Raw genomic sequence first — 56,537 nt, 5'->3', positions numbered from 1 at the left:
TTGTTCTGCTAGACATATCTCACTTTATGATTGCCAACTTATCTGCTGCTGACATTGTAGACAGATATACAAATAATGGTTACTTGCAACTTGTGCAGGGTTCTGTTCTAAGGATTGCGTGTAAAGCCATCATTGTGTATAGTCCGAACAACCTCTTGAACTGCCCCCACGTGAGCATCCCTACCCCTCCAAAGCCAGTGCAGCAAATGGACTTTGCCTCCAACACAAGGTAGAGAGCTTTTAAGCTCTCTGCTTTCCTTACTGGGCTGTGTTCCTTAAATGGACATCCTCGTCATAAACATTGTTACAGGTAACTTAAGCGATTTCAACTTTGCAGCCAGTCAGTTGAAGTTACACAGATGAAATGCACTGAAGGTGGACAGCTAAATTCATTCTCATTTGTGACTTGACCTATCATTGTTGGAAGGAAGATTGCTAAATGGCCTGTGTTTCTGATCTTTTCCGAAGGCTGCAAACAGGTTTTAAAACTGAGCTAATCCTTGTGTGTGTGTTATGAGTGTAGAGATGTAATAGCACTTTCTTCCATGGACAAAGTTTTTCTTGAAGATCTTTTGGCTGTGCATGGGCTTACAGCGGAGCTTTCCATTTTTCAGTAATAAATGGTAAGCTTGACTTAACAGAGTAGCAGCAGCAGCTAAATATGAGCTGTTAATATAAATGAAAAACTTGTGTCAATCCAGGAGTCTTGCTTCCCATTTAGTTCACATATGTTATATAGAATAGCTTAGTATCCATGTTGGGCTGACTTCAGTGCACACCATGTTATTAAGCAAAAGGCAGCAATGTCCAATGTAAGCATATATGTTAAATCTACATCCTGCTTTGTGTCCAAAAATGATTTCTCAAATAGTTAGTTAAAACACACAATAAAAGCACTACGCACAATAACATAAATAAACAGAGCCATATGAAACAAATTAAGATCAATAAATACCATTATATAATTCCATAAAGTAGCAACAAATAACTTCTACAATGTGGCTCTTTTTAAAAATGAAAGGAATGTTATCTGCTAATTTTAGAGGCTTTATAATGTTGGTTTTTTTTTAAGTAATGAAGAACATATGTCGTCAATAGGAATTATAGCGAAGCTTCTAGTTGTTGTTGAGGATCCACCAGGAAGCTGAAAAGGAAGTATTCATGCTGATTAGACAATTCTAGTATTTCAGCAAATTCTTAAATTGTACTAGCTATTTTGGTTTTTAATGAATGAGTTTATTCTAGCCATTTAACAGTTTGCACAAATGAAAGCACAGCAATAATCAGAGCTTTTCATATGGAATAAGAAGCTGTAACTAAAGTTACTACCAAAATGAAAATAAACCTGGACTGTCACTAAATCAGGTACATGTTAACTAAGCTCTGATTGGCGAAAGGAAAAAAGAACAGGGCAACCTTTCTGTAGTAGTAGAAATTTTATCAGCTAACCAGTGAAACACAGTGATATCTCTACCATAGAACCCGGAGAGAACAGGTGAAATTTTATTATCTCCTCATATGATCACATAGACGTACTGTTAAATTGAAACCCAATTTCCAGGTCCCCAGAGCCCTAAGACCAGGAGAGTTCTAATATTGCTTTTTATATCACAAAAGGGAACACATGAGGCAGTGTAAAGGGGAATCCAATACATATTGTTATTTAGAGCACTTAAATAATTACCACCTTTGGTCCCAGTTGGATACCGAATGCCAAAGATGGAATGAGAATAGTGCTGTCACATTTTGACTGACATATAATCTTTGGAGTATTAATGCTTTTGCATTCGTTTCACTTAAAGATAAAAATGCCAACAGTGAACAGCCATTGGCAACTCTCTATCTTCAAAGGGTCTACTCTGATTAGGACTAACATTGGATACAACCCACTATCATTGTTGTTCCCCCTCGTAACATCCCATAACTACTAATGTATGCTATTCTCGGTAACCCAAATAAATGCATATAAGAAAAGCAGTATTCCAGCTACCGCAATGTGTATGTAATGTTAGACTTGATCCTGCTCAACATAGCTAATACTTTACATTTAATTTTTTTTTGGGTTAATCTTTTAAGATTGGAAGAGCAGGAAAAATGGCCTATCATTTAAACAGATTTTACTTCAACCAAAATTCCTGGTGGTACTAATTTCAGAGCTATATCTGGTAGTCTATATATGTTTTCCCATACATATTTCCTCCTGTAGGACTAATACCAGTTTTTAGGGGAGATTTAAACCAGTTGTTCTTAAACTCCTCACTCAGTGCCATACTCTGAATCGGTTTCAACTGCACCCAATGGCTCCTGGTAAGGTTTTCTGTGGATTTATTAAAAATGGGAAACCCTGATCACAGGTCTCCCACATTATACGTAGGTCTTGAATAGACGGCATAATTCTACCTTTTATTCAAGTGACAATTTGAATTGTCATCTTTCAATATATTATATTATGCCATCAAGCCATTTATGAAGATAAAATATTGCTTATCAAGTTTGGTCTATGTTTTAATTTGTTGGAAGCTTCCTTGAGCGACTGAGGCAACCCAGTCAGATGGGTAGCATATAAATAATAAATTATTATTATTATAACAGTCATACATATGACTTCACTGATTAAAAAGGTAACCTGTTACTCAGAAGCATGTTCCACTCTGATCAGTGGTACTTACAGCTAGGAAATTATGCAACCCTATGTACACTTACATGGGAGAAAGTTCCATTGAATATAGTGAGTCCTACTTCTGAGTAAACATGCATAGGATGTCATTAGTGGGAAATCCCTAAATAGATGCTTCTCTGCTTCTGGAATGGAAAATAGGTGTTGAGGGAAGGCACAGAATGAGGGGGAGAGAACTTTTTCACACAGATAACTATTAACAGGATGATTACCAGGCACTAGCATAGTTGTAATATGTTCTGGAGTTTCCAGGCAATCCACATTACTTCTTTGAAATGTCTTGCTGTAGTTCATCTGCAGGTGGCTATAGAAATAAGAGTGATAACTTCATTTACTCTTTCTCCTTCCTATATCAAATCACAATTTAAAATAAAATTGGATAGGAAGCCCTCTTGGTTTACAAATCTGCAAAGCCTTTATTATATAGTATGAGATTGTTAGATAAAAATGTACTACTGAGTTAACCATAAATAATAGTCCAGTTTACAGCCTACACAATCAAAAACCCTACACTGATCCATGTGTTCCTGAGATGTATGTTTGGTGGCCGCTAGAAAGTGTGAATTGTTTTTTTTATGGAACATTTCTATGTTTTGTTAGAAAATCTCTTCAGCGCTTTAATACATCAGTACATTTATCTTTTTAAAATCTATTTCATGTCATCCTAATGTGCTTTTGCTTATTTTATGAATATTTCCATCCAAGTGTTCTGAAGGATTAATGCGTTTGGAATGGAAACCTGGTATGCTGCAGAAAATATGCTACTTGTCCCCCCCCCCTTCCCCACCCCCAACTAGGTGGTGCTAATAAATATTTGTTCTGGAAAATTAGGTTTTGTTTCTAGTAACAGTAGTTGTAGATAGCTGATATTTTGAACTATTTATTTATAATTTTGTCCATAATAAGATATACACATGGCATTTTGTGTACCTGTTCCAGGCATTGTTCTCCCAGAATTCATAAACGATGAAGCGAGATTCACCAGAAAACCTCTGAATAGAAACACTAATAAAACAACAGAATTAATTTGATAAGTAGATAGCAAAGCCAGTATGAAGAAGTAATAAGTTTGGTTAAGAAGTAATGAGAACCCTGGCTTCTCACTTTGAGAAGTAGCTGCCGCATGCCTTGGACTTACAAACTCCCAACCTCTTCGGTGGCCACAAGGAGATCGAAAATTGTTTCCTATCTTAAACTGAACCAGAGTTCCCTGTATTGCCCAAACTTGCGAACCTGTGGTTTGTTTTAATTAAAAAAAACCCTTATTTTCAGATCATTTTATTCACCTTCAACTGAAATTCTGTTAGGTTTTTTTTGAAAGAAAATAGGAGTGGGACACTAAATCCAAACTCTCCCCCCCCCCATTCCAAAAAACAAACAAATCCTGATTGGTAGGATTTCAACTTTATAAATAAGTGATTACAGTTCGGGCACCTAGATCTTGGAGGGGAACCCCACAAGCAGCAGCTGTTTGTACTTGGTGTTTGTTATCCATCTAGAAATATGTACAGGAAAGCCTCCTGTCTTGCAGTTTGTCCCACAGCTAGAATGATATGCAGATCTTCAGTACTGGAATGATTCATATTCCTACAACTACACTTGTATATAAGCTTCCATCCAAGTTCTCTGCAAGGTTTACATAAATGGTAAAATACAATTTGAAATAAAAACACTAAATCTAAAATAAGTCACACAACCAGCTAAAGTCTTTAGGCTTGTTTTCAGCTGTACAACTTAAGACACAAATTGTGTCAAATCAGAAAGAGACCAGCAGGTGTCACTATGTACATATGGAATACAGTGTGCCAGGAAAAAGGCAACTATCTCTCTGCTATATTCAACAGGTGACTTTGCAAGTACTGTATGTTAACCTTTTTTCTTTAATGGGTAATTCATTGTTGCTCATAAAACTATTTGGTTTGTTGTAAACATTAGTTTTGCGGTCCATTTTGAGAACCCTGTTACGTATGGCTTCTTTTTTGGAGCAGATATTTCAGTCCCATTGCAATTAATGGGAGTTTTGAGCTACTAACTTTGGCTGGGGCCAAGTCATAATGTGAGGGGTGCTTATAGAACCCCTTCGCTAGTTGTCATCCTGATGACTTCTGATGGAATTCTAAGCGGAAACTTACAGCCATCTAAATTTTCTCATCCTCTGGGGGCAGCAAATGTACTCACTGCAGGCATCCGTCCTGAGAAGAGGCCGTGTCCACATACTGCTTCAGAGCAAACCGAAATTGCTCCAGTTCTTCTTCTATTACTGACATCTGACGCTGAACTATCATTATGTGCTGACAAAAATATTAAGACAATATTATTGGTGAATGCATTGCATTCCTGATATCAGAGCATTTTTATCTTGCCATCTGGGTTGATTGCATACAATAAAATACGGTATGTAAAAATATTTTTATATGTAAAAATAAGAGCAATATAATGCAAAGGTTGTTTTTTTTTAAAGAAGGCTGAATAAAGCAATGATGTAACTGGATCTTCCCTCTAAATGTAATATAAATTGTGTTACTTATGAGGGTCTTATTGGAATGCTCAGTAAGACAATTTTGCATCCTTACTCATAAGTAAGCCTTACTAAGGCCAGTGGGACTTATTTCCAAATTAGTATGCATAGGATTGCAAATCCTTGTTAATTAAACCAGAATAGAATATCCAAAACTTTCTTTATGCCTCCATGCAGAGATAACTATTATCCTCATCAATTCATAATCTGGGGGGGGGGGTGTGATACTTACAGATTTAGTGTTTTCTTCAGATACCTCTTCTTCCAGTGGCTCAAGCTTTAGATCCTTGCCAACAGGATGGAGGAGAAATGCAAACAGAAGTACCAGATATTAACTATCCACACAGTCATCCTCTAAATTTGGCTTACAAGCAGCAGAACCATGGCAATTGGCCAATTTTGTCTAACATACCTAAGCTGTTGTTGGAATGTAAGAACAACAGAAAAGTAACCGTGTGCCTTGGGAGATAGATCTGAGAAACAACTTTTATTTTGTAACCGCCTGCCTATTGTGATTGGGATGTGCCACTGCTTTTATATACTCCACATGGATTCAAACTGACCTTCATATACGTAACAAGTAACACATTTCAGCAACGAGAAAAGAAAATTTTTGGAAGTAGATAGGGCAACTAGTTATGGATACTGCCACTGCTGCACCGTGCTGGCTGGGATAGGGAAAGATGCGGTACAAACTGACCAGACATGATTGAGAGCTCCCAACTGTGTCTGCTGCGTGGTGGTGAGAGTAGGGAAGAAGGCCCACTTAGAATCATAGAATCATAGAGTTGGAAGAGACCACAAGGGCCATCGAGTCCAACCCCCTGCCAAGCAGGAAACACCATCAGAGCACTCCTGACATATGGTTGTCAAGCCTCTGCCACTTCTCTGCCTCCATCCCATCATCAAGCACCCACCAGCTGAGGGTTTTTTTTTGTGATATGCCCTACAACATGCTACTTCATCCCTTGCCCTTCAGTGGCAAAGAGGGCTACCCAGGTAGGTTATTTAGCTCATTTAGTGGATGTTGTACCTACTCTGCTACTGTCAGTCAGGGATGGAAGGAGAGTGCAATGCAGTAAGGATATAGATTAATGAAGGACCTTGTGCTCACCTTCTGCTCTAGCCTGTCAATCAGTTTCTGGAGTCTGTTTATTTGGGTCATCCACTGGTTGTCTTCCTCCAGCCAGCCTTTAGGAGACGTAAATAATGGAGTTTTAAAACACTGTTGAAAACTATGGCTTTCTTTATTCACCTCTTTGTTTTGATATGCATGTTTTCATCCATGTTAGACTATTCAAAGTACTGTTAATGTTCAACCTGGATGGTGCTCTTCTAAACATCGATAACAGATAGCATTTTCCTAAAAATAAGTATTCCACATGACTCAACATTTCTTACTAAATGCAGCTAAGAAATTCTTAAGCCTTTCTTGTACTGCAGTTTACGGTTACTCCAGTTTATAATTAATTCTGAGGACAGAATCTACGAGGTCAGAGAAGTGACATCCTTCAGGAGTTATTCCAGACCACATAGTTCCTTTTTCTTCCTGGACACTGTGTGGAGAATCAAAGCTTCAGAAGGTGCTAAATATTCAAAATCTCATGCAAAAATGTTCTGCTTAAAAATGGCTGCCCGAGCTTCTTACAGTACCAATACTTTGGTTTACACAAAATGCCTTTGCTGTCTTTATGTTTAAAGTACAGTAAGATTCACACAGCAGATGCAGTATTGTCAGATAAGCACGTAGCCAGAAGGGTGGGAAGAGTTCTTAGAAAACGTGGAGGACTGTGATTCATCTTCAAAATGAATGCTCTGCAAATAACTCCAAACTTAGAGCAGCTTTTTCCAGTGGCTTTTTCAACATGCAAAAATGGCCCCCATCCTGATCCTTCTTATGCACACAAGTCTGACTGAAATTAGCAGTGTCACCTGTGGCAGCTCCTGGTGAGAAAATGTTGCTGGCACTGTGATGTGTAAAATCTCTTTTCCCTTTGTAAGATTGTTGGCTGGTAGATAGAGACCTTAGATTGCTCGTGGTAGATAAAACCTGGCACAAGGAAATACCTGTCTGGTTTATGAGGTTTATTGGCATTTTGTTTGTTTTTAAATGGCAACTACAGGAGAATCCAGTCAAAATTGGGACTGTGTTATGTGGGAATGGCTTTAACCCTTTATGCCACAGTCCTAATTAACACCCCCTCCCCTGGTAGCTGCTATTGGCTCTGGAAGGGGAAGCTTTCACACTACAGCAGACTTTTTTTGATTCATGATAAAAACAGTTGCACTAGATGAGTGCAAAGGACAGCTACAAAAATTGCTCTATGTCATGACTGAGCATATATAGGAAGGAACACAGCTTGTTCTATAAACAAAAAAGGGGGTAAATCAGTGTCCAAAGGCAGCCTTTTGTCAAGCAGCAACAGGGACCCTTGATCTTGCACACCTGTTTTTGAAATGCCTCAATACCCTACCTTGAGCTAAGAGGTGTTCCCCTTGTATCCCAGAGCAGTTTTCTCAAATCCTAGATGTGCCAGGGCAAGACTGAAGTTGGTCATAAAGGAAGGCACTCTGCATGTGTTCAAATATGTTTGCATTTCAAAAGATGCATTGAAAACCAGTTTGGGAGCGCTTACTTTTATCATCTGCATGATTTCTACAGCCCTTTTAAAACACGGAAGTTTTTCAAGCCCTTTGTCCCTTGCAACAACCCTGTGAGATTAGTTGGTAACACCTCCACTACAGAAATAGGGAACTGCAGGTAAAGACAGAGATCTAAGTGAGGTGGACAGACTGTTCAATTATGACTACAAGTTGCTTGATTTTCTCCACTTGCTTAATTGTATATGCAAAAAGAAGGGCCTGTTTTTGATACTGCTTTGATTTTACCTCTTCCCCATATTCCAATTTAATATTTTATCTGATGTTGGATAGCTTCTGGCTTTTCTGTTTTCACTGTATTTTTACAGACAGTTTTTCCAACTGGCAAATAAATGTTTAGGGTGATATATGCAAACTACTGCACATTTCCACTATATGACAGGAGTTCACACCCAACTTGTCAGGGCCAATTGAAGTGACAACTTAGGGCCATTTTGTAAATGTATCCCTTAAAGCACCCAAATCACTCATACATGCATCATCCAAATGTCTTGTATCAGCACTTGGACTTGGCAGGGCGCCTTCTTTTTTGCATTATCCCTCCCAACTGTACACTTGGTAGAATATAAGAATTAGCAGAATTACCTTTAAATTTTCATATTAATTTAAATGAAACTTGCTATTTTACTTTACATGACTTGTTCTTGGTGGTTACAACTTGTAAAGCACAGAAAAGCAAAAATGCGATACTTCTCTTAAATAACGTTACCTTGGTTAAAAAGAGGGCTGACTGGAGAAAAACTGCTGTTCCTTTGGAGTCTTCGACTTGAACGTCTTCCCAGCTGCTTAACTGCAAGCACCTCTGGCTTTGCTGGCCTTTGTCTTACAAATAAATATATTTATATATGCATAAATCAATTGGATCAATGAAACTGTCTCTTTATTCTGAGCATGTTTCCAGTCCTCTCCACACATACAAACACCGCATACTAGGAGCTGCTGAGTCACAGAATGTAAACATTCTGACTGCAGAGGGTCTCACAAATTTGGCATTCACCACAGAGCCTAGAACATAACCTTGAGCGAAATCTAGGGAAAGGAAGATTTGGGGTGGCTGCCGATCCAGGAAAGCAGCACGGCTTTGGGGAGAAAGGGAGAGTCATTCACCTATCAGAATGAAATAAACATCCCTACAGTAAAGGTGTGCATCTGGTTCATACCAAAGCTCAAATTCTGAACTGATGCAAGCTGCTTTTTTCTGAGGTGACATATGGCTTCAGTGACTGAGGGGCAATACGATTCCATGGAGCTTCCTCTGCCATCAGAAAAGAAGATCCAACTCTAGAGGGCTTGCCACTGTGGCCCTGGAAAACTCTCCCACCATTGCTATTCCAACAGAAGTGAAGCCAGGAATGGGGTGTTGCCCCATGGGGCATGTCCTTCACTGTTCAGAGGAGTGGCTGCAGGGAGCTTGCTACCTCCCTGCCAGAAAGTATAGTCTGCTTTTGCTGTCATTTGCCCCAGGACTGCAGAAACCACAAGGGAATTGGCTCCATCCACTGGCCAAAGGAACAAGAGCCACCAACGCCTCTTCAAGCAAGAACAGCAGTGAGGGAAGCTCAGCCTAACTATCCATAACTGTTTAGCACTTTGTTCAGGCCCTGGAGGACTCAGTTTTCCCACCCAACTCCCTTTATGTGTTCTGTCTGACAGCAGGGCCTGTTTTTCTCTCTCTTACTGATGTGAGCTGCTTGGGGAGGCAACAGTTATCTGAAAAGCAGGCTAAAAGTATGGCAAACAGCTAAGGAAATGTCCAGGGAAACCATGCTCCCCCACCCCCAAGATGCTAAAGCAACTCCATCTCCAGAGTTGGGGTAGGTAGTTCTCACCCATTGGCTGCAATGGGAGGAAAAATCATAGAATAATGTGGCTACCTTCCTTCCCTGGCTGCTGTGAGCTTGCAAGGCTCTGGATGTGGCAGTTGACCCACTGGAATTGCAAACACATACCTTCCCCAGTAGGTAAGATTGCTCTTGAAAAAACATTGCTTGGGTGGAATTCAACTCAGTTTTACTGAGAGTCGACCCAGTGAAATGAAGAAACATGATAAGGTTAGGTCCGTCAATGTCAACTGAGTCTACTCTTGAGTAAAACCTAGTTGAATACCACCCCATGGGATCACCATTCACTGGAAGGAAATGTATTGAGACTGACAGGGCTGTGGGAAACCCGTAAGCAAGATTAGAGTGCAAGGGCACTCTCCCCTCCTGTGGTTTCCAGCAACTGGTATTCAGAAACATTACTGTGTCTGACTGTGGAGACAGAGCCATAGCCATCATGGCTTACTAACATTTGATAGTCCTCTCCTCCATGAATTTGTCTAAATTTGCCTATTATGTTTTTCCATCCACAAAACATTTCTCTAGTGCTTTGCAGCCTCCCTGGCTGCCTGTACTTCCTGATCTGAAAAAGCCTCATGGAAGAAATTACCTCATGACATCTTCCCCAGGGTTATGAATGATGTAAGGCAGGCTTCCTCAACCTCGGCCCTCCAGATGTTTTGAGGCTACAATTCCCATCATCCCTGACCACTGGTCCTGCTAGCTAGGGATCATGGGAGTTGTAGGCCAAAAACATCTGGGGGCCGAGGTTGAGGAAGCCTGATGTAAGGGCACCCAGGAAGGCTGCCGAGTGCTGACTGCTACTGAGATGATTTATAGAATAAGGGAGGGGAGGGAAATGTTCATTCACAAACACGCCTTGACCACTTGAAAAGTAAGTTAAGCACAGCTTTGGTAATTTTTCAACAAAAATTGTTTTCTCATTCCTAGATGGAAACTAGCTGGGGGGGAAACAGGGGATATATTTTCAGCACAGGACTTGTTTCTACAATCGCAAGGTAATAGGAGCACATAGCATTACTCAGTTGCAACCTCCCCCTGGAACAATTCCTGATGCATTTCCACAGAGGTGGGGGAGCGGTTGAAATCTTACTTATCTTGACGGGTTTGTTCCTCTGTGGTTTCCATGGCGCACTCCAGGGAATTGTGGAGCGACTGTAGCTGATTCACAGTTTCTTTCAGCAAAAAGCGAGTCACAAACTGTTCCAACTTGGAAGCCTCCTGATAATTCTACAGAAGGGAAATAGACACTAGCAGAAAGGGAAAGTGTAATATTTCCCACTTTTGCAGCTTTCCTCCTAAACATCAGCTGCACACAGTCTGTATTCCGTGGTCTCATAAGAAGACAGCATGTGCTCATAATGTGATTCTAAAGCAATTTCTATAGTATTTTTTTCCCAAAAAGGGGGGGGGGAGCACAGGGCAGTAATTCCTACACTGCTGAGACAGAAGTTCTATTGCGGATCAAGGAATACCTGAGTTAAATTGTTAGCAGGTCCTGTGAGCCCAAACTATCCCCACCTACACAGGAGGCTTCCTTCTGCATCTCTACGGTTCCCTACTCAATCTCTTTCCGGTTGAGCTGGATTATTCTGCCCTGTCTATGCTAGGAGTATTTGGAGCAAAAACGATGCCAACATGCAGGAGAAAGGTCTGCTGTCATAGGAGGCTGCCTGTTGCCTCTCTGCATGATTCATCATGAGAGGTGGTAACTCTAATTACAGATAACTTTTAATCTATGGGCAAAACTAGGTGATGCATTAAATGTGTGATAACATCTAAGCTGTCCAGTTTCCTTTTCTTTCTGGCAACCAGGGAGTTGGCCTTCCAGCCTGCAATATACAGCGAGAGAAGGTTAACCCTCCTCTCCCCAAGTAATCCTGACCAAAATTAGCCCCCCAAAATTATTATTTGCCCTTGGATGGAAACTGCTATTTCTGCCAACTGCTTGGCAGGATTTCCTTCTGGGATGAATAGCCATTTTACAATGTGTGTGATTTTCTCAGGACCAAGCATGGTTAAGTCTCACATGATTCTCACTCTCCCCCTTCTCCATCATTTCCCCCTGTTATTTTGGAGGAAATGCTTGAGACATTAAATACACTTCTAACATAATGCATAGTTTGGCACTCAAACGCACTCCAGCAATTAACCTACAGGCGTCAGAAATCATAGCTGGGAGTGGTGAGGGAGGCAATATTGTTTACTATAATTATTTTTATAGCAAGAGTAACAAACAAACAAAAAAGGAAAGGAAAACAAAAAAGAGAAAAGGAAACAAACTCACATTAATAATACAATGATCGTCAGTGCACCCATTTCATTTTAAACATAAAAGTTGATACATGCCATCCAAATGTCCTGATAATCAAATGAAATTGGTGTTTATGAGAAATATGTTCAAAGTGTAGCAATGCCAGAAGGGGCCTTGGACCATTGCATAATAGACGTTTATATCCTCCCAGGCTTGAAGTATAAGCCTCCTGGGCATGCAAAAATATGAAAGCATAAGCCTCAGGGCATGCAAAATCCACTTTTGTCCTGCCATTAATTCACATACCACAGGTATGAGATAATTTAGAAGTACATGGACAACTGTAAATGCCAAGGATTTCACTAAAGGAAATAGAGTCCCAAGGCATGGTCTGAAGGAACAAGATGCAGCAGCACAGCTGTAGTTGTGGGTTAAAGATTTAAACACAAAGGGAAGCATTTAAACTATAGAATACACTGCCATTAGAATACAGAATTCATCTGTTGTGCAGGAGCTCCCAATGAACTCTAATTGTGCAACCTGAATTGCCCTACATGTGACTGAATCCTACCTGAAAATAGCAACCGTCTGGAAGCATCCTAAGACAGAAACACATGCTGTTCCCGCTAGGACATCAAATAGTTATTGAAAGCCCAGCTGTGAAGCCGTCCCATGTACCACCCATGCTAATTATGCACCTGAAGACATTAAAGTTGCCAGCGACATTAATCAAGCCTGCAATATCACAATTCATAATAGCTGCTACTTCTAAAGCTAAAGGGTGTGGGGAAGCCTGGCAGGACAGATTGTCTGGGACTCCCTTTGGCGCCGCTCTGAAGCTGGCACCAGCTCCGCGTGAAAAACATTTGCGGTGGCCTCTCAAAAGTGACAGAACGCGTTTGTACCAGCAAGGCAAATTTCCGCCTCCCCCTAAATCGTTCGACATGGCTCCTCTAATTGGATTAAAGCTGCCATAGTATCCAGCAGAGCTAATTCCATCGCTGGAAGCTTTGATTCTTTGTGACACCACGCCAGGGCCATCCACAGTAATGTTGCCGTAATGGGAATTGAAATTCATATTCTCTGGCAGATACTCAAAATGGCTGCCTTTGAAGAGCAGTATCCTTTGTTGACAAATGGACGAAATATTGGCAAAGGGGTTCTCGAAAGATCTGCCTCGCCTGCGAGCGGTTTGGTGACATAAAAGAGGCTTCAGTGACGCATGATCAAAGGATGTTCAAATCTATAAAACATTACAGGTGTCTAACCTGCAACAAGAATTCTGATGAGTAGTTTGGGGATATGCTAGGTTAGCTTTCACTAGCTTGGGATACCCTCCCGATGTATTACAATAATAATAATAATAATAATAATAATAATAATAATAATAATACCTTTATTGTCAATGTACAACCTGTGTACAATGAAATGTATTTCCCCACTACTGCTTGGGAATGATGCGAGTTGTAACCCAAAATATTTGAAGGGCACCAGTTTGGCAAAGGCTGTGCTAACTAACTGCAGGGGGGTGCATTATTTAGGTCTCGGTGCCACCATACCCCTCGAAGGGCAGGTAAAGAGGCAAAAAGGGTTTGCAGGCACCCCCAACCAGGTGATTGGCAGCACCTGCAAATCTATGGATACAGCACTTCGCAAAAACCGTCAATCAGTTGATGGTTGGAGTTCTCATAGTGGCACACAAGGAATGCTGAGGCTTCCACTATACTCTGCGTGTATATTTGTAAATAAAGGAAATATTATGAAATCAGCAGAGGGATTGAGAACCGAGGAGCAAATGATTACAGGACTTCTTTTTTCTACGACTGTCTAGTAAAGATGCATATAATTGCATTATTCCTTCAGAGAGGCTCGTTTACCTACTCATAAGCACAAGAGGTGGTAGAAGACATGATTTGATTTTTATTGATGGGGTGCGTAAGAATAATTCTTATATTGAAAGAAAGCCTGTGCAATTGCCTATATCGATTCATGTGGGTGAGATCATCATTCTGAGAGTTCTGACTATTCACACAAGCTTTCCTCTTGCTATGTTTTGCGTTGATGGATATTTGTTTTTTCTTTTTGGTGTGTTAAAGTAAACAACAATAATAAAAAAGCTTTCCTCTTGCTAGTTTCAAGATTAAAGCACCAACTTCTCTTGGCTTCTCTTATGTCTAGTGTCATAAAATGCAGGCAAGAAATGAAAGCGAACCCCAGGAGTTCTTGTCTCTTGTGTGGGGGGAAATAACATCGCAAGAAGAAATGTTCACAGCTCTAGATTGCATTCCTGACAGCTCCAGTCCTTTGCTCCTGCTGCTCCACTTAGTCTTGTTCCTCTGACCTTAAGGGTCCATCGTGCTTTTAATTAAATAGAAGCACAGTGCAACTCTATAGCCTGCACAGTTTCAAACTGCTGCAATAAAATTACTATATTTTAATTTTCTAAATGTTTTTTGGGAAAGCATACATAATATTCTTCCCTGTCTGTGTGTGCAGCGGGTGGATTCTAATGGGAAACTACCTAATTTGCACATCTCAAACCAATACAGGAACGGAAACAGCTATCATTTGAAATTCACAGTTTTCCAAATTTTGTGATGCAGTTGCCCAGCCAATGTGACAAAAACACATATATTAGGGGAATGGTGTACACAAAAATGAAGATATGCATGAAAATGACATACAGAAAAGCATTGAATTAGGAGAGATTGCTTGCAAAAATGTGTATTTTTTTTTCAAAACTACATATAAAAGTGTGCTTATTAGGGAAAAAATGCACTAAATTGCTGGCAGATTTTAATGTGGATTTAAAAAGGGGGGGTTCACAAATTGCCATGGAGAAGCAGAGAAATGAATTTTAACACTAGGGGGAAATGACAAAACAAAAAATGTAACAGATTTGTCTGTCCCCAGTCGTTCTTGGCATACAGATGCCCAGTGGTTCAACCCTGGCTTCTCCATTTTGTTTTCTTTAAAAATGAATCTCAATGTTTCGAGAGACTTTCATCCGAGGAGCCAGCGGCAGTATCAGGTGCAGTAGGCAGTATGGAGACATATAGCCAATGGTCTCATTCAGTTTCCTTTTTGCCACAACAAACAAACAAATTACATTATTCCATTTTTCAGGTAAGCCACACAAAATAGTTTACAAGAAAACCATTACATCACCAGTAAATAATGATGTTTTCCCTACTCACTAAAGCCTCCTCCAAACAGGCCTACCGGTTCCCATCTGATTTCCTTAGTTTACAACCAAATACTGAAAATGGCTGCCAAGAAAAACTTGCTCCCAATTATAGTTATGGGAAAGTGTGTGTGTGGGGGGGGTCCTTTTCCACTAAGTCACAGGTGTCAGGTGTGATTCCTGGCTGCTGCCTGCTCTTTCCAAACTGCAAAAGGGGCTGGAGTGGTGACGAGAGGATGGAAACAGTTCTCAGCCTACCTCAGCTGTTCTGATGCTGTTGCTGGTTCTCAAAACAGTAAAATGTTTGATGTGAATAGCTGCCCGCAAAACAAGGAACAGCACCACATTCCAATAATAGCAAAAGGTTAAGAAATAGGAGTAGCTTCCTTCATTCTGCTTGCTCAGCATTCTGGCATCTCTTTATTTATTTTTTAGGGCTGCTGTATTTCAAAAAGTAAAAACCAAATTGTTGAGCTTTAATGTAGTTAAATGGTGAATTTTGGACATAATGGAGATGTAAAAGATTTGGATTATCATAAAAGATGCAGGAGGAAATGATTAACAACAGGAGCCACCAAAGGGAGGAGGGAAGTCCAGGGGATTCTTTGTTTGTTTGTTTTAAAAAAATACACACACAAAAAAAGACAACATCACAAAAAAGAAAAAAAAAGAAAAATACAAGAAAAAAGTCCAGGAGATTCTTTGGAATCTTGTTTTTATGTTGTATGTTGGATATGTAATTGTGAAACTTTAATCTGAAAACCAAATAAATAAAATAAATAAAACAATAAATAATGAAATAATGAAATTGTTAAGCTTGTTTTTCAAACTTTAACTTGCCTAAGACAAAGCGCCACATTTCGGAAATTCTCCCCGCACATCAATTCTGCCTTTGAAATCCCAGGAGAATCTGGACATAGGGCAGCCCTATATTTTTAGGACCCACCTAATTTCTGTGTTTGTGTTTTTAACAGTGTTGAGCATTGTGTTTTAATTGTTGGCACCTGCCCTGGGATCTTACAGCAAAGGAAGGGTAAATAATAATAATAATGATGATAATGATGATAAATATAAATACTTTCAGTTTTGGTAAGTTAGACAGAAAGATAGCTAAAAACAGTTCTTCCAATTCCCACTTTGATCAGGCAAATTGTAAGCTGACAGATGCAAGGAAAACCTTCCCCAAACCAATTGTTAATCTGGTCACAGTCCTATTTTGCAGCAGAAGTGACTCATAGCAGCTCATCTCCAGGAGCGAAGTAATGGGATTTATATGCCACATTTCTTCCCATTTCTTCCTCTCCCCAGACACTCCACTATAAATACACAGGGCTTTCACTCCCTGCCTTTTGCCTGTTCTGCCTCAGTGACACAACAACAAGGCATCAGCCAAACATGTTTTTGTAAGGGTATCTTTTGTATTCAAGTCCCATCCTTCAAAAATAAAAGGGGGGTGAGGTGGGACAAAGTAGACTTAAAGGCATTTACTTACTTACTTATCAAACCTTTATTAGGCATTGTGCAAATAAAACCATAAAAGAGGAAATAACATATAAAAGCTTTGAAATATATATAAAAGGCAGCAGTTGGCTACATACATATATATATATATATACATATAAAATCAGTGGTTTTCGTTGTTAACCTGCTCCTTGGAGGACTGCTGCCAAAAACTCGGCTACCCCCGCCGTTACCCTTTGGTCGACGTCGGATAGGCAGAATCCCACACATTCACCTTGCTGGGGTTCCAGACCACCCAAAAGAGGGGACAGCACGCGTTGACGTGGGATACTGTACAATGGGCAATGAAAGAGAATATGCTCTACAGTGTCCGGGACATTCATAGAACATCTGCAGAATCTCTTGTTTCTAGGAATGTTTTGATATCTTCCCCTGACAAATGCTGAGGGAAAAACATTCAAACGGGCCAGCATAAAAGCCCTACGTTGGGCTGGGATTATTAATTTAGTGACGTAATTGGCTCTGCTGTCTAGGATATTTAAATCATAGAATATGGGGGAGCAAATTTTGTTTACAGCTGCCATAATATTTTGTCTCTCGACATCCTTTAGTCTAGTTAGGATGTTATGGAAAATGTATTGCTCATTAGAATTGTACAGGGGCTCCAGCTCGATGCCTAGAGATTCAATCTTTTTTTCGAGGTACTGATACCATCTTGATTTATAGGAGTCTTTGAGCAAATCAGCGAGCAGACTTGATGGAGGGCAGCGAAAATGGCAGCGTAACCAGTACTTTATTGAGGTGGACCAGGCCCAATATTCCATTGTGTGTATGCCTATTTCTGCACACATTGTTTCATATTTGATCACAGCTGGGAGTCCAAGAATACGTCTCAGAAAGCTGGAGTGAATCTTTTTTAAATCACTGTTATATGCTTGGACCCATAGCGGGATTCCATAGAATATCTGGGATTGCACTTTTGTTTGAAATATCTGATTGGCCGCAGGAATAAATTGATTACCTTTCTGATAATAAAAACGGGCAACTGCTGATGAGGTACACTTTGCCTGTTTTATGGCATTTGTGCGATGATTTGCCCACCCTAAGTTGCTCTGGAATAAGATTCCCAGATACCTATAGATTTTCACTTGTTGGATTTCTTGCCCTCTTATTTTCCATTTCTCTAATTTCCAACCATTCGAGAAGACCAAAATTTTTGTCTTCTCATAATTTATAGAGAGTTTGTTACATTCGCAGTAAAGGATCAGAGAAGATATAAGACGTTTCAGACCCAAGCTCGTTAATGATAGTAGGACAGCATCGTCTGCGTATAATAAGAGAGGAACTGGTTTCTGATTAAGTTTAGGGGCATGTGATTCTATTTTTTGGAGGTGATCTGGCAAGTCTGATAAAAATAAATTAAATAGAAAGGGAGCGAGAATACACCCTTGTTTTACCCCTTTCGAGTTTGGGATGTCTGATGAAAGGTGACCTTTGGTGTTAAGTTTGACTTGACAGGTATTGGAAGAGTATAGATTTTGTATTAGAATCAATAAGCGTTGATCAATTTTTAATTCTGCGAGTTTCCTCCACAGCTTTGGGCGGTCAATTGAGTCGAATGCACCACGAAAGTCTACAAAAGCAGCATATATCTTAGATTGCCTTTGGGATCTATATTTTTCAACCAAATGCATAAGTATAAGGCAGTGGTCTAATGTAGAGCAACCTTTGGAGAAACCTATTTGTTCTTTCCCTGGTAAATTTAGATTTTTCATCCAGGTAAGAAGTTTAGATAAAAGGTGCTTGGCGTAGATTTTCCCTATCACTGATAATAGGCTTATCGGTCTGTAATTCCTTGGTTCTTTTGGGTCACCATTTTTAAAGATTGGGATAATTATTGATCTTAACCATATCTCAGGTATGATCCCATATTTATCTATGAGAGTAAACAATTGAGCTAAGGGTTCTGCCCACCAATCTATATAGGTCTTGAATAATTCTATTGGTAGACCATCTGGCCCAGGAGATTTCCCCGATTTGAAATTTTTAACTATCTCTCTAATTTCCTCTTCTTCTACCCTTGGCCACTCCTGGAGTTTATTGATTTTATTTTTAGTGGTCTCATTTCCTTTGAGTTCACTGTGTAGATTGTTAAATACAGATGTGAAGTATTGGGACCATTTGGATTCTGCAATTGGTGGCAAAGTTAGTTGGTTTTCGGCTTTCAATCCTCCGTACACCAGGTTCCAGAACGCTTTGTTGTTTTTACTCTGAATTGAGTCGAGTAATTGTAGCCATTTTTGGGTTGCATATTTCTGTTTCTTTTCGGCCAGAATGTAATGGTATTGTCTTTTTTCATCAAGATAAGAGGGCTCTAGTTTAGCGCGATTATTTTTAAATGTTTGGCGCAGCTTTCTTTTTAGCTGGAGACATTCATCATCAAACCAAGGGCTAGCGCTATGTTTAAGTACCCAAACTTTAGGTGGAGTATTAAGCTCTACAAACATTTGGAAGATTTCATTATAAATTTTCGGAATATCACTGTAGGGATTAGTGGTCTTTAAGTTGGATAATACTTGTTTTCTCAGGTTGGCTGTAAGTTTTTGCCCCACTGCTGCACTCATTTCCTGGGACCATTTTAATTGGGTCATTTGTTTGTATTGAGAAGGTTCTATGATATTGTACTTGGTTATTTTGGTTTCGTCCTTTAAGTTAATAGACAGCAATAATGGCTGATGGTCGCTTTCAGTACGCGTTCCAATTTTGAGGTCCATGATTGAATTTATAATATTATAAGGGACAAGAATATAGTCGATGACACTGCATCCTCGGGGGGAGAAGTATGTAAACTCCCCGCTTCTATCGCCTTTTGTTGAACCGTTCACAATCTGCAAATTAAAGTTGTTACATAATTCAAGTAGGCGTAAGCCTTCGTTGTTTACAACCCTATCTCTGGAGAATCGTCCTATTTTCAGGGCATGTGCGATATCATTATCAGTATTCCAATTTAGTTTGCTACATAGTTGTTCATTGTTGGTTCCCACTCTGGCATTAAAATCACCTGCTATTATCAGTGAGGCATTTGGGTATTTATCGATCAAATTTTCTATATAAAAGGTTAGTTGTGACCAATTTTCACTGCTGCTGTTGTTTTTGGTTGGGGGGATATAGACATTTACAAGTAGCAAAGTATCGTCTTTTTGTGTTAAAAGTAGAGCTTGTGCAAGTGGTAAGCATTTTTCTAGCTGCTTGATTTCAAACCCTAAGTTGTCTTTGATCATGCAACAGAACCCTGCTTTCGGCCGGCCCTTCGTGTTTGTTTTCACTGCGGGTTTCGTATAGGAGGTGAATCCATTGATTTTAATATCTCTAGTTGACCATGTTTCTTGTAGAAGTATTAATTCAAAATCTTTAAGGAAGTTCATTAGGTCTGGGTCTCCGTCTTTGTTTCCCCACCCTGCAATATTCCAGGACAGCAAGCGTAGGATCCGTTTTTGAGTTGATGGCTGGTTGACAGTATTTAGTCATTCTAGTTCTGTTATTGAGTCCAGCGAGGGATTTTGTCTTGTGCAGATACAGCCATTTGTCGCTGCTTTCGGCGGGGAACATAATGGTGGGTCTTTTAGATTCTTTTTTAAAGTGCGGGAAATTAAGATTTCCTCCCTTTCTTGGTTTTCTTCCTTAACTATTCCTTGTTCCTGAGAAATTTCTGTGGTTGGTAGACTGTTGTGGACAGTAGGACTGTTTTCAGTCTCTAGTTCCATTTCTTTGGCCTCATTTGATGTTGGGCTCAGTGAATCAGGTCTGTTGGAGGTCATCTTTTGTTCGGCAATGTTAGAGTCCTTTGTAGTACTTAAATAAGGGGTACCTATTTCGTTTAGAGCTAGTATTTGATATCTCAGCCAGGAATTTGTGGTCTCATTGCTGGAGTTTTTCCTTGCCATTTCATATTCTAAAGGAGGCTGGATTTGAAGGTCTGCATCTATACATTTGAAAGTTCCATTGGTGGCTTTCTTTTTGACTATGCATTTAGGGGAGAGGGCTGGTAAGTGTAAAGTTTGATTGTGTATTGTTTCTACTGCATTTTGTTGCCCTTGTTGGTGAATTTCGGTCAATCTGGCCTGTAGTTTCGTCAATTTACTGAGTATGTTTATTTGTTCTTTGTCTGGTAGCTTGGTAAAGTTACTCAGCAGATCTACTTCTTCTGGGACTGTCCAGTCTATTGTATCAAGGGCGAGGCTGTTATTTGATGCTACAGTCGCTTGGTTTGAGAGCTTGGATTTTTCTTGTGTGATTTCCCGGGTAGCTGGCTGCGGTTTCTCCCATCTACTGGGTTCTTCCACGGGAGTAGGGCAGATGTCGGCTTCTGGTAGAATGGCCTTATTCATCTTGTTCTGTCTTTTAGATGCAATCAATGGTCTGAGTGATATATCTTCAAAGTGTCGACGCGGAATAATTCCTTTCTGGGCTAAATAAGCCTTTACCCTTAGGATTTTGGTTGGAATTCTATGACTACCAAATTTTAGTAGTACTTTTTTGGAATGTCCATCGTTAGTGAGCCTCTTGACTGCTTTTAGGTCGATGCTTCCACCCTCAAGGCCTAGGAGCAGATTTAGATGGTGTCTGGCCCAGAAGGATGACTCCCAGTAAGGTAGGGGCCCTCTATATGGAAAAATGTGGAGAACAATCTCGCATGGCCTCAGTATCAGGTTGACTGAATGAGGGGGGCTTCCTCTGGTTTTTGGTTGGTTTAGAGGTATAAATTTGTATTTGTTCTGTTTGTCTCCAGGGCTTATTAAGGATGGCAAAAAGGGAGTAAGTTGCCTCCTTTCATCTGGGTTATCCAGCTTCTTGGAGATGTTTTGTAATTGTTCAAAGATTTTTTGAACTGTTTGAGCAGTCATTAGGCAGCATTCCTCCAGCAGCTCCACCTTTCTATCAATTAGCACTTGTGCCTCGATTATGGGAGTAGTAGCCTTGTCCTCATTTATTCCTAGGGATATCTCTTCAACTGTCTTTCCATGTAAAGAGTTGAGGAAGGTTTTGGGAGGAGATATGTGCTGTTTTTGAGGTAGCAGGTAATTATCTAGATTACTCTGTTTAAAACCGGAGGGCTCTGCGTCAGTTTCTGTATCAGAACATCTGAGTCTTTTGGCTCTTCTCATTGCTAGATTCTTCTTAAATCAATGAGATCAGACTTCTAAACGGAGTGATAGAGTGTTAAAGTTCTCAGGTCGCAATCTCATTCAGTTCTCATTCAGTCCTGGCTGGGCTGCTGCGAGGAGTTTAAAACTGGGTCCAATTAGAGCACTCCTTTGAAGTATCCCCCCCCTTCTTCTCAGTTTGTTAAAACAGCTGAGATGTTTGGGGGTCCACGAAATTAGAGGTGGTGGGAGAAATTTGTGGTTTTATAAATTTATAGTTTTTAGGGTTAAAAGCCCATTAGAGGTCCTTAAAGATCCTTGGGATAAGTTTGTCACGAGGAGTCAACGAGAAACTGGGAGGGAGTGCCTTAATGCCCGGGAGGGAATGTCTGAGAGCCTTCGTTAAAACTTCATTAACTTCACTAAGTCCCGGCACCGAGGAGGATAAGATAAGATGTTCAAAAGCCCAGCGAAGTAGCAAAAGGAAATAAAATCCAAAAGAAGGAGGAGAGCCGGCAACAAAGGCATTTAGTTAAGAAATTCTTTGAGCTCCGATAAGAGCGTCTTACCTCGGCGCCATCTTGGGGAAGTCCAAGTCATTTTAAAGGCATTTTTAATCCACGCTGTCAGGGGTTTAGGAGCAGAGGCACGGGCAAGGGAGGAAACAGAGAGCGAAGGGGAGGAGGCAGAAGAAAAGATGAGTGATGACGACGACCCGAGATCTCCTAGTCTTTCCAGTGAATCAGAGGATTCACAGAAAGGAGCACCAGTGGCCAGGGCAAGGGGGGCACCCCAGGAAGATAGAGCCAGAAGGGACTCAGGGGGGAGCAGCTGGAAATCGGGACCAGCGTCACCGCCAGGAAGCAGGGAAGAGGAAGGGAGCCAGGGGGGAAGCGCTGGCAGCTCACCACAGGAGGGAGGGCATGAGTCAGGAGTGGCCACACCTCCATCGGGGAGCGAAGAAACGGTTAAGAGGAAGGTGGAAGGTTGGGCGCGCGCGCCAAGTTCAAATGCAGAGGAAGGCGGCGCAGTAAGCAGCCCCGAAAGGGAACCAGGTCCTAAAGCCCGGCGCAAGGAGGCAGGAGGGTCCGGGTCAGCGTCAGAAGAATCCCGGAAGGAAGAAGCCCCGGGGGGTAGAGGGACCCAGAGGAGGACAGTCAGGCGGAAAAGGTGGAGCAAGGCTAGGATATTAAGTTGGTGCACACGGGGCGGAGACTCAGACGGAGCTTCGCCGATCTAGCTACTAGACGTAGAGTTTGCGCGCAGCAGCGTGAGAATGGAAACTGTAATTCAATAAAGACTTTTACTCAATGATCGCTGGCTAGCGTGATCCTCTGTGAGCTAGGATCTTCAAGCAGCTCTGACAGTAAGCTCCGTCTCTCCATTGTGGGCATCTACAGCCTCGAGGAGGGGAGAGAAACAGGTGCCTACTAGCGAGCTCACGAACGGCAGACGACATGACGGCTGAGCAGCAGATAGAGGACCTCAGAAAAGCAGTGGCACAACTGAACGCCGAGGTTCTCGCATCCAGGAAGAGAGAGGAGGAAGCAGCTGCCGCCTGCAGGGATCTCCAGGTCAGGTTAGACGTGCTGACAAAGCAGACACCCCGGCAGGAGGGAATTGGGTTGGCGAGACGGGCAGGCGGGCTGGTCTCTCACTTCGATGGGAACCTGCAACAGTATCCCAACTTTAGAGCCGACGTACTGTGCGCACTGCAACTGCTGCATAAAGACTTTAGAGATGAACAAGAGAGAGTGGGGTTCATCATGTCCCATCTGCATGGGGATGCGAAAGCATGGCTACGCAATTTATGGAGAGATAAGGATCCGGCGCTCCAGAATGCGGATGCCTTTATTAAAGCGATGGATGGGTGCTTTTTATCAAGTATTGACGTGGATCTTGCACGGAAGGAGGTGCATGGGCTGAGACAAGGGAGGGCCAGCGTCAGGCAGTATCATGCCCGCTTTTTCGCCTTGGTCAGTGCCCTGGAATGGGACAGAGATTCGGCTCCTGTAAGAGACCTCTTTTGGGAAGGGCTGCACAACTCGATTAAAGATGAGATCGCGAGGGGGGAGAGACCCCGAACCACCCAGGAGGTCGTTCAGAGGGCACTGGCAGTGGGGGTGAGGCTGGAAGGACGTCCGTGGAGCAAGGACGAAGGGCGTGGAGGGCGCGAACCAGCCGGGGGCCCCTCCTTCCTTCCCAGAGAAGCAGCGCGGGCGCAATCCACGCCTCCGCCAGGAGGAGGAGCCGAACCTATGGAGGTTGGAGGTGCAAGGGCTCAGTCAGCAACCAGAGCCCTAGCACCGGCAGCAGTGAAAGCGAAGCCTCCTAGAGGGAACAGGAAGTGTTACGTCTGTGAGGAACCAGGGCATATGGCAAAAGAGTGTCCCCAGAGGCCCCACAAGCTCACTGCAGCCTCAGCAATGGTGACTGCAGCAACGCAGCAAGGAGGACCACAGCAGGGAAACGACGCAGTCTGGCTGGAGGAAGAGGCACTGGGGCCCAGCCAGACGTGTTAGTGACGCAGTCCCCAGAGATTTTACAGCCCGTGAACCCCCTCCCGCCCAAACCAGTAGTGAGGCTCACAGCATCTCTCCAGCTGCCCAATGGAATCACCATAGACGTGCCAATCACCATTGACTCAGGCAGCAATGCGGACTTTATAGGGCAGGACTTTGTCGACAGGCACGCTGTGCAGTTGCTGCCGGCCACACTGCCCCTGCAGGTTGTCACGGTGGATGGCAGGGAGCTGCTCGGGGGGCAAGTGGTGAAGCAGACGCCACCAATGGTGATGCGACTTGGGAATCACAGAGAAATCATCAGCTTCAACGTCACTCAACTATCTGACACGCCCGTTGTATTGGGCATGAGTTGGCTGGACAAGCACAGCCCAACGATGGCTTGGTACCAGAGGCAGCTGACCTTCGGCTCTTCCTTTTGTGCTGAACACTGCATCGTGCCCAGGCAGGAAGGAGAGGAAGAGGAGTCACAACTGCTGCTAGGCACGCTGCAAGCGATTCCCCACAAGTACGCTGAATTTTTGGAAGTTTTCTGCGAGAAGGAGGCAGACAGGCTACCCCCTCACAGACCATATGACTGCAAAATTGACCTGCTGCCGGGGGCGGCGCTGCCGAAAGGGAGACTGTATTCCATGTCAGAGGACGAACTGCAAGAACTCAAGGAGTTCATTGATCATAATTTGCAGCGCGGCTTCATCCGGGAGTCCAAGGCAGTGGGGGGCAGTCCCGTATTCTTTGTTAAGAAGCGGGACACGCCCCAAAAGAGACTCGTAGTGGATTACAGGATTTTGAACAGTGTGACTAGGCCATCGGACTTCCCCATGCCCCGAATTGACGACCTCCTCGCAAAGGTACGGAAGGGCAGAGTGTTCACCAAGTTGGACCTGCGGGGGGCGTACAACCTCATTCGCATGCGGGAGGGTGATGAGTGGAAGACAGCCATGTTCACGCCACTGGGGACCTACGAATATAGAGTTATGCCTTTTGGATTGCAAAATGGCTCCCACGTTTTTCAAGCATTTATGCATCACGTGTTGGCGGGACTTCTCTACAAGACGTGCGTCTGTTTCTTAGATGACATCCTGATCTTTTCGGAGTCGCAGCAGGAGCATGACAAACACGTCAAGGAAGTGCTGAGCAGGCTAAAGCAACATAGGCTCTACGCCAAGCTGGAGAAGTGCCAATTTGACGTGCCGGAGGTGGATTTTCTGGGCTACAAGCTGTCTGACAAGGGGCTCGCCATGGACAGCGCCAAGGTTCGAGCGGTGTTGGATTGGAAGAGCCCGCGCAACCGGAAGGAGGTCCAACGGTTTGTCGGCTTTGCGAACTTCTATCGCAAGTTTATCAAGGGCTTCGCGATGCAGACGGCGGCCATCACTGACACGCTTAGCTCCAAGAAAAAGAAGTTCATTTGGACAGAGCAGGCGGAGCAGTCCTTTCAGGCACTCAAGCGTCTCTTCGCGTCGGAAGAGCAGCTGCTTCATGTCAACCCCAGCAAGCCGATGAGGGTGGAGACAGACGCTTCGGACAGAGCCGTGGGGGCGGTCCTGCTGCAGAAAGACCCGCAGGGGGTGTGGCGACCGGGAGCGTTTTACTCCAGGAAGCTCAGCAAGTCCGAGCAGAACTACACCATATGGGACAGGGAGTTGCTGGCCATTCACGCAGCGTTCAAGGCGTGGAGGCACTTTCTGATCGGCGCCAAGCACACGGTGCAGGTTTGCACGGACCACAAGAATCTAGAGCACTGGCGCACGGCACAGTTCCTGAACCAAAGGCAGATACGTTGGGCTGAGTTCTTTGCGAACTTCGACTTCCGAATAGAGTATGTCCCGGGGGACACCAACATCATGGCAGACGCTCTCTCCCGTAAGCCACAGTATCTGGAGGACGCAACACCAGCGGCCGCCATGCACATCTTCGCACCGACAGTGTGGGCGTGCGCCGCGGCGACCGTGGACCTAGAGGCGGTGCGACGAGCGTTGCAGGGGGACTCCTTCGCACAAGCAAAGATGGCAGAGGTGCAAAGGGGCAAGGCAGCGGCCGACGGTTTCCAGCTAAGAGATGGATTGCTCATCCGTAAAGGGGCCATCTACGTGCCGGGAGACGAACTTCGAGCCAAGGTGCTGCAGCAGCTGCACGACGCGCCCACGGCCGGGCACTTTGGCAAGGAGAAGACGGTGGAATTAGTAGCCAGGGATTTCTGGTGGCCTGGAATGAGAGGGGAGGTCGCAGACTACGTGGCGAGGTGTGACACCTGCCAGAGGGCCAAACCAGTGCACAGACCGCCGGCCGGACTGTTGGAACCGCTGCAAACTCCGGTCGAACCTTGGGAAAGGGTGGCCCTGGACTTTGTCACGGATCTGCCCAGCTCAAGGGGCAAGACGGCAGTGCTGGTGGTGGTGGACCTGTTTTCCAAGATGGCCCATTTCATTCCGTGTGCTAAGGTGGCCACGGCGGAGCAAACCGCCAAACTGTTCATAGACCACGTGTTCAAGGTTCACGGTCTGCCACGGTCTATTCTGTCCGACCGGGGGCGGCAGTTCATCTCGAATTTCTGGCAGAAGCTGATGGGCTTCCTGAACGTCAAGATCAACCTGGCGTCGGCGAGACACCCGCAGACCAACGGGCAAGCGGAGCGGGTCAATGCCATCATGCAGCAGTACCTGAGATGTTATGCAAATCAACAGCCTGCGACGTGGGTGGATTACCTGCCGCTTGCCGAGTTCGCCTACAACAACACGAAGCACGTGTCCACGGGGGTCACGCCGTTCTTCGCCAACAACGGGAGGCACCCCAGAACCTTCCCGGGACTGGAAAGAATGGGGGAGGGGGAGCCGCAGACAGCAGATGCGTTCGCGTCGGAGCTGCAGGAAGTCCACGATCAGCTGAGGCGCCACCTGGAGCTGGCCAAGCACGCATACAAGGTACAAGCAGACAAGCACAGAAGGGTTGGAGAAGAGCTCCACGTGGGAGACTGGGTTTGGTTAGCAGCCCACGCAGTGCCGGCCAGGTCGTTGGCCAAGAAGAAACTAGGGCATAAGCAACTGGGGCCCTACCAAGTCGAAGAACAGGTCAACCCGGTAGCTTTCAGACTGGCACTTCCGGAGGGTTCCAGAATGCATCCGGTATTCCACAGATCGGTGCTCACTCCCTACAAGGCACCGCACAGGTTCCAGGAACCCGGAACGGCGCCGAGTCCGGCCAGAGACAGAACAGGGCACGCGGGAGTGGCACAGAAGGAGCGCATCAACGAAGTCACGGAGATTTTGGACTCCAGATGGGGGGAAGAGGGGGTAGAATACTTTCTCGCCAAGGAGGGCACCCCGGCCAGTGCGAACAGCTGGGTGCCGGGCTACGCCTTAGACGAACCTCTGCTCAAAGACGAGTTTCATGCCCTCTTCCCACATAGACCTATGCCAGCAGACTTTTTCGACGACTGGCTTTTCACGCCCACGCTTTCGGCCAGCACGTTCCGGGGGTTCGACTCGGACGAGGAACCGACACGAGACGTCCGTTCCCCGGAGGGGTCACCCTCGGGATCCGCCTCAGAACCCTCGTATTGGTGGGACGATAGGCCAGAGGAGCAGTTCCGCAGAAAGTGGCTGGAATGCTCAGGACGAGCAACGCCGCCAGGAGGAAGTGAGGGAGAGACGGACATGGACATTTTCGGGGACGACCCTGGTTTCGAGCACGGCGGCACAGAGATGGAAGCGGAGGTGACCGTCGTCGACGAGAGCAGGGAGGAAGAACCGGAAGACTTCAGATGGAGGCCCGCCACGGGAAGCGACCGATATCCGACGTTCGTCCCTTTGCAACAGCAGCCCCCAGCTCCAGCACCGGAAGGAGGGGAGGGGGGAATGGGGGGCTTCGAGGGGGGGATGGATGTCAGGGGTTTAGGAGCAGAGGCACGGGCAAGGGAGGAAACAGAGAGCGAAGGGGAGGAGGCAGAAGAAAAGATGAGTGATGACGACGACCCGAGATCTCCTAGTCTTTCCAGTGAATCAGAGGATTCACAGAAAGGAGCACCAGTGGCCAGGGCAAGGGGGGCACCCCAGGAAGATAGAGCCAGAAGGGACTCAGGGGGGAGCAGCTGGAAATCGGGACCAGCGTCACCGCCAGGAAGCAGGGAAGAGGAAGGGAGCCAGGGGGGAAGCGCTGGCAGCTCACCACAGGAGGGAGGGCATGAGTCAGGAGTGGCCACACCTCCATCGGGGAGCGAAGAAACGGTTAAGAGGAAGGTGGAAGGTTGGGCGCGCGCGCCAAGTTCAAATGCAGAGGAAGGCGGCGCAGTAAGCAGCCCCGAAAGGGAACCAGGTCCTAAAGCCCGGCGCAAGGAGGCAGGAGGGTCCGGGTCAGCGTCAGAAGAATCCCGGAAGGAAGAAGCCCCGGGGGGTAGAGGGACCCAGAGGAGGACAGTCAGGCGGAAAAGGTGGAGCAAGGCTAGGATATTAAGTTGGTGCACACGGGGCGGAGACTCAGACGGAGCTTCGCCGATCTAGCTACTAGACGTAGAGTTTGCGCGCAGCAGCGTGAGAATGGAAACTGTAATTCAATAAAGACTTTTACTCAATGATCGCTGGCTAGCGTGATCCTCTGTGAGCTAGGATCTTCAAGCAGCTCTGACACACGCATTACTATTTCTTGTTCTTTCTCCCAGTGACATAACATGAACAACTAGGATCCCTGCTCGATTAAGAAACTGGATCTTCTAAGGTTCTTAATTGCTCAGGGAGCAGATAGCAGGATTTCCTTTGCAGACATTTAAGCCCAGGTATTGCTGCAGGTATGGCAACACACTCAGTGATGTTATACAGTGGTGCCTCGCAAGACGAAATTAATTCGTTCCGCAAGTTTTTTCTTCTTGCGAGTTTTTCGTCTTGCGAAGCACGGTTTTCCATAGGAATGCATTGAAAATCAATTAATGCGTTCCTATGGAAACCGCTTGCCAGGCTGGCGGTGCGGAGAAGGGCTTTTCTCCCCACCGCAAGCCTTCAGGACAGGTATGGGAACAGAGGGGAAGGGGCGCAGCGCTTCTCCTCTGTTCCCGGGGCTTGCGGTGGGAGGAGGGTTTTTCCTCCCCACCGCCAACATTCAGAACAGCATTCTGAATGTTGGCGGTGGGAAGGAAAACCCTCCTCCCACCGCAAGTCTTCAGGACAGCCATCCGAAGGCTGGCGCGGGGAAGGCTGCTCCGAAGGCTGGCGGCGGGAGGAGGGCTCCCCGCCCCACCGCCAGCCTTCGGAAGGCTGCCCCGAAGGCTGGCGGCGGGAGGAGGGCTCTCTGCCCCACCGCCAGCCTTCGGAAGGCTGCCCCGAAGGCTGGCGGCGGGAGGAGGGCTCTCTGCCCCACCGCCAGCCTTCGGAAGGCTGCCCCGAAGGCTGGCGGCGGGAGGAGAGCCCTCCTCCCACCACCAGCCTTCGGAGGAGGTCCGAGGACAGTGGGGAAGACGCGCTGCGCTTCCCCGCTGTCCCGGAGATTTCCCTATGGGCTTTCGTCTTGCGAAGGAAGCCCATAGGGAAATTCGTTTTGCGAAGCGCCTCCAAAACGGAAAACCCTTTCGTCTAGCGGGTTTTCCGTCTTGCGAGGCGTTCGTCTTGCGGGGCACCACTGTAACTGAGTAATAAAATCAATAAGGGATATAAAAGGATATACATTGTTTTATTACTATGGGGGGGGGGCAGAGCTCTTTGAACAAGGCAATGGCAGTTTTATTCCCTACTTGACTTCAGGGTTTTGCTGTTTTCAACCAATACTGAGCTGGTGTTCGCTGACCACATTGTTTGTCCATTTGTTCTCTCTCTCTCTCTCTCTCTCTCTCTCTCTCTCTCTCTCTCTCTCTCTCTCTCAAACCCCCTCACCCCTCATGTACTTGGTTACCCTGGATACCAAAGATGAATGATTTATCCAGGGACCCAGTTCAGAAATTCTCGTCAAGTAAAAAACACCAACTGACCAAGGCCTCTATGGCTTTGGAGAGTCTTGTTTTCCGAAGGAATAGATCTAAAATTCTTTGTTGATCTGCCTCTAAGTTGCACTGCTGAAGTCTTCTGCTGCACAACGAGATTTACATTTGTTTCCAGGGCACCCTTGGGAAACAGCGAGCCAATCGCCCGGAAAAGTGTGCCCCATGTTTGATCTTGCAAGATGCTGGGTGTAGGTGTGTTGCATCGCTAAAGACCTTGGGGGCAATTGGGTCCCGCTTCTCAACAATCAAATTGCTTGACCTAGGCAGTCAATAACAGGAGCATAGGGAATTGCTTGATACAGAGTCAGACCAGTGGTCTATCTAGTTCCAGAGTGTCTGGTGCACAGACTGGCAGTAGGTCTCAGACAGGGGTCTTTCCCAGCCCCATTCTGGGAATGTCATGGATTGAAGGTAGGCACTTTTGCGGGTGGCGCTGTGGTCTAAACCACTGAGCCTCTTGGGCTTGCCAATCAGAAGGTTGGCGGTTCGAATCCCCGCAACAGGGTGAGCTCCCGTTGCTCTGTCCCAGCTCCTGCCAACCTAGCAGTTTGAAAGCACTTCAAAGTGCAAGTAGATAAATAGTTATCACTGCGGTGGGAAAGTAAACAGTGTTTCCGCACACTCTGGTTTCCATCACGGTGTTCCGTTGCACCAGAAGCGGTTTAGTCATGCTGGCCACATGACCAGGAAAGCTGTCTGTGGACAAACGCCGGCTCCCTCGGCCTGAAAGCAAGAGGATTGCCACACTCCATAGTCGCCTTTGACTGGACTTAACTGTCCAGGGGTCATTTACCTTTACCTTTTTTTACCTTACTTTTGCATGCGGTGCATGTGCTTTACCACTGAAAAACAGAAATGGGTGTTCTGGCAGATCTTTCTAGGAGATAAATGTTTGGAAAACAACCTAAAGTTGCCATCCATATCCTTTGACATTCCAATGTAATTTCAAATACTTTCTGGATATTACCTTGCTGAATTACATCAAAGGTTCATCTCTAGCCAATAACCAGGCAGATGTATAGAATTCCAAAAAGAGGACAAGATGGACATCCTTAATATATCTCTGCTAGCTGTAAAAACCTCATCTGTTGCCACCCGCTAATTTGATACAGTTCTTTGGATGCACTGGCTAAAAACATCTCTCATTTTTACAAATCGAATCATTGACCAAACTTATGAAAACAGTTGTCTGCATACGGATTTATCAATAACTCTGCAAATGGGTGAAGAAAACACCTGGGAAAATCCGACAACAATCTAGAACCCCTCCTCTAGATCGGTGTAATTTGCAACATGCTCTTGGCATCAAAACAGGACATTCATGGTGGGGTTTATTCTGCTTTAGTTTGTGCTGTGATGCTTCTGGAGGGGCTACTGTGCAACAAAAGGGGGACAAAAATTAACCAGAACCTTTGCGGCATAAAAAAGTTACGGGATTTGAACAGGATGTTATGGGATATGCACTGATTGAAATTGAAGCCTCCCAAAACCTTTGCAGGCACTAAGAGTATTGAAATTGAAAGTGTGTGTGTCCACTCCAATAGACTCATCCCTTTACTAGGGACTGAGCCTTTAGGGTGGCCTGTGGAACTCCCTACCAATAGGAATCACCCTTGTCGTCTTCTTTTTTGAAGTCTTCTGAAAACTGTGTTGTTTAGACAGGCCTGGGCAATATGATTTTGTTCTTTTTAACCAACCAGTAATTACTGATGTTTTAAACTGATATTATTATAATCTTGCATGTTGTACACCACCATATTATAATACAGTGGTACCTTGGTTCTTGAACATAATCCATTCCGAAAGTCTGTTCGACTCCCAAAATGTTTAAAAACCAAGGCACAGCTTCCGATTGGCTGCAGGAGCGTCCTGCACTCAAGCAGAAGCCACGTCGGACGTTCAGCTTCCGAAAAACATTTGGAAACCGGAACACTTACTTCTGATTTGTTTGTCAACTAAGCCTTTCGAGAACCAAGGTTCCACTGTATTATGAAAGTGTGGGGGTGATAGATAGATAGACAGACAGATAAACAGATAGACAGACAGACAGACACTATGTGTTGCAGAAGAACAGGAATAAAACTTCCTCCTACTTTCTTTGTGGAGTCCATTGCCTTCAGTATGGATAGATTGAGGTCTTCCAAAGCAGACAGCACATTTTCATACTCTCCCAAGTGTTGGGAAAAATATTCTAAAAGAAACAGAAATTCACAGCTCAAGCAAAGGAGGAAAGATCAAGGAATTATTCTAATTTTTTAATATATTTTTAAAAATAGGAATCAAATACATATATAGAGAGAACAAGAAGAATAAGGATCTAAACTCCGGTGGAAGGCTCCTTTCCCATTAGAATGGGGGGTTAGTTTGCTAACAGCCTGATGCTTCATGACACATGGTACAGCTTCTGGCTATGCTGTGCTGTATTTTAACTTCTATGTACGCAATCGGAAAGGTACAATAGATTGTTGAAGCAAAGGGGACATGAAAAGGAAAGCAGCACAAAAAAATGGGCAAAAATGTCAAGAAAGAACATGAACCTCCTCAAGTAAGAACGTCAGATTCTAACACCAGCCCTAGCAAGTGGCTATTGAGATGGTACTATAGAACCCTCTTTGTGTAGATACATTACATACACACGTAATTCAGAAACTGTGACAAAAGGAAATAATCACGGGGTGAACATCATTCTAGGGCTTCTTGTAAGGCGTCTGAAATACCTCACACAATATCACATGACCCTCGCCTTTTTATCAACTCTCAAAGCAAGATGTAAGGAGACTCACAAAGCATAGGAAATCACAGACAGCTTCCCTAGGGAGTCTCCCCCTCAAAGATTGGGGGGGGGGAATCTTGGCAGAGAATCTACACATTAAACAATCCAGAGTTGGGGGAGTGGGGAGATTGGAGAAAAGGGGCAGGATCACTTAAAGGCAGCATTTGCCTTATTCCCCCCACCCAAAGCAAAAGAGGGATACATTTTAAGTTAATATCCTAGAGAGGGGAAAAAGAAATTTAGAATAAAAGACATACAAGAGGTGCATGTAATTCTGCACATTTATCTAGTCTCATTAGTGGTAATGGTTTATTGATTACCTTCCCTAGGAGTTCTGCACAGCTGCATTTTACATAATTAGCTGGTGTGATTAAAAAGGAGCCACTTTGGCTACAGAGCTCTTTTGTTTAGCTCCACCTGTCCATGACACATCCAGAACGGAAGGGTTTGGGAGTAAAAATTAACTTACCGAAAAGCTCTTCTGTGTCAAGGTTGCTGTAAAAAGAAGAAGATCATAAAACGAGTGCTGTAATTGCTATTGTGTGCATCCTGTTGCTGTTTAAATGTTAAGCCCAACCACCCTGAAGGCTACATTTATCACCCTGAAGGCTACATTTATTTATTTATATAAACATTTTATACCATTTCATATAGTAAAAAACTTCTAAGTAGTTTACTTGAAACAATTTTTTTAAAAACCAATCAAAACCTTTCCATAAAATTACCTAAAAATCTGATTGAAAGAGAACAGGATATTGCAAACAAAACTGTGCCAATAAAATAAAATAAAATAAAAAAATTACAAATCAATGAGAGCTTGGTCATTATTGTAGTCCCTTAAATAATCTATGGGAAGGCATTCCAGAGGGCGAGGTTTCCTTCCATGTTGTCTCTTTGGGGTATCTTAAAAATTGGCTTGGTCCGAAATGGGGAAGGTGGCCCCAAGTTCTACAGGCCTTAAATGTTAACCACAAAACCCTGAACTTGGCTTGGTAACTAATAGGCAGCCAATGCAGATCTTTCAACATTGGCATAATAGGTGTAAAGCTGGTGTCCCACTTTGCATCCTAAGCAGCTACCACTTCCAAACCAGGCACAAGGGTAGCTCCACAAACAGTGCATTACAGTAGTCCAATTGGGAGACTACCACTGTATGGACCACTATGGCAAGGCTAATGGAAAGCTCACCATTTCTGAGATGTTCCATGCAATAGCAAGGTCATCCAGAAGTTATTTAACACTCTGCATTTCACTGGCACGTTTGAGTATGTTGTATTTCATAATCTGTAACCCGCCTTTTTGCCTGGAAAAGTTCAGTGAGCCAGTGCATCAAGTATAAATATCATGATTAGTTTTTAAGTGGAGGGTGGGAATTTTTCCTGAGCCAGTACTTAATTCCTGCCATTTGGAGGTGCAAAGATTCCATTCTGCATGGAAGTTGCGTTGTCCGACCCGTAAGTTTGTTCTCTCCAATTGAGTGCTTGTATTGAGATGTAGCTCAGTTGTTCTCCGTGCCTTCATAACAAATGCACGAAATGAAATTCACTACAGAATGGAGCAGTTGTGAATAACAAATCACGATGACAATGATTGTCATCGTTTCCCTCAACAGATCCATCCACAAGCCTGGAACACAATTTGCTTCCTTGCGTAAGAGAATTATTCGAGTCGGAGAATGGCTGTGCAGCTGGGAACACAGGCACCAGATCCGTTTATTCAACTCTCTGAATGGTGCTCATAAGAGCCGTCAGCAACTCACAAGATGCTGTTGTGAGGAACATAAAGGGGAAACTCTTGAACAGGGATTATAGTGTTGTGGGCTTTTGGAAACTTGTAGATTGAGCACCATTTTGTTGGGCCCTGTTGGGATAAGGCTTGGCAGGCCCTGGAGGAAGAAGAGGAAGAAATGGGGACTAAATGGTGGGAACCTGGGTAGGAGGAGAAGAAGGCATCTCTCCTTTTTCTGTCCCAACTCCAATCACTTTAGAAAGGGGAGCAGGGATGCTGTCTCTCTGACCTTCCTGCAGAGAGGAGAATTTCACTGGAAGCAGAGGAAGGCCAAAGAGGAAGCAGCAGTGACTAAACATGAGGGCATTGTCACCAAGAAGCAGGGGCCGCCTTCAGAGATAAGAGCAGGCCCCCCTGCCCCAACACAGAATGCACTTGCTATCTCAGCATTCCTGCAATGTGAGAGTGTGAGCATGCCAAGCCTCATCTTTAGATCTTGGCGGGAGGAGCGGGGAAACTTGTTGGGACATCCTTGTCATTTCCAGCTAGTTCTAAACCTCTTCCCCTGCTCCCAAACTGAATCCTGAGCATCATGTCTGCTGGCAAGCCTGTACCGATACTGGCTGAATAAAGATTTCTTTCTTACTTCCAAGTAAGTGTATTTGTTTTGAGTAGGAGCTGGAACGCTATGCAGCTTCAAGGGGACCTTGCATGGACACATTGCCACCTCCATCTCACCCCCACCCCCTTAGTTTATAAATGTAAAAATAGAGCATGTGATATATGCATACGTATTAATATGGTACCCACGAACCAATAAGAAGAAGAAGAGAAGAGGAGTTTGGATTTGATATCCCACTTTATCACTACCCGAAGGAGTCTCGAAGCAGCTAACATTCTTCCTTTCCCTTCTTCCCCCACAACAAGCACTCTGTGAGGTGAGTGGGGCTGAGAGATTTCAGAGAAGTGTGACTGGCCCAAGGTCACCCAGCAGCTGCATGTGGAGGAGCAGGGAAGCGAACCCAGTTCACCAGATTACGAGTCTACCGCTCTTAACCACCACACCACACTGGCTCTCAATAATTCTTCTACTAAGACAAATTCACTTGTCCCCACCCCCAGTTATACACCAAATATTAAACGCATCGGTGTGCCCTTGCCTGTGTCCTATTTGCATTCAACATACAGCTGTATGTGGAAAGGTACCTCCTGAAGATGCTATGCTTAATGTGAGCATGTCAACACTGCATGCAGGGTCAGCAACAGCCCTGATTTCCTCTCCATACATTTGCTATGTTTGAGTCCTGATCCCCACCACACAGATATGTGATAGCTCAAGCAAAGGGGAAGTCAATAGTTCCTGGGTTCCAAGTTGACAGGGAACCTTGGAGATGGACCAAGTTATGGGTTTCAGTACCATGGTTAGTGATCCCGCAGCTGAGGCAGAACATACAAGTTGCCTCAGCGGTGACCTGGAGCAACTGCCCTATATTTATGGCTTGAGCTAGGTGTTAATTGACTAGAGGCCTCAGCCCATTCATGCTGTTATCAGGTAAGTTAAAGTTCTGGAATGTTCTTCTGTAGCCATTGCCTTATTCTAGGTTTCAAGCTGTGGGGATATCACCTGATCCTCAGAGTCTGCAGAAGTGTGGCAGTGAGGAATAGAGGAGTGGAGGAAACCAAGAATGATTGTCAGCTGCCATATTTCAATCAGCTACCACACAATGATATTCCTGAGACTTCAGGAATGAGAATGCAACCTTTTCTTCTTGTTTTACAAGTTTTTGGCACCTCCTCATTTTGTAGCGTTGCTGAATGCTCCCGTCTTTTTCCCTGACACCATTTCCCTGAGGATCCCATTATTAAAACAATTCCTAGGTAGGCGCAGGAGCAAGAACATTTGCTTCTGTAATGAGGTTTTTCAAACTGCACTCTCGCTATCTATTAACTGTTAGAAGAACGCTTCCTCAACAGAAGTCTAAGTTCAAAACGATTTAAATGACAATTATTCCGGTGTTTTAGAAAATACTGGCAGCCTAAAAATGTGCCCACATGAAGCACCCAAATTTATAGTTCAGTCCTTCCTAACAAGCCAATGCGATGGCAGACCACCCCTACAGCAGGACCTCTGAAAGAAATGGCAAGTAACTTGGAGAAAGTAGGTGTGTGTGAATATGCTTGACCAAAAGGGGAATAAATTTCCAGAGACTGACAGAAATGATATTCCTGCTTTCGGAAATGTTGGACCTAGGTTACTGAGGAGGCATATGAAATGTCCCTGGGGAGGAGTGAGATTGCTTCCAGATTGTCAGTATTTTGCAGGGGAAATTCAAGCACAAATTGGAACTCTAGGTTATGCGATTAAAGCACTGTTGCAACAAATAGACTTTACTTTTCTTTTTAGTGGTTTTTTTTTGCTGTTAGGAAAGTGATAGGGAAACACACTGAAAAGTGTGAGATGAACCAATGATTAATGGGAAGCTGTGTAAACACTGCACCAGCAAATCAAGATGAATGATAATTTGTCATAACGTCTCTGCAAACAAGTCAGAATTGGTGCTCAATAAAGATCGGATATAGTCCAGCGCAACATGGGTCTCAAACACATGACCCTGAGATTAAGATTTTCATGCTGTACTAATTGAGCTATTCCAGCATTGCTATTCTGTAGGCATGCTGGAAAAGCAGAGACATCACCTTGCCAACAAAGGTCCGTATAGTTAAAGCCATGGTTTTCCCAGTAGTGATGTATGGAAGTGAGAGCTGGACCATAAAGCAGGCTGATCGCTGAAGAATTGATGCTTTTGAATTATGGTGCTGGAGGAGACTCTTGAGAGTCCCATGGACTGCAAGAAGATCAAACCGATCCATTTTTAAGGAAATCAGCCCTGAGTGCTCACTGGAAGGACAGATCCTGAAGCTGAGGCTCCAATACTTTGGCCACCTCATGAGAAGAGAAGACTCCCTGGAAAAAACCTTGATGTTGGGAACGATGGAGGGCACAAGGAGAAGGGGACGACAGAGGACGAGATGGCTGGATGGTGTTCTCGAAGCTACCAGCATGAGTTTGACCAAACTGTGGGAGGCAGTGGAAGACAGGAGGGCCTGGTGTGCTCTAGTCCATGGGGTCACAAAGAGTCAGACTCGACTAAATGACTAAACAACAAGGCATGCTGGATCTGGAACCTCCCCGAACCCAAATTGATTTGATGCTGGCTTCACCCTTGTCAATCACAACTCTTCCAGAACACATCTTAAAAACTGTCCACTTGAGCACATGCTTTGCCTGGAGGATCTATGCCGCCTCTCCTAAATTATGGACCTCATGCATCCCCCCAGCAAGCTGAAGGATGCCTTGCACTATGGAAGATGCTGGAACTAAGAATTATGCAATTTTATCCACCTGGAAACTAGTGTCGAGACATCTGGATATGCTTTCGTAATTTGCTCTTTGGGCAGTGACAACACAATGTGAAGACTATGGCTCATGTCACTGCTTTTAAGACGTACACATTTAACTTTTTAATGGAGATAACTATGAACTGAATGCGTTTGCTTGTAACAAATTCCAGGGAGCCGGAGCCAACTATGGATTTACTGCTGCCGTTTATAAGATGCTGCTGTCTGCAACAAAGCAGCAGAAGTAACAGCCTATCATCAGGCTGACTGGCTGGTTACGGTTAAAAAAACACAATTGAAACGTAACATTATAGAACAAGTCCTCCTTTCTTTATCTATCTTTAGAACCCTGGTATTCTCCTGCCTGTTATCCTAATGAGCACTTAAGCCAACACAACAGGAAAATAACAACGATAAGCTTTGGATTTAACATGTCTGGGGATTTAGGCAACAAGCTATTAACAAATAAATAAAAAACAGGATTCATACAGTTATTATCACATTGCCCTCAGAGTCTGGGGAAAACCTAAGATCCTCAAAGCAGAAGCGCTGCCTTGGGGGAATAAATTTGACCGTACAACTAATGTGCAAACACTGTGCATCTTATGTAGTGTGAACGGTTCATCTGCAAAGATCCTAACATTACCTCTAGAACTAGCTGAAAGACTATTAAACAGACCTCGGGGAGCTCTTACAGCTTAATGCATGCCTGAGGCCACCTGGCACGTTCCGCCAGAGGCATCCAGCCTCCCCCTCTAGCAGTTTACAGGCATTCTAGGTGTGCTAAATGAACACATATTGGGGCATATGGGCAGTGCCGGATTCATGTATAAGCTAAACAAGCTATAGCTTATGGCGCTAGTCTCTTGGGGGCCCCCAAAAAATTTAAAGGAAAAAACCACTGGATGTACATTTCCAAAATATAAGATAAAAAACAAATAAAATAAAATCTACACACAGCAACCGTGTTTTGTGTTGTGTAGGCTCCTATTTGTTATGTGCAAATGGCTTTCAACACCTATTAGGTCCATAAATTACCATGTAGCATATATTCAAGACAAAAAACAGTGAGAATTTGTTGTTGACAAAGAACAGCTGGACATATAAAGAGCCCCATTACCTTCAGTAACTTAGGGCCTCATCAAACCTAAATCTGGCCCTGCAAATGGGTATTAAATGGAATATCTGTAGATAGGTCATGTGCAAATCTAAGGTGCCGTGCACATTTACGCTTGCCCAGGGGAAACTGCTGTTTACTGCTAAAATGGAATGAAGTATGTCGGGTTTTCTGCAGTTTGTTCTGACTGAGTGGTAAACAGCGGGTTTTCCTGGGGAATGCGGTGGGGCAAACGGAAAACCACTCAGACCCATGCCTAGAAAGCACGGGACAAGCAGAAGTGTGGACAACCCCCCAAACACAAGAGAATTTGGATTATGTGGAGACTGTTGTCCAGTTATGCAGCTGTAAGCACGAGTGCTGTTTGCTGACATTCTAATGAATATGTGCCGGTTGGGAGTAGGGTGGCCATTTGCAATTCATCATCAAAAGAAAAAGAGGATACATAAAATTCACATACAGTGGTACCTCGGGGGTTACATACGCTTCAGGTTACATACGCTTCAGGTTACAGACTCCGCTAACCCAGAAATAGTGCTTCAGATTAAGAACTTTGCTTCACGATGAGAACAGAAATCGTGCTCCGGCGGTGTGGCGGCAGCAGGAGGCCCCATTAGCTGAAGTGCTGCTTCAGGTTAAGAACAGTTTCAGGTTAAGAACAGACCCCCGGAACGAATTAAGTACTTAACCCGAGGTACCACTGTATTCTCTCAAATTTCAGCAGCGCCCTGCACAACACTAAAATTCAGCACTCCCCCACCCCTCGCACTCTGTTCTACAGCATTGTTTTGGCACCCCATGCAGTGGGGCACCCAGTGTGACCACACTGGTCACATTACCCTAAAACTGACTCTGGTGTAAGGGTGCACATTTTAAAGTAATGCCTATAATTTGGACAGAGATACAATACACCTCGCCATAGTAGAGAAGCACACCCTCCAACATTTCTTAAGTAAAAATCAGGATATCTTATTCAACAATAATAATTTTACTATTTATACCCTAGTCATCTGACTGGGTTGCCCCAGCCACGCTGAGAGGCTTCCATGATATATAAAAACACAATAAACATTAAAAAGCTTCCCTACACAGGGCTGTCTTCAGATGGCTTGGGGTCACATTTTACTATTTATACTCTCCAACATTCCTCTGATGAAAATAGGGACGCTGGTGGCACTGTGGGTTAAACCACAGAGCCTTGGGCTTGCCAATCAGAAGGTCGGCAGTTCGAATCCTCACGACAGGGTGAGCTCCCGTTGTTCGGTCCCAGCTCCTGCCAACCTAGCAGTTCGAAAGCATGCAGTGCAAGTAGATAAATAGGTTCTGCTCCGGCGGGAAGATAAACGGCTGTGCGCTGCTCTGGTTTGCCAGAAGTGGCTTGGTCATGCTGGCCACATGACCCGGAAGCTGTCTGTGGACAAACACCGGCTCCCTCGGCCAATGAAGTGAGATGAGTGCCGCAACCCCAGAGTCGTCCATGACTGGACCTAATGGTCAGGGGTCCCTTTACCTTTACCATACCTGCCAATATTTCTCCGGTGAAAATTGGGACGTTCTGGGATCAAATCAGAAACGGGGATGCCTTCTGTAAATCTGGGACTGTCCCTGGAAAATAGGGACACTTTGAGGGTCTGGGGCAGCCTGTGAGCAGGTGACCTGTGTTTTCCTGTGTGTGCTGGGGCTGCTGTCCAACCACTAACTGGTGATGAGGAACCTCATAGCCCCGTGCTCCCCTTCTTTATCCTCAAACCAGATTTGGACCAGATAGAGCACTCCTTCAAACAGAGGGCTGTCCCCCTAGAGAAAAACCTGTTGGCATGATGAGACAACAGTGACACCTCCCTCTCTCCCATTCACTGAATGCACAGGGCTATGGTGTGGTGGTTGAAGTGTCAAAACTCCTCGCCATGTGTAGAGAGGACCCATCCTGTGAGTTTACAAACTAGTCCTTTTTCTGATAGGGTAAAAACAGTCCCCCGCTGTTTCACAAAGGAATGATGGGGTGGCAAGGTTCAAGGCCACAGCTGGTGTTAATCAGAGTAATCAGTAAAGCTTGGTAAAGGTAGCTGCAGATTTGATGCAAGGCCTCCATACACCAGCTGAGCCCAGAGCCTCTAATTGTAATTTTGAATCGTCTTAAAGCGGAATTTTGAGCCCTGTTCCAGCAAACGGCAGGGCGGAACTTGAGGGTCGATCTTCCCAATTTGCATATTCTTCGCTTTCGCCTTTCACTGGGCTACAGATAAGATATACCAGCAGAGCAGCTCTTTTGCTTCTGTCTAAAGCTCAGAATCGACTTCTGCAGCAGCTCTAAATATTAAGTAGGCAATTGTTTCTTTTAGCTCATGATTGAACATGTTCTCCTCTGAACTGAAACACAGATATTCAAGGTGAAATAGTGCAATTGGCATGACTTTCCCAGTAACTGCATCACGACATACTGTGGTATAAATAATGCTGTGTTCTAAACTGCAACCCACTCTGGGACCTTAAGAGTGGCGGGTGGATCATAAATCAAAGGAATAATGTAAGAATGCAGTTTCTGGGGAAATCATACACCAATGCAAGGCAGAGGAGCCAAGCCAGAAGAAAAGGGAGCAAACCTGGTTGGCTTCAGAAGGAAGGAAGAAAATGATATACAGGCGCAACGTACACAGGTTAATACATTAGCAGGGTTTTAAGAATACTTGTCATTTTATTATGAAGGGACAATAAGTAATTCAAATGGTTGAAATTTTACAATGGACATGTAGTATCTTGATATACAATGGAACCAAGGAAGGGAATAGGGGGAAGTCAATTTGTTTTGTTTGGATTCTTTTTTTATTATTGCTGTTTGTTTTATTTTTGTTACTATTGGAAAATTAATAAAATGTTATTTTAAAAAATGCTTCCTAATATTAATGACATAGCCCAGTTCTATGCATGTTTACTCAGCAGCAAACCCCACAGAGTTCAAGGGGACTTTCCCCAAGTAAGTATACAGGACTGAGGCTCTTTGCAATCACTGGTCAAAGTGATGTATTATCATTTGCATTGAACAAACTGGAAATCAAGAATGACCAATAGCAACTTGCCCAAGGCTACTCACTGAGACATAGGCTATGATGGCACCTGAACTCACATCTCCTAGGCTCAGGCTCAACATCCTATCCAGAAAAACTGGCCTTTCTAATCAAAGACACTAAGGATCAGCCTGGCGATGTGTGACATTCTAAGCACTGAGCTATGGTCATGCCTCTTTTCAAGCAGATGTAGAATATGGATGGGGAACCTGTAATATTCTTAAGTGGGTCCCTATTCACATGGCTGCACACCTTCCATGGACCACAGGAGAACAGCAGAATGCCTACTTTATAAAACTGGAACTACCTCTGAGGCCAGCTTACATAGAACAGGCAGAGGGCTGAAACACAAATAATATACAGGGTCATGGTGCTCTACCATTGAGTTATGATGAGCCTTCCTTCTCAAAAGAGGCAAAATAAATAATAATATATTTATACCACGCCCATCTGACTGGGTTTCCCCAGCCATTCTGGGCAGCTCCCCCCAAAAATGATGATGATGATGTGATAAAACATCAAACATTAAAAAATCCCCTAAACAGGGCTGCCTTCAGATGTCTTCTAAAAGTCAGATAGTTGTTTATTTCCTTGACATCTGATGGAAGGGCGTTCCACAGGGTGGGCACCACTACCAAGAAGGCCCTCTGCCTAGTTCCCTGTAACCTCATTTCTTGCAGTGAGGGAACCGCCAGAAGGCCCTCGGAGCTGGATCTCAGTGTCCAGGCTGAACATTGGGGGTGGAAAAAAACAAACTGGGAGTTACAAGGGAGATGAATTACCCATTTGTTGTTATTTTTGTAGCATCTTGTTTAGAAATACAGAATGCAGGCCATGGGCACCAAACAGGGTATATATAGGCTGCTGTTCCATGGCATTTCATATGCTATTCGTAAAGCTGCAGTTTCCCCAGGAAAATTCATATTGCACAACCATACTGCCTTTCTAAAGGCTGCCCATATGACTTTTAAATAACATTACCCACTCTGTATTGTGCGTGTCGATGGTGTGAAACAACTCGTGCAGTTCCTCTCTGCTCAGGATTCCGTCAGCGAAGTAAGCTTTGAATTCATCAAAGGACAGTTTGCCATCATCTGAAATCAAAGACGCAGAAGGAAAATTGGTTGCACAGATGGCTGGTTTTTCCCTTGAAAATCAAATTGATTCTAGGAAGGTGTTTCTTTAAACAACAACAAGTTTTCTCATTTTTAATCTCTGCGTAGAGCTGAGCTCTAATACTAAAGGGGGGGAAAGAGGAAGCAAGAGAGTTAACAAGACCAATGATCAATAGATAAGCACAACAGCAGGCTACTTCATGTCTTTCCTTAGGGAAACACTTTGGTTTTGTTTGTTTTTTTAATGTATTTTTATTAAAGATTTTCTTGATTTACAAAAGTATGTGCAATGTCTCTCTCTCGTATTTTTCCCATGTAACATTTTTACAAATCACTTTCATTTGTTGAGACATTAGGAAGAAAAGGGGGAAAGGGGTGGGGTCGGGTGGCGATGTTTCTATTTTACTTACTATACGTAGGGTTTGGTGTCAGCGTTGCTTGTTCTGGTTTTCTGCTGTTCACTTGTGTTCCTTTGGTGGTGAGAGAGGTTGGGGTTGGCCTAGGGTGTGGTTGTTCATTTGTGGTTGGCTGTGGTGGTCTTCGTTTTCGTGTGTGAGTGGGGTGGGTGTTTTGGTTCAAGTTAGCCATATTGATTTGTATGCTGTTGGTGGATTTTTGTCATTGTCTTGTTGGGCTGTGTATGTGATAAAGGGGAGCCATACTGGGGTGAAGGCATCTTCTTCTATTTGTCCCCGTGTCAGTTTCAGTTTATTGGTTAATTTTTCTAGTAAGGCTGTTTCCAATATTATCTAAGCATCAGTGTTTGGTATCTTGGTGGCATCAGAAAGAAGGCAGAAATATAAGCAGCCTGAGGCTGGAATTGAAATGTGGGTGTTTAAAAAGCAATATATCAAAGTTAGCCCCAAACTAGAGATTTTTGTTTGAGGATACACCCACTTCATGTCAATCCAGCCAAGACGAGTGATGAATCTTGGTGAAATGTTTTACCCAAAGCTTCAAACTTGTTAATCACCAAGGGCCGATCTTCTCAAGGCTGGAACCCCCACCACTCCAGTAATATTTGAATGGTGCCAATTCTCATGTACAACTATTCCCAGGACAATGCAGAGCTGGTACATGAACTTCTCACCCGACACACTGCTGTTCCCACATGATTTAAATGGGACCTGAGCACAGGAAAGCAGAAACCCCTCCTGTAACTGGAGGGGAGGGTATGAACCTGGCCTGGTGCGCGCTGGGCCATCAGTCCTTCCTTGCCCCCAGAATCTGGTCAACCAAAACTCCTGGACCTGGCTCGCCAAATTGTTATAAGAAAAAAACTGCTCCTTTTACCAAGAGCCTGTATAGCAGGGGTCGGCAAGGTTTACCGGCCATGAGACGGATCACTCCCACAGAGATTGTCCATGGGCTGGACTGGTGCAGCGCAACGCTGGAAATTGCATCTGCGCATGTCCACAGCGCTGGAAATTGCTTCTGCACATGCCCAGAGGCCAAAAATCGTGCCTGTGCAGAAGCAATTTTCGGCGTCTGGACATGTGCAGATGCCATTTCCAGTATCTGCATGTGCACAGAAGCAATTTCTGACACCACTCGGCGAGTCCCCGCGCTGCGCAACTTTAGTGAGCGGGCGGCTTGGTTCGGGGTAGCTCGTGGGCCACATCCGGCCCATGGGCTGCACGTTGCCGACCCCTGCTGTATAGAGTCATTATGTAGGTTCCCTATCAGCAGAAGAAAATAACAGAGGCCAACCAGAGAATATTGAGAAGCAAAGCAGCTAGTAAGCCTGATCTTTATTAAACTGTTTCAACAGGGTGCTCACACCCCTATGCAGGAGGGAGGAGGAACCCAGAATATTGGTGTGCAAACTCTTATATAGACTTTTGAAATTCCCACCCTGTGGCTCAAGGCCACCCCCCTATACATCATATATACATCACTGAAGGGGTGGTCTACAGCAGAAATCCTGTTTCATAACAGAACCACACGTAAAAAAGGTTACGTGAGGAAGAAGAAAACCGTTTCCGTCTGTCGCTACAGGAAGTGTGCCGCAAAGCTGCTATTATTTGAAGGAGTGTGGTCATACTGGTTCATACTTTGCTGGGAATGTCTAAGCATGCCAGAGTTGCAGAACATGGCTGCCGATTCCTCCACATTAGACCCCAGATATCTCCCAATGTGTGCTGCTTCTTCATGATTTTTAACCCAACAACTATGGTTTCCTGCACAATTGTGCAAAACAGTGGGCTGATTTCTGGAGGTTATATGCAAGGTTGAGGGTGTGCACAGCCCTGTGGTTCCTACACCATTACAAGTTAAAAACCAACCTGAAGGGGTGCTAATTACTGAGTTGGCTTTGTAAACAACAGAGCCCAAACTTGCACACAATCAAGCACAGTATCTTCCTAAGCTTGTTTGTAGCAATGCAAGATATGAAAAGATATAAAAATTGCACGCCAATATTAAGCACAGTAACATAGCTAAGGGATAATAATCACGAGCTGCTAAATATAATGGCACAATACTTTTGCTTTCTCTTCTCTTTTCGGCAGAACAGTCTTAAACATCAAATTCAGAATCTAAATGTGCCTGTCATTTGGCATCAAATGTGAAACACTGACTGAATGGCAAGAATAAATTTGCCTTGATAGATATGTGATTTTGTAAGTAGCTTGACTTCTACATCCTCCAGGCAACAAGTTCGCTCAGCTCTTAACATACTACTGCATGCCACCCCTTTGAGTGAAGCGAGATTCCAGGGGTACCAGGCATGCTTTACACAGGGTCTGTGGTTCCTTTTGGACAATTAGGCACAGCAGAGACTACAGTGCCTTTCTAATATATGGCTTGCATATATATATATATACACATACACATACACACACACACACAACCTGAAACTTTCAACAGAGAAAGTTCAGCACTTCAATATCCCAAAGAGGGTTCTGTCCCTCTCATTTGCACAGCACTGCTTCCAAGAACTGACACCAGCATCTCTCTCTAGCACATTGTTTCTTAATGCTAAACTGCCATTCTAAAACTCCAGTCCTCCCTCTAAAACTATGGTACTGCCTTTAAAACTACGTCCTTCTGTTCAGGGATGAAGGAAACCCATCCATTTGCAAATGAGATTTGCCTTGTTGTCCTTTGACTTGCCAGTGGCTCAATACCCCAAAGAAAATTAGCTTTCACCCATGTTGATTGCCTAGGATTAAAGGGGGATGGATGGCTGATACTCGATTTAGGAAGATTGCCTAGGTTAATTAACTCTTCATATATGCTTATCGCAGGGGATTAACAGGGGCTAACACACATCTTAAATACACATGAGTCTGGCTATTACTTCCAAGGAAATTAGTTTTGGCACCCCCAAACCTTAATTAAAACCCAGCTGTAAATTTATCGGGAATTTAGGACGTCTTGCACCCCCAGATTCATAACAATATTATAATGCTGGATCAAACATTATATGCAAAACCATGGGAAAACCTAGAAAAATGGGCTTCTTAGGAAAACGCAGAAATTAACAGCCATGCTTAATGAAGGAGAGAGGTTTAGAGAAGATATTAGTGAATGGAATCTGGTAACGCAATGAAGTTAACTCTTTATTCAAGCAAGCTGAAACAGCGCAGGCCTAGTGATCCTAGAATCCTCTTTCCAGTTAAGTCTTGCTGCAGTGAGGTACAGTTGTACCTTGGAAGTCGAATGGAATCCGTTCCGGAAGTCTGTTCAACTTCCAAAACATTTGGAAACCAAAGCACGGCTTCCAACTGGCTGCAGGAAGCTGCGTCGGATATTTGGCTTCCAAAAATAGTTCGCAAACCGAAACGGTCACTTCCGGGTTTGTGGCGTTCAGGAGCCAAAACGTTCAAGAACTAAGCTGTTTGAAAACCAAGGTACGACTGTAGTTGCAAGGACGGATGGTCCCCTCCTTCCCACTGCTCTCTAATGCTCCTCTTCTTGAGGGTCTTTCCCAAGCAGTCACAGACTGCATCTGTTCACAACCACTCTCTACTTTGCCCTCTTTGTGTGTTCTAGGAGACCAGGGAAGAGGGGAGCCGGTCGCAGCACCATCTCTGTTTCCTCTGCTTCTGTCTCTGAGTCTGAACCGCTCTCTGCCACAGCCTCTTCCTGCTCACTAAACCCCGTTACCTCTTCAGCTTCCAACACCTCCTCCTCCCAGTCTGCTCCCTCTTTTCCCTGTCACCACTTATCCTCATCCCACCACCAATCCCCTGACTCTGAGCCTTCTTCCCTTAAGGGTTCCCCAGCCTAGTGCCTCCAAGTGGTTCTGACTCCAGTCAGTCCCTGACAATATGTTTAATGACAAGAGTTCAGAAATGGCAAGCGGTAAGTGGAGGGTGAACTGCTTGTTTGGGGAGGCACTTGTCCCCCAATCCCTTCTGACACCATCTGTGATGGAAGTGGCAGCCCCTATGATGGTAGTCATCTACAGATTTTTGTAACTCCTGGTGGAAGAAGCTGTTCAAGGCTGCCTAGGCAGGCATGTGGAAGTCAGAGGAGGCATAGTCTCCCTGCCCCAAAATATAATAATAATAAAATAATAATAATAATAATAATAATAATAATAATAATAATAATAATAATTTATTATTTATATCCCACCCATCAGGCTGGGCTTCCCAGCTCTGGGCGGCTTCCAACAAAATATTAAAATACAGTAATGCATCAAACATTAAAAACTTCCCTAAACAGGGTTGCCTTCAGATTTCTTCTAAAAGTCTGGTAGTTGTTCTCTTTGACATCTGGTGGGAGGGCATTCCACAGGGCCAGTGGCGTAGCGTGGGTTGTCAGCACCCGGGGCAAGGCAAGTAATTTGCGCCCCCTAACCCGTGGATTTGCGCCCCCTAACCCTAACCCCCAGATGTTGCGCCCGGTGCGGCTGGCCCCCCTGCACCCCCCCAGGCTATGCCACTGCACAGGGCGGGTGCCACTACTGAGGAGGCCCTCTGCCTGGTTTCCTGTAACTTGGCTTCTCACAGCGAGGGAACCACCAGAGGGCCCTCGGCGCTGGACCTCAGTGTCCAGGTAGAACGATGGGGTTGGAGATGCTCCTTCAGATATACTGGACTGAGGCTGCATCATCAAGCACCAAGGCTGCATATGTTATTTTCCAAAGAAGGCTGAAAGCTTCTCCACACCAGATTTCCTGGCTCTCTTGTAGAAACAGTGAAGTAAAAAACAAAACAAAAAACCATCTCTCAACCCAATTTAGGGCTGTCTCCAGGCTCACGGTGGCCACAAGGGAATAGCCCTCACTCAACCCAACCTTGAACTAAACAATGCCCAGGTACCACAAGAAGGGCTTCAGCTAGTTTCTCTCAATGATTTTCAAAGTAGAAGAAAGATGCCAATTTTCTGTCCTCTGATCTTTCCAAAAGTTCACATCTTGAAGACAAGACGAACCATGAAATGAAAGCCTTTGCTGAAATCCCATTTTCTTCAGATGAAAAGTTAACCAAATGCAGTATCATTCCCCCTGGCAACATATCTTTTGAGAAATTATTTCACCCACCTTCCTGATCTCACATACTCTCTTCCTAACGTGTTTCATTAGCATTTTCTCAAGTAGTCATAGAAACCTGTTTAGAGCTCTTTGGAGAATAAACTAAACACTAAAAGGTAATATATATATATATATATATTGTTTTATATGAGAATGGTGTTTATCTCTGGCAGCTTACCCACCAACAATGTGTTCAGTAAAGGAAGATTATATGGACTTTCCCAGCGGGCTGCAGTCTAACACATAAATCCTAACGACAGGGTGTAAAAGTTTTCCTAGGGAAAATAGGAAACTACCTTACATATTGAAGCAGACCAGTAGCTTGATAATACCTACATTGACTGGCAGCAGCTCTCTTGGGTTTCTCTTGGGTGTTGGGGGGGGGAAGGGAGTGTTGAGGGTTGATCACAGGTTTTTTTGGTTTTTTACCATATAAACTCTCTACACATCATGTATTCTCAGTCAACTATGCTGTGCCTTTCCTCAGTTCTTAATTATTGTCTGCCTTTTAGGAATGCAGTTAGAAGGAAATGTAAACACTGCACAGATGTTTCTATGCAGGACCCAGTTTCTATTTGCAATGCAAGATTTCTGTTTAGATCTTGTATTGTGAAAGCGGGAGTAGCAGATCTGGAAGTCAAAACTGAACTTATTGAGGTTACCATATTAAAGCTCTTGGCCCACCCGTTCCGGGACTTTCAACTATAACTAGCACTTAGGTAAGGGTAAAGGGGACCCCTGACCATTACGTCCAGTCGTGACCGACTCTGGGGTTGCGACGCTCATCTCACTTTACTGGCCGAGGGAGCCAATGTACAGCTTCCGGGTCATGTGGCCAGCATGACTAAGCCGCTTCTGGCGAACCAGAGCAGCACACGGAAACGCCGTTTACCTTCCTGCTGGAGCGGTACCTACTTATCTACTTGCAGTTTTTGGCGTGCTTTCAAACTGCTAGGTTGGCAGGAGCAGGGACTGAGCAACAGGAGCTCACCGCGTCACGGGGATTCGAACCGCTGACCTCCTGATCAGCAAGTCCTAGGCTCTGTGGCTTAACCCACAGCGACACCCACGTCCCTTAACTAGCACTTAGCATTAGGTAAATTAAAGCAACTACCTTAGGTTGTGGATGCTAAGGTGAGGAATGTCACTGAGGTGCTAAAAGATGCAGTGTGTCGTGTGGCCTGCCTGGTTCTCTCAGGTGCAGTGAAAGATGCTGTCCTATTATTACCATAGTTGAAGAAAGCATCTTTCTAGAGAGCAACTCTGTTCCCTGCATCTTTTTTAGTCCCAGTCTGAACTGCTCGCCTTTCCACAGACACAAAATTAGTACATTAGGACCTCCAACCTTTATCACCTATGGCAACAAATCACTTGTACTTGTCCACCTATTTTGCATAACAAAACCAGATCTGTTTTGCACATTTGACCAGTCAAACAGTCCTTCTACTGTCCAGAAAGCAGTCTTCCAGTGAGGGAAAAACAAGAACAAACCTGTCTTGCCACCAGCATCCCACAGATAAAACCATCAATGCCACTGTGTGCTACCAATACTACAGAAAGCCCATTTCAGAGCACTCTATAATCCAATGCAAAGAGTCAAACTAAATATCCCAATGGAATCCCTTAGTGCTTTAACACTACATTTCTCTGAAAATAAAGAAGTAATTGGACTTACCATTTTTATCTGCTCTTCTCAGGACCTGCAAAGAAATAAATTCAGGCTTAGTGAATTATACTGATGGTACCTCTCCCCGAAACTCCTAATGACGGCTCCCAACGACTTCATGTAGATGAAGGCCCAAAGGCCCCCTTGGCAAACTGGACGATAGCTGTTCCAACCCAAAGATTATAGTGATTACTGTATCTCAGTACAGGTAATATTTCTGGAGGTAACATTTTCAGTTGGATAAGGGATGGTGAATGTGTTCCAAAGTGCATCCATGCTAAGTGGGGAGTCATTCTCAGTCATGCACAAATTAGCAACTGCATGGAATATGGCTACCAACTTGTACTGGTGGCCACCAACCAAAGATAGCTTGGGAATATTTTGCTCAATGTGAGGCTTGAACCCACGACCATGAAAATAAAAGTCTTGTGTTCTACTGGCTGAGCTATCCCAACGGTATTTGGTACATGATATAATCAACATACAATAGTATTTATTATTTAGCAGGATCTGACCATTAATTGTGTATGGGATTCAACATCTGATGCTTGTCAAAACCTTGTAACCCAACAAAAAAACACTATTTTAAAGGCTTGTTTTCCCTCTGCCAGGCTTAGGACAGCAGCCGCTGCAGCTGAATGTACCTGATGTAATCTTATACCGTCTTAATTTACCAGCTTCTTGTGCACAGGATTTCCCCCTAGATGCCTGATAAATGCCAGCCATCCTTTCTCTACATGCTTACAATATTAATTAAGTTGGCACCTCTGATTGACGAGCTGGACTGGTTCTGTTGCAGATTTTGGTCTCATTTTTGTGCTTCTCTAGATTCGCTTTGTTTCTTACAATGTTTCCTTTTTACATAAATATTTTTTGAGATTTAATTTTAATTAAAATTTAATTTTAATTATATTTTTAAATTTAATATTTTTTTCCCAAAAAATGCATTTATATTCTTTTGTGTGACCTTTGAGGACCTTTTTGGGGTGGAAAATTGATCTATACAATTTAATATCTATTGTATCGCATCATATCACAGCCTATCCAAGTACTAAATGAGATACAGTATAGATGTCCTTCCATTTTCCATGGCAATCAATTAATATTCAAAACCAGTCTGGCTGTCCATAAGAAAGTGACTCAATTAGTAGTTTGAAGTTTTTAATTTCCATTCATATGTCTTTAGCCACTGAAATTAATCAGCACAACTAACTTCGTTTAACCCACATTTATGTTTATTTATTTTTACAAAAGAAAAACGTTAATGCATTAGAGGAAAATAGTATAATTTTGCCTCCTACAAATGATGGTGTGGATTGCATTTTTTTACTTTGATTTGCTCTCCCCATTTGACAGGCTAACTTGCTTCTCTTTCTATGACTGCAATCCTACCCACACTTACCTGGGAGTAAGCCTCACTCAAATGCAAACAGACTTACTTCTGAGTCGATACAAATAAGGTTAGGATTGTGCGATGAGCCCCCCCCCCCCAATTCTTATTTTTATTTACAAGTGTATCAGAACGCCACTTTCTAAGCTGCCTTATCACCCTGCATACTAAAAACAGTAATAAAAAAAATCTCCAAGGAAATTATGCATTGAAGATTCCCGCAATGCCCATCGACGCTATCACAGATCTTTCTTTTTACTACGGGAGTACTATACATATTCGGTAGCAACCTTGAGTAGCAACCGAACAGCAAAACGGTTTTTTTCACCTCCCCATTTATCCTATTAATTTCGGAGGCGTCAGAACAATACAAGATGTGGATGTTTATGATCCCATTCTCCAGTGCTTTTGTAAAGTTTTTTTTTTTTAGTTTTAGTCTGAGGGAGGGGTGTTTAACTGATTCACCTGTGCCATTTCTCAACCCCCCCCCCACCCAGAAACTAGGAACGTAACGAGGAAGAGAAGAAAGGACTTTGTGTTGAGACACCGCGCCTGCGATTTGCCTCCTGTATGGCTCAATTTTGGGGATGCTCAGGGCATCTAAAATGTTGAGGATCAAGATTTTTTAAAAACCCAAAACCATGTTCCAGCATGGTCCCCTGAGAGCTGCCGGACTTTTTACCCTGTTGGGTGGCTCATAAATCTAATCATCATCATCGCTGCATGATAGGCAAACATTCAACAGGTGCAGCTTGCCTCCTCGGTCCGCAGATGCAGCGAGCGGCGGAAGCTTCACCTGTGGATCGTTTGCAGCTCTCGGAGGCGCAGGTAGGAGCCCGGTGGGGAACAGGCGGCCGCCACCCCCCACCCACCCAAACCCCCCTCCATGCTCCCTTCCAGGGAAAACTTTCTGATTTAGATGCATCCATGATCCATCTAAATCCAGAAGATGCTGAAGCTTGGGGGGGTGGGGGTGGAAAGGGGAGATCACCAACCAAGCAAGCGCAACAGCTACAACCCAGAGTGACAGGCGCCCTGCTTACGTCGAGAAAGATGGAGAGTCCTTTGGTCATGGTCAAGGCAGCGCGGAAATCTTCGCAGGCGTCCGCGGTGGAAGGAGACGTTTCCGCGCTACCATCCGCCGCGCCGTCCATGTTGCCGGCTGCCGCGGCGAAAGTGCCGGAGGGCTGGGCTGGGTGGGAGCGGTAGGCGCTGACGGCTCCTCCCTCCGGGCCAAAGGTTCCCCCTCCCCTTGGTCTTTGGGGGCGTCCAGGCCGGGTCGCTGTCTCCGCTGCTCCGCCCTCGACGGGCAGAGGAGCGAAACCAAGGCGTGCTCTCGCTCGCAGCCGTCGGCTTCCCCTCCTCCTTTCCTCCCCTCCGTCTTTGGGGAACTCGGCTGCGTGCTGCTGAATCGCCGCCCAGCGCGTTCTGAACCTTATTCGGTGAAGCAGCCGCGAACGCCTGCGTTCCTGAGCATGTGCAGAGTGCCTTTTCCTAGGGAGTTGTGCAGCAGCGGCGCGCAATACAGCTGCTCGGCGGACGTGGCAGATTTCGGAGGTCTCGCGTTTCCTTAGCAGGATTCGCCCACCCTGGCCAGGATGCTGCTTCCTGCAGCAGCCAATCAGGTGCTTTTGGGAACTCCACAGGTGGGGCTTGAAGGCAGAAATTGCTAGTCGGAGATATACTACCTCCGATCATGGGGGCTCCATAAAGGCTTAGTTCACATTAGAAGTTTAAAATGTAGCCATTCCCGCCCCGCCCGACCCAGCTGCATTTCAAGCCAAATTTGCATGGTGTGTTCACATCAGTGGAGAAGGGGCAAGGATGTCTTCCTTCCCCAACTCATGGGATCTTTTTGGTTCTTTCTCCCTTGCAATCCCTCTACCAAAAAAATACTCATGAAGCTGCCCTCTGCATATGTGAGACAGCTGTTCTGGTGTTTACATTGGTGCTAACTCCACATCCAGTTTTCTGTATTGTTCTTGTGCAAGAGTGTGTAAGCTGCCTTGGTTGGTAGAATGATGAAGTGCAACATCATCATCATCAAAGTATTGCTTCATACCTTTACATTTCAGGGCAGAGTCCCAGAACTGACAACAGATGCTAAGACTCAGGGCATGTACACACAGTGCGATGATGTGTATTCATTGCTAGGTGCAGGTGCCTTTTTGAGGTGCTGTGCACACAACATCATCCCCATGTCATCCCTGTCCAACACTGCTTGAATAGGATCCAAAATGTAGCAGTCTGATTGCTCCTAGAACAATAGGCTCCAGAATGCAGCAGTCTGATTGGTCCACAGAAGCCACCCAATCCAGCTCCAGGTGGAAATGAATCTGCGACCTGATTGGCCTACGGGAGAATCCTGGAATTAGCCAATCTTGTGGGGCCCATTGTGTAAATAATGTATATAAAGCAGACATTCTAGGGGAACTTCCATTCCTCCTCATCACTATGAGCTGAATAAAGAGCATGAAATCCACTCTTGACTCCGAAGAGGAAGAAGAAGAGTTTGGATTTGATACCCCACCTTTCACTCCCCTTCAGGAGTCTCAAAGCGGCTAACATTCTCCTTTCCCTTCCTCCCCCACAACAAACACTCTGTGAGGTGAGTGGGGCTGAGAGACTTCAGAGAAGTGTGACTAGCCCAAGGTCACCCAGCAGCTGCATGTGGAGGAGCAGAGACGCGAACCCGGATCTCCAGATCACGAGACTACCGCTCTTAACCACTACACCACACTGGCTCCAAGTATATGTCACGATCTAAAGTGCATTCTGCAGTAACGATTGAAATCCATTTTGTGTGTGTTGTTGTTGCACCTGTCTGTCTCAAGAGACAAAGGAGTGCGCCACCAGAGGTGAAGTCAATCTGCTGCATTATTACCAAAGTGACCTCCCTGGGGCGCAAGCCTAGGCAGTGTGTATGGAGGTCCTGGGTTGCTCAGTCGACAAGACCCCCTTTTTGGCCTTGCTGGTGTGGTCCAAAGGACAGCAGAGCATTTTGCGCAGCTTGGCTGCAGGAGTTGCCAGAAGAAGGCACACAAAACACCATCCAACTGTCTTAGGGACTCTACTCTGGATTTGTGTAGGGTTTACTCCTCCTGAAATTATATATATATATTTTAAAAGATATTTATTAAAAGTTTTTAAGATATAACAAGAAAAAAGAAAAATAAACATACAAAATAAAAAAACTGTTAAAAACACACATTAATTTTCAATAACATAACTTCCATACACTTATTTCCCCAGACCTCCTCATACCTCCCTTCTTTGTATTCCAGTTCGATTTGTTAGTTCAGCAAATCCTTACCATTAAACTTTTACCCATTTGTAAAACCTTTTTTTTTTCATATCTCTTAAAGCATTACAGCTGGAAACCGCTTAGTTTCTATCCAACATCCTTCTAACATTCATTCATTTTACAATATTTCTGTAAGTAGTCTTTGAATTTCTTCCAGTCTTCTTTCACCGACTCTTCTCCCTGGTCTCGGATTCTGCCAGTCATTTCTGCCAATTCCATGTAGTCAATCACCTTCATCTGCCATTCTTCCAGGGTGGGTAGATCTTGTGTCTTCCAATATTTTGCAATAAGAATTCTTGCTGCTGTTGTTGCATACATTAAAAAAGTTCTGTCCTTCTTTGGCACCAATTGGCCGACAATGCCCAAGAGAAAGGCCTCTGGTTTCTTCAGTACTCCTCCTGAAATTATATAGTATATGGTACTTGCTATATGCATGTGCACACAGAATGTGCTTTCTCAGGTCACCTCCACGAAATGGACAAAATAGGAAGCGGGGCAGTAACTCTGCATATCAGTACAGTATATCAACACATCAGTTTCTGGCCCCTCTCTTTTGAAAGACTGTAGAAAAAAATATTTTTAAAAAAGAGGTCTCCAGAAACACTAATGGAGGGGAATAGAGAACACCATCGCACACTAGTGTGAAAGCATGCCCACCCGTGTTCCCAGACAATATGAAGAGTAGCTGCCACTTTGGGTGACATTATCACTGTGGTGCAGTGGGTCAGTGCATCTGGCTGTTAACTGGAAGGTTGGTGGTTCGAGCCCACCCAGGGATGGCTGTGAACAGGATCCCTGCATTGCAGGTGGTGGGATCAGATGAAACTCAGGTGCCCTTCCAACTCTACTATCATTCTATGAGTCTACCATCATGAGACTCATTGCAAACAAAAGAGACTCTGTGTACAAAAGTGCACTGTGCAGAAAAGGACCCCTGTGTGTTTCAAAGGCTATATATGTGTACAGTGGTACCCCAGGTTACATACGCTTCAGGTTACAGACTCCACTAACCCAGAAATAGTACCTCAGGTTAAGAACTTTGCTTCAGGATGAGAACAGAAATTGTGCTCCGGCGGTGCGGCAGCAGCAGGAGGCCCCATTAGCTAAAGTGGTGCTTCAGGTTAAGAACAGTTTCAGGTTAAGAACAGACCTCCAGAACGAATTAAGTACTTAACCCGAGGTACCACTGTACACAGCCTTAGGCTGCAAACCATACAAGGTAAAGGTAAAGGGACCCCTGACCATGAGGTCCAGTCGTGACTGACTCT

General features: G+C 44.5%; 1 protein-coding gene across 2 annotated transcripts; it reads right to left on the bottom strand.

Moving 5' to 3' along the window:
* Positions 1-566: 566 nt before the first annotated feature.
* On the bottom strand, positions 567-53,622 carry NECAB1 (N-terminal EF-hand calcium binding protein 1). Of its 2 annotated transcripts, none has more exons than XM_081204975.1 (13): positions 53,009-53,622; positions 50,585-50,609; positions 43,295-43,403; positions 33,470-33,495; positions 32,321-32,418; positions 10,795-10,927; positions 8,566-8,679; positions 6,310-6,386; positions 5,428-5,481; positions 4,856-4,968; positions 3,608-3,682; positions 2,890-2,981; positions 567-1,144 (listed from the first exon to the last, which is right to left on the bottom strand). In XM_081204975.1, the coding sequence occupies exons 1-13, from the start codon at positions 53,117-53,119 to the stop codon at positions 1,116-1,118; spliced, it is 1,056 nt and encodes a 351-aa protein (XP_081061101.1). In that variant the 5' UTR covers positions 53,120-53,622; the 3' UTR covers positions 567-1,115. The 2 variants fall into 2 exon arrangements, with proteins under 2 accessions (XP_081061101.1, XP_081061100.1); XM_081204974.1 differs by having other exon boundaries at positions 8,566-8,678; positions 10,791-10,927; positions 53,009-53,561.
* Between the last annotated feature and the right edge of the window lie 2,915 nt (positions 53,623-56,537).

Source organism: Podarcis bocagei, assembly GCF_964188305.1.
Source record: "Podarcis bocagei genome assembly, chromosome: 8".
NCBI classification, from domain to species: domain Eukaryota; kingdom Metazoa; phylum Chordata; class Lepidosauria; order Squamata; family Lacertidae; genus Podarcis; species Podarcis bocagei.
Note: the sequence above shows the minus strand (reverse complement) of the source record. Positions and strands in the feature narration are given on the sequence as shown.

What these genes read in the sequence shown, in the direction of transcription:
- NECAB1 (XM_081204974.1), bottom strand. Translation starts at nt 53,119, where the DNA reads ATGGACGGCGCGGCGGATGGTAGCGCGGAAACGTCTCCTTCCACCGCG. An exon ending in CAATGGACTCCACAAAGAAA is followed by an intron (nt 10,928 to 32,320) that starts GTAGGAGGAAGT and finishes TCCCTTCTGTAG; the next exon opens with AATTATCAGGAGGCTTCCAA. An exon ending in TTGACAGGCTAGAGCAGAAG is followed by an intron (nt 5,482 to 6,309) that starts GTGAGCACAAGG and finishes CCTGTTGGCAAG; the next exon opens with GATCTAAAGCTTGAGCCACT.